This window comes from Nesoenas mayeri, assembly GCF_963082525.1.
Source record: "Nesoenas mayeri genome assembly, chromosome: 7".
Classification (NCBI taxonomy): Eukaryota; Metazoa; Chordata; class Aves; order Columbiformes; family Columbidae; genus Nesoenas; species Nesoenas mayeri.
Genome location: NC_137551.1, coordinates 5,637,763 through 5,698,710, shown reverse-complemented (window position 1 = coordinate 5,698,710; position 60,948 = coordinate 5,637,763). Strand labels below are relative to the sequence as shown.

At 39.7% G+C, this 60,948-nt stretch overlaps 1 protein-coding gene across 1 annotated transcript; it reads left to right on the top strand.

Moving 5' to 3' along the window:
* Window positions 1–4,209: 4,209 nt before the first annotated feature.
* Window positions 4,210–57,619, top strand: TET1 (tet methylcytosine dioxygenase 1; the record flags this gene model as incomplete). Its single annotated transcript, XM_080347798.1, has 12 exons — window positions 4,210–6,135; window positions 12,701–12,751; window positions 24,841–27,367; window positions 28,615–28,705; window positions 29,307–29,400; window positions 40,937–41,145; window positions 42,040–42,190; window positions 44,406–44,495; window positions 44,957–45,094; window positions 50,874–50,894; window positions 52,462–52,801; window positions 56,402–57,619. 12 exons carry the CDS (start codon window positions 4,210–4,212, stop codon window positions 57,544–57,546), a joined length of 6,783 nt encoding a protein of 2,260 aa, XP_080203924.1. The 3' UTR covers window positions 57,547–57,619.
* Between the last annotated feature and the right edge of the window lie 3,329 nt (window positions 57,620–60,948).

The following is a 60,948-nucleotide window of genomic DNA, read 5'->3' as shown; positions in this document are numbered from 1 at the left end:
TTTGCTATCATAAATGTTACTCTTTTACTCCCTTCTCTCTCAGTGTACTTCCTTAACATCTCCAGATACTCTGTTACTCCCATCTTTCTCATGGGTAGGCCTTAATATCTTCAAGGCTAATTTCTGTTCCCGTGCCCTCCGTCGAGGAATCCACAGACCCACTGTAGTCCCACAGATACCTGAACACTGAAGCAAAATTTATTTTATTAATACATCTGACTGTAGTGAAACCAGGTTTAACTAGTCCTAGCTGTGTCACTTTTTTCCCCAAAATACAGCTGTGTTTGTTCAGTGGTCACTTGTTCTCTTTCATGGTACCATAAAAAAGCTGCCACCATTTTATGAGAACATGTCTTTTAATCTTTTCCCTCCCTCCATCTTCCAACAAGAATCAAGTTATGGAACAGAATTTTGATGGACACTACCTCTAAAGGGGAAAACTTGCTTTATTTATCATCCTCTTGTGCAAAGGGAAGATAAATTAAACAGGCAGGGGTTTTGGGGGGTTGTATTTTGTTGTTGTTGTGTGTTTATGGTATATGTGTTTTTTGTTGGGTTGTTGTTTTTTTTTTCCCCCTGGAGGCATTCCAGCAGTATGGGGTTAAATTCTCCTATTACTTTGCAGGCAAAATTCTCATTATAATTGTTTGGAATTTTGACTCAGATGAGACTAAAAGATTTAGTCCTTGATTAGCTTTTTAGCAGTATTTGTTGAGGATTATAGCAGTAAATGGGATTGCTCCAGATTTATTACTTTGAATAAGCAAAACTCAAGCAGCTGGCCTTAAAACCAGCTTTCAGCGTTGCACATGAATTAGAAGAGATAAGTCAGCTCAAGTAACAGACAGCTTTGGGATGCGCTGTTATTATCCAGGGCAGATCGCTGGGAACCGTCCTGTGCATATTAACTCTTACTTCATAGAGATGCCTGTTCCCTCTTCTCAAGGAGGGGGTGGTGGGTCCCACCTGATTTGGCTTTCAGAAGAAAGTTTCTCTCCTGGATGATAGAAAACGGATGAGTTTTTATGTTGCCCCATGAGAATTGTGTTTGGTCCTGCTATTTTGGATATGTAATTATTTTTTTGCTTTGAAATGTGACCAACGTGATACAGCCATTGCTTGTCCTTAAGAAGTGAGGAGCGGCGATTTGCAACTGCTGCAGGTATCAGGAATCAGTGCTTTAAATGGAAAAGGGAAGGTCAAGTATTTACTGGTGTTACAGAAAACAAAACTTCAGTACTAAGCTTGTAGCTACCTAATATTTTGGTCCTAAAGGTAGAAGAGTAAACAAAGCAAACCTAATGTAATGTAGGTTTTTTAGGCACTTTATTTAAATAATGTTAGCTGTTTTTTTTCTAGTAGTTAAGATGATTCTGGTGGACTAGTATTCATCAAGACTATGGGCTTTCTGTAGAGGAGGCAAAGATCTCTTCCTGACAGGCATTTCTCCCAGGAGCTTATAGTCACCTCAGCGGTCAGGTGCTCAGGGTCCCAGAAAAATCAAATTAAAGTCCACTATTACTTAAAAAAATATTTAGGAGTCTGTTACCCATATCTGTTATGAAAACCCAGGTTCCCTCCAGTGATGAAAGCAAAACAAAGTGGATAAAGCTGTTGCTGTTCTCCTTGTGTCTCTGTATTGTCATACCTGAGTAAGTCAAATACCAGCAGGCTTTGCCATTTTCTTTAGTGCAACATTTAAATGGCAGTCGATTTCCTGTGAATGTCAGCATTCTTTGTTTACTAAGAGAAAGGGGAGTCTTCAACTGCTGGGTGTTCATAGCCTCTAATTTTGGCCCTAGAAAGAGCCAACACTTTTGGCTTTGATACTTTTTTGCATTCTTGTGAGACAGGTATATTTCTCTGTACTAAAAAGAAAAAAAAAAGAAAAAAAAAGAAAAAAAACCCCCCACCAACAAAAAAAAAAACCAACCCAAACAGAATGGTCTTTCTTCTTCAGTCCTGAAGCAACCATGTTGCAATTTCCAAATGCAGGTAAAAGACATTATAATGTAATTATATTGATAATTTTAAAAAATTACAAGATGGTTTTGAGTGAAGCTTTTCATTGATACTCTTGATTATGCTTCCCAAGCTTCTACAACAGCAGTGGCAGCTGCTTATGTAGAGAAGCAATATGAACAGAGTGTTATACACAGTATCTTCAGAAATCCAGTCTCTGTTTCCATTCCAGATCTCCTGTTTTCTCTTGCCATTCTGCTTCTGTTTCAGGGCTGATAAAGAGTAAAGAAACCTTTTATCTCCTCAGTTCCCCTCCTGATTCACACATTCCCATGTTGCCCGGCCCTTCTTGTTGTTTGCTGGCTATAGGCTCTGACATTTCAGTGTATAAGCCGACTTCTGTAGAGTGCTTCTGTGGGAGCTGTTTGGGGCTCTGCTGTGGCCTTTGGAGCATTGCCTGCAATTATAAATAGCTATGCTTGTCTGTTTAGTGGCTCCAGGTTGGATGTTTTGCTGTGATGAAGTAGGAATGCTGGTAGTTTGTTTATTATGTGTTTGGTGGGCATTATTTTATGATCTGACCTTAGAAGTGTGTTTAGGCTTGTCTCGTACCGTAGTGCTGGCTTTAAAATGGTATTTGAGTGTGTGGAAAAACTGCTCTCAATAATAATGTTCATCTGATGTGTAACATGAAGATATGATAGAGTAGTCACTTATTTAGGTAAGACAGTTGGTTTGTATGTTGCAGTACACTGTATCAGTCAGCTTACTACTGCTGAATAAGCAAGAGCTAGGCTTCAAAATAATTTAAATAAGCTATTAGAAAAGAGTCTGGGGGGTTACTGTTGGCTGTGGTGGAGGTCCTGTGCTCAAGGCTGAGACAGAAACAAGGTTACTGCCAGTGTGCGGGTTTGGGGAGCACAGGAGCTGCTGGTCCTGGCTGTTGGCCATGCCAGGCCATCCCCTCTGCAGGCTGAAATTGTCTTGGTGCAGTCTGGTGCTGTCTGGTAGGGGTGGTTGCAAGCTTTTTACATCTCTCTTGCTGTAGGTATGTTTTTGTGGGTCTGGGATGCTCCTGGAGAACCTCCCTTTAGGGCTCAGGATTTTAGACATCATCGCCATGCTGCTTGTTCTTACTTTTCTTTCCCTCTTCCCATCACTGAGGTGCAGGTGGCCTGTAGGTAACTTGATTTGAGCTTAAGGAATTCAAAGGAACAATTGATGAAGGTAAGTCACCTTCCTGCCAGAGACTGCAGAGCCTCTTGTAGGATGCACTTGCCTACCCATCTGATCTACTCAAGCAGCTAAATAAAGCTTATAAAGCCTTCCATGGATACTTAAAAGCAGCATGTAGTTAAAAACTATGTACTTTGTAATGTCATATTTGGGGACAAAAGTTTAGGACAATTGTGTGGCATTTTGTTGAGGGTCGTAATGGCAAAGCCAAGGCAACTGCATGTGCAATATATCTGATTTAGCTGGACAGGACAGAACCAAGGCTTGTGCTGTAATACAGCATGTGGGAGCATTATCCTGGGAGATAACCATGGGGAAGGCAATTCTTCCCTGGTTCGGTTCGCCTGTGAACGGCACTATGACTCAGACATCTTCATGGAGCTTGTTGCTTCTCCTGTTTTACCTGGGATTGCACTGTGGTGGAGAGATGCCTCAGTGATGGTGTATGAGTGCACACACACAACAGAGAAACTCAGCTCTGTTGTATCTCTCCTGAATGTCGTTATAGTCACAGCTTTATGTTCAGCGGTGAATCTATGGATGTAAACATTAGCCACTCTTACTCAAGAGAAAGGGTAGTTAATGATCTCTTAATAAGATAGAGAAAATTCAAACTTCTTAGAATTGACATAAAAGAGTAAATATGTGATGTTGCCTGGTCATTTGAGGTCAGTTTCATTCTTCATTTATGTTATAGGCATTTAGTCAAGCTTTCAAATTTGGAATATACTAATATTTTTCAAAACTTTTGTGTTAATTGAACATAACATCCAATATTTATAATTCTAATAGTATGGTTTTTAAATATTAAAAATGGTTAGGTTAATATATATGTACCCTTCATTAATGAGAATTATATTAACGCTATTTTATTTTTTTCTGTTTCAGAGCTAATGATGTATCACCACAGAGGGCAGCAATGGGAGTGTGCAGTTTTCTATTGAAAAGTTCTCTCAAGAGCTCATGATTTTTTTCCATCTCTCCTCTTAACATTTCTACTGCTCCACAGACATGGCTCACCACGCGAGACCTTCCAGATCAGTCAAAAAGGAAGAGTTAGGCAAAAGGAAAACTAACCAGGGCAAAAAGAAAACTAGCCAAGTGAGAAAGAAAGCCACAAAGACTTCCACAAAAGCTATTAGTTCTGGAAAAGGCAAAAAGCCGGTGCAAGAAAAAGATGTTAAGAAAAAGCAGCAAGAAAAGAAACCAATCATGAGCTCTTCAGGGAGACTTCTCAGGAGCAGTGTAACCAGAACCTTGTCTGGAGCATCGTGGGTGACTTTGGAGAAAGCTGACAGTATCCTCTTTCATAGCCAGGATTGTTTCAACATCAATGGCTTCACAATGTCTCTCCGTAACAGATCGTTCTCCCGTAGATTGTCCCAAACTCCAACAGTTGCAAAGCCCAGGAAAGCTGCAGCACAAAAAAAGCTAGAAACGAAGGAAAAACATGAACAAGAAGCCCTGGCAGTAGTAGAAGAAAAAAATGTTGAAGCAGGTGAAAGAGGTTTGAAACAAGATTCAGCACAAAGTGAGTTGGCTCCTCTGCCTGTAGAAGATGGTCCATGTAGTGTAGGAGAAGAGTCTGCTGCCACATATGCCAGTCAAGACGCAGAGGTAGAAATACCTGAAACAAATTACTCCGTTCCAAGCAGTCAGGTAACTGATGACGATACGAAAGTGTCAGAGGTGAAATGTGAGCATGAAGACCTGCCCTGCGAGCAAACACCCAGTGAACTCGATATGGGTAGTTCGGCTAAACCATTTGTTGAAGATGCTGTCCTCGTGCTTCCATCTTCTGGTGCTTTAATCACCTCTGAATTGAACTCTAAGGTGTGTGCAGAGACCCCCTTTGGTCTGGTGCCTAACAATAAAGAAACCGACTCAATTTCTGTCAATACCTCAGACCTCAGCTCAGCAGTACTGTCAGAAAAGTCGGTCCCCCTTGCCAAATCCCACATCGAAGGAGAGTCGGACCTGGTGCTACCTAGTGAAGAACAAGACTCGAATTCTGCACCTATAGTTACCTCTGAGTTTAACTCACAAGAACATTTATTAGAAGATGCAAGCTTATTTGCAGAGTCCTGCTTGAAGGCAGGCTGGGATTCAGAGTCTGTGAATAAAGACATTGCTTCAAATTCTAGCTCTGTAGCTGTCACTGAATCAAATTCACTTTTGCATTCTGAAGGTGCAAGCTCACTTACAGAATCCCACATGAAACCGGTTGTGGATTTTGTACCCATTTGCAAAGAACTTGACTCAAGTTTGGATTTGAGTTGTACAAGAGAGAATTCAGAATCTGACTCGAAAACCATATTTACAGTATATGAACCAGCTTCCAATACCTCTTTAAACAATATTGAAGTGGAGGACATTGAACAGCTTGTTAAATGTATCAATGCAGAGACATTAATTTTGAGTTCAGGTTATAATCCCACTTTATCTCCAGATTTGGAAAAAAACACAGTTGATAAAGTCTCTGGTGAAAGCTCTGGACAGTTTTCTGAAGCTTTTGTTTCGGAGTTGCCTTTGAGCACGGAAATCTCTGCTTTTGCCTCAGAAAAAGCCATAGATGCAGATTTGCCAGCTGACTCAAGACTGCAGCACAATGATTATTCATCACAGCTGGGAAGTGTTGGAGTGAGCTTGAATTTGGTTCAGGACAACGTGAGCGGCAGCACTGAAACAGTTGAGGCCTCAGGGCCATCCTCTCTTAAAACTCCAGCTGGTGATTACCCTGTTCCATATTCATCTCTGCTCCCGATGCTAGAGAAAAAGAAGCGAAGGCGCTGTGGAGTCTGTGAGCCCTGTCTGCGGAAAACAAATTGTGAAGAATGCAGCTGTTGCAGGAAACGCAAAACGAGTCACCGGATATGTAAAAAGAGAAAATGTGAAGAACTGAAAAAGCCACCACCGCCAATCATGCTGCCTTTTGAGGTAAACCAAAGAAGTTGCAAATTAAGTCACTCTTTTGAGGCTTGAGGTACATGTTGAAATTCTGCCAAGGGAAATGCTGGTCACGGTACAGCTTTAGGGAGTGCAGGGTTAGTGCTGGAGCTAACAGGTTGTGTAGTAACTTTCCCTTGTCATCTGTAGAGGTGTAGAGTAAAGTGAGCTGGAGTTATTCTTGTTCCTGCTGTGTAAATGCATAAAATCAGAGGTAAGTAATGGCTTTAACTCTGTGTTCTAGATATTGGTATATTGGCCAAAACAATGAGTTAATTGAGGGCATGAAGAGATGAGAAAGACTGAAGTACAAAATGTGGGGAGGGAGGAGAAGGAGGGCAGTCTTAGGAGACTGAATTATTAGGGTGAGTGTATTTCAAAATACTTTAAAAGCAAAGGCAGGCAGGCAGGCTATTTGCTCCTCAATTTAGTTAAAATAATTTGCTTGTGATGACAGATTTGGCGGAAATAAATTTAAGAGCTTTCAGACCAGACTGTAGCTGCATTTTCCCCTTTCTCATCTCTCTGCCTTTCTAATTGTCTGTTCTTCTGTTTCTCTCATTTCACTTCTGCCTGTCCCCTTTTGTCTTTTACCACATGCCCCATACATACTTTACTTTCTTTTTCTGTGTTTCTTACTCATTTTTCTGATCCATCAGGCTTTTATAACCCAGGTCATTACTTTTGGAACAAAGAGGAGGGGAAAAGACAGTCTGTATGCCCCTGTGATAACAGCACTGACCTTCTGAGAGATTTCAGTTTCAAGATCAGGCTTTAAATCAGGTAAGTAGGGAGTTGAACGTAGATTTCCCACATCCCAACTGAATTGTCTGCCCTCTGAGCTGCAGAGTTAGCCTCTGCGCTGCTGTGTCCTGCTGGAAATCTGCTTTGTGTGATCCTACAGCACCTGAGCCATGGAGAGGGAGAGATGCTGTCTCGGTAGTTAAGTTGGTGGGACATTTGCCTTGGGATGTGGGAAACTGAGGTTCAGGTCTCTGCACTTGTGTGTACTCTGAGTGGAGCAGCTCATGCTGGGGAGAATGCACCTGCAAAATGCTTCTCCAGAGCAGTTTCATTAAAATGGTGTGTTCTTACAGCAGGTAGAAATTCCTGTCTGCTGTGGAGATCTCAGGAGACCTCCTGTTGTCACTGCTCTGCCCTGTGCTTACCAGGGTTTGCAGAGAAGTCTATGCTCTTTTTAAGGCAGGCAAGCAGAAAGAAAAGTCGTGTAGCAGTGAGGGGATATGATATATTCCCCTTTGTGGGGGAAGTATATTTGAAGTTGTAATGGTTAAGGAAGTAGGTTTAAACAGCCTGGCTCTGAGTTCATTCAGAAACCTCTTTGTGTCTCAGCTGCTCTGAAATGCTCTTAAAAAGAAAAAAAAGTGAGGGGAGGGACAGCTATAAGGTGAGTTAAGGTATGTATTAAAACAGTAGGGCTGATAGAGACCGATCCTGACTCCATAGAGCAAAAGAGTAATGACATTATGTCCTTTTGTATATTTAGTCAGTGGGATTGAAGAAGCTCATGGGAGAGAATCAGTGGAGTTGAGGTAGGAAGTGATCTAAAAGCCGTGTTCTAAAACAGGGTTTGGCAGGGTCGGTGAAAGGAACCACTCCAGCTTTTCTGTAAACCTTTGTTCTCCAGGCTAAACATACTTCTGTTCTTGTTGCTCAGGCTGACCTTCTCTTTGCAGATTAGCTTTGCCCCTTCACCTTTGTCCTCTTTGGGTGCTCCTTTTTCTTTCTTTATGAGACATTACTTGTTTTTATTATTTTCTTTGGTGGCTTTTTTTTCTTTGCTTTTATTTTATTAAACTGGTCCCATTTTGTACAATGCATGTATAACTGCACCAGAGGCCTCCATTTCTTGTTAAATTTCATATAAAGTTTAGAGTACTGCTTGGAGGAAATGAAGTATTCCTGACAGTTAAGAACATGTAAGGTATTTTCTTATAAAATTGTATTTGAATGAAACTTGATGCCTTTTCAGATATTTCTAAAAGGAAGCCTTGCCTCATTTGTAACCTCTCAAAACTCTGCCATGAGAAAATAAGAGATGAAAGTATTTCTACAAGGTAGATATGTGAGGAGAGATCTTAAAAGATGTTGAGATACAGGGGCAGATGTTGGGGGATGAGAAACACTTGCTCTGTTCAGCAGCTGTCCTTTAGGTAAGATTGTAGCACTCAGAAGGGTTTTTTCTCATTCTCCCATTGTGTTTTCTCAAACTGGTAGGACTGGGACTGCAACAACTGGGACTTCTCTGACAGTAACGTGTTTCAAATAGAGGGCAGCTGGGGAAAAACCAAAACTGTAGGTCTCTGTCCATGGTATAGAAAGTGAATGTAATAATTGAGGTTGTCCTAGGGCTTTTTTTTTTTTTTTTTTTTTTTTTTTTTTTTTTTTTTTTTTTTTTTTTTTGCAAGTCATGCATCTCTCTCATGTTGGTGGAATGTCTTTTTTGGAGGTGATTCACTGGGAGGAAGGTGTAAGGGGATAGACATGCTCTGCATGACCACAGCTTGAACATCGGTGGTTTGCTTTAATGGGAATTATCTCTTCTCATTCTAACTAAACAATGCAAAAGTGACGATGAAGTCAGTGAGGGTTATGTACGTTAAATAGTTGTAGGATAGCCGGTGCAGGCGTTTGTAGTCCATGTGTGCTATTTAAAAAAGACGTGTTGGTTTTCCTTAAGAATATATATGGATTTACAGTTACAGCAAGTACCGCCTGGCAGAAGCTGTAAGTACAGACTCAAGTGTATATTCCAACAAATATGCCCATGTATGCACAAGCATTCAACCCTCAGAGAGTATCAGTTGCATTTTTGGAGCTGGTAGTAGCTCTGTTACTGTTACTTTCATTAATTCACACACAATCCAGATAAAGATTTGAAAACTACTTTGGACTTGAAAAATACCACTTAAAAATAATGTCCACATAAACCTTCAGTGATACTTCACATTGCTGAAGGTAATGGGTTTTGCAGGAATGTGACATCTTGAAAGTCTGGATAAAGCGTTTTGGGCTTGAGTTCCCAGCCCCTGCGTGTAGCAGTATTGCTATATGCAATGCCGTCTTCCTGAGTGATTCACACCATGGCTGTTTGCTTTGGAGTTGGCAAAGAAAAATCCTAAAATATATGGGGGGAAAAATTTTTTTGCATACTGAAATTTTTGAAAGAGCAGCCTTGGAGGGTTTGAGTTTGCATAGATAAGAGTGTGATGCTTCCACATTCTTGTCTTGTCTGTTGTTTTCTGACATAGTATATCCGTTACTGAAGGCTATTTCACAGCCTTTTCTGTTTTCTACCAAAAAGCATATTTAATTTGAAGAAGCGGTCTGCTTTGCCGCCACCGTATGGGTCCCGTGCATTAAGTCCACCTGGATGCATTGCAGAGTGGGGTGGGGATTTCTGAGGCTTTAAAACCACCCTGTAGATAGGAAGTGCTTGCCACGGTACCTGTTGTAGGGTCCTGCCTGGGCCAGGAGCCCTCTTGAGGTGAAAGCATCTGCTGGCAAGAGCTTCAGCTCATGTTAGGTAAGGTACTGCTAATGGTTTAGTGGGAGCTGGAGTCAACAAATGGGAAAAAATCAGGTCACCAGGTGTAAGTGCACTGCATTAGACAAGGTGTCTCGAGACGTCTTATTTAATAGCTGTAATCTGAGTAACATGGAAATATTAAATAACAATCAAGGCCTGCTTGCTTGTGGGTTTTTAACATGCTGCCAAAACCCCAGACATATTTAAAAAGGATGCCGCAATTGAAGTTTGTTGGGAACCTTCCAGTAAGCAGTTCTTTGAATGGAAAATGCTGATTTAACAAAGCTTTTGCAGCTACTATCTGTCTTGATCCAATTATTTTTGGGGGGAAGTTTCTCAAGATTCCAAATGAAATTTCAGCTTAAAAACGTGAAAAGGGGGAGAGAGGGTTATCAGAACAGCTCGGTGGTTGGGACACTTTGATGCAGACCAGGGCCTTGAACTTTGGTCTCCCATATCCCATCTGTCTCTTCTTGAACTTTTGAGAGGCTTGGTCTGCTTTTGGAGCACAACCAAATGTTGAAATCTCAAAAAAAAAAAAAAGCAAAAAGCAAAATAGAATTCTTGTTTTCTAGCCAGACCTAGTTATAATCAAGAAATTTAAACTTTGTGGTATTTATTTTACAATAGACTCCAGAATTCTTTAAGCCAGTTCTATTTTAAAATAAGTGCACATAAAACACTCCTCTTGAATATGATTCTTGCGAGTTTTGTAAGGGGATAGCACGTGGGCTGGAGGGGTTTGTTACTGGGTGCCCAGGATGAGCAGAGCTGTGTGCAGGGAGTTGGGGTAGTGCAGTTTACTCTCATTTTACACACGTGTGCTCCATGGATGTGTAAAATAATTACAACTCGCACTCCTTTGTCGTTCTCTGTGATCCTGGGTGTGGACTATAATGCAGCCTAAATCACAGGTAAACTGGTTAGTTTAGGGTCTAGTTACTTTCAGAGTGTGTGTTTAAAAAGTTGCCTACTCACTGCTGGTTATTTTCTGTGCCAGTTGTTACAGCTTTTACAGAGAAATTTTTATTTGAAGAGGTTTTTTTTCCTTTCTTGCATATGAGGACCCATCCTAATGGGAGGGTAAACTGCCTGACTAACAAGGAAACCTGAAACTCCTGCTGAAGTGCTGTCCAGTGCACGCAACAACTTGGGGGCTCAATCGGAACACTGGGCCTTAGGTTTCCAAGCAAACAAAATAAATATGATTTTTAATAGTTTTCTGGACTGTAAAGCATCTTAAGTAGCCAAAACTGCAAAGAAGAATCAGATTACAGAGTGTGTGTACCTCTCTTGTTTTTATTAAGCTTAAAGACTCTTGTAGACTTGTGTTATTTAGGGAAGACATTACAGATCAGTAGTTTTGTTTTACCTGATCCTAAATCCTGTTTAATATAGTTCTCTGGTGCAGCAAGTTAGGAGCTTGAATTGGAAGGGAGCATCAGACAACAAAAATGAGCAGCAGCTTTGCCTTGCGTTTGCTGCAGAGTGAGTGGTGTCCACATTCGGGCATTGGCACCACTTGAGTGATTTGCACCAATAACGGGTCAGGAATTAACACTTATAATTTAGCAGTAGATAAAGAAAAGAATTTTTTATTTTAGTCTGTAGCTGCTGAAAAGATGTTCTTACAGTTTTTTCATGGCCAACTTTGTTTTACGTGTCAGCTGCAAATTGTTCCAGTAAATGGTTCAGTGATAGTGGGGTGTTACATTTGTGATTTGTGAGATTCGTGATTTGTTACCCAATGTCTGCCATATGTAAGGGCTCAGTGTGCGAACTGTGGTAGTGCTGTGACCCTTCCATCCTCCTTTTGTCCAAATGAACATTTTAAGCAGGTGGAGATGTGAGAAAATGATTGCATTTGATGTTTATACGGTGGCCGGTTCACATGGTGATGTTTGCAGCAAGATGCTTTGCTGGGAGCGGCAGGGATGGGTGCAGACGGAACTGTTATCTTGTGCGGGTTGCTGGCAGCAGGTGATGGTGGGCAGGTCTGTGTGAGCTGGCTGGTTGTAGAGCCCGGGGCATGCGGGGCTCCTGGTCCCAGGCAGCGTTTTTGGAGGGGGCCAGTGCCTGCTGCACAACGGTTCCCTTGGCTTGGGCCAGATGCTGCAGGCTGCCTGGGACAGCAAGGGAAGTGACCCTTCCTCGTTTCCACTCGTTCCAGGGTGAGCGGGGGGCATCCTGGGGAGCTTCACCAGCCGGTGTCTCCCCGCCTCTCTGCCCCGGGGGACCCCGTTTGTTGCACAGATCGCCCGGCCCCGTCCAACGCTTCGCTGCCTGTGCACACGTGCGGGTGCGCGCACGCACACGTGCGCCTCTGCACGTGCGCGGGGGCCGCGTCCTCGCCTGACCCCGCGGCCTCGGCGGAGCCCGCGCGCGCCGGGCCATGCACGCGCCTGTGCGCGGCGGCGGCTCCGCGTCCGCCCTGCGCAGCAAGTCCGTGCCGTTTCTTGTCGGCGGCCGCCGCGGCGCCCGCACAGGAGCCCCTTTGTTTGCGCGGGGCCGGCGGGAGCGCGGGAGGAGGCCGGGGGGTGGGGGAGAACGCGCCGCGCGCTGCGGGTCTCAGCCGCCCCCCATTGGCTGGGGGCCCGGCCCGCGGCTCCTTGCGCCGGCAGGCGTGCGCGCGTGCGGGGAAGGCGGGGGGCGGGGCGCGGCGCGCGCGGCCGCCTGCAAGCCGCACGAGGCTCGCGCCCGCGACGCCGCCTGGAGGAGGGAGGGCGCCGCTGCGGCAGGAAGCAAGATGGCGGCCCGGGGGGCGCCGCTGTGAGGAATGCGGGGCGGCAGCGGGGCCGGCTCCTGGGGGCGGCGGGGCCTCTCCCCTCGGCCCTCTCTGTGTGGCGGGGTGGCGTCAGAGGGGCCGCGTAGAGCCGCCGGCCGCCCGCTGAAGTGCCGCATGTAAAGCATTCTGGGTATTTGAGCCATATTGCAGTTTGATAATAAAAAATCGGAGGTGTCTGCCTTTGTGACCACAACTTATTCTGCAATTTGATGTTTTTTTAGGTTCTAACTGAAAACAAAAGGCCTCAGAGGAGGAAGCAAAGAGTTTTAAAGGTAACCAATGATTGCTTTAATGTTTATCTCCTCCTGTTTTAAGCAGCATTTTCTTGTCATGTAGCTGAGGAAGCCGAAGGGTTAAACCTCTGGGAAGAGGCGCTTTCCAGCTATTCAGGAGACTGGCTAATTTTAAAAGCACAGAACATGTTAACATGTTCTTTTTTTTCCTTCCTCTTTCTCTCCAGCATGTTGTATACATATTTGAATCTTTCTGCACAAGTCTACAGACCAAAAGTTTGGTTTCCATTGCAATGAAGATTCACTTTTAATTTCCTCTATTCCTAGTTTCTTGCTTTCAAAGGTAACAGTTGAATCTTGGTGAGGCTTTTAGTATACAGATTTTATGGTGTCTGAAATTTAATGTGAGAAGATAATGCAAATCAAATAAATAGAAGTGGAAATTTTATGCATATGTTAGTGTAGTTTTGATTTCTTTTTTCCTTTGAACTTTAGAACACTTCAAGTGAAACTGAAAATCTGTAAACTTACACCAGCCTTCAGTTTCACGTGGTAACAGGTTTCTTCCAGGTTTTTAAGATGGCTATCTTTCATGGTAACAAAAGATTGCTGTTTCAAATGGAAATGCTTTGGTTTTTAGAGCAAAATACAGACTTGCTACACTCATTAAAAAAAAAAAAAAAAGTAACTAGTAGCACATCGATATTGCATCTTTTGTTTAGTCTTTAGAATATTTTGAATAGAAGTTATTAATTGTGTTGCAAACTGGCGTGTTAGAGGATGGATGGTGTGTGTAACATGAAGCTAAGAAAAATGAGAAAAAAATGTGTTCTTAAACTATGTTGAACTATTATGTTTTTTCTAGCTAAATGTAATACAAGGTAGTTTAGTATTGTTTCAGTACATTAAAATTTCAGAAGTTCTTTGACAATAGTGGATTTCATAAACGTTGAACATAGTGTAATTTTATTTGAAAACTTTCCAGTTTCCTATCAGTTTTGTCATCACTGTTACTCATTACATAAACTTACTTAAAAGAGTTAGAGTTTTGTAAGACAATGCAAATTTAAAAGTTAAAGTTGGGCAAGGAGCAGATAACCTGTTTGACTTGCAAGTACGACCAACCTCAAGGGTGTCTGTCTCTTCATGTGTGCGTAGTAGTTCAAACCAGCTCCCTGTGTGCTAACAGTAATTGCCATTGTACAACGCTAGCAAGTATGGTTTTTTTTTCTTGCATCAAATAAATAAATTAATTAAAAATTAGCATTTGTCATTAAATCATGGATATACTTCTAACTATTCATTTTAATTACTTCTGCTTTTGTAACAGCGCACAGGTGTAGTTAAAACTTCAACGTGTGTTCTTTCTCTGTGTTGTGTGGATTGGTTGATAGTAGTGTGCAAAATGACTGTGAGTAGTTTATTTTTGTAACATGGAATTGGTATGACGCCTGTCAAAGTGTGAAAAATCTTTTTTTGGAGGTTGGTAGCTGGATATGTTGTACCAGTCATCTGTCCACAATGGGGGTTCATGGTAGGTCTTAAGAGTTTTCTCTTTGAGTTCATTTCGCCAGTGTTTCTGGTTTGATGGCAGAGCAGGTTGCAATGAAATATGATGCTGTTGTTCCTCTGCTTCCCAAAAAGCCTTCTGCAGAGGTTTTTTCCCTTGGCTCTTAAATGGCAAAGGGTTTTCTGGTTTTGTGTATGTGCGTACTATCCTACGTTAGTCACTGGACTTGTGTTGGTCTGTGGTATGACTTCTACTTTGTTGAATTGATTCTGCAACATTTCTTCTTTGGTTTTAGATATTATTTGTGTTTTCTAGTATTTATTTTTTGGTGCTGAAGTGTTTTCCGTAAGAGTTTGTTTGCACCCACCAAGTAAGGTGTGGTACATCTGAAGGTATCTCATGAAATGTCTGGGTTTGGGTTGGTGGGGATTTGGAGGGGAGGAGGGAGGTTGGTCGTCTTGAGTTATGTTGCAGTTCCCTGTTACCTGCAGTAAACTTAAAAAAAGCTGCATAATTTGTAGACTTTTTTACAAGGGCATTTTTAGAAATATGACATTCTGGTATGTTGACTTTCTTAACCTGGCTTCTCTTATTGATGGGACTGCTACGTAAAGTGGAATTGTTTTATCTCTTGACTTATAACTTTAACATTTGGTTTAATGATCAGGAATGATTGAGGGCATCTGACCAGTGAGACTTTTGAAGTTTTAACAGAATAATTTTTTCTTTGTATTTTGCTTCAAATAGCATTGTAATTTTTTTTTTTTTTTTTTTTTTTTTCCTTCCAGTAATACATAGAATTAGTGTTTTTCTCATTCTCTTAAGTTTTTGTAGATGCACGTTTATTTACTTGGAGGGCTAGCACTCTTTCTAACTGTTCTTCTTAGGACCAGCATATTTTCTAATTCTTCTGTATAGGATGAAAATAAGTAGTGCTTTCCTGTTGAAAACAGATCGGACAGATATAAACATTAAAAGTGATATATACTATTATACTCTACCTTTCATTTACTGTCTGTCATTTTCCACACTTGTGTTTTAGTGCTTCTTTCTGGTTATTGTAGGAGGAGTCACTTAGGAAATTCTTCTGCAGCATAAATACTGTATTAGGTTCCCCATGTTTATTTTGAAAGAACATCTGAAATATTAATCACTTCTAGCAAGCAAATGCTCATTGAATAGAGAGTCTTTGTGAGTTCATAGTAATGGATACTAAGGAAGGAATGTACTCATGGTTTTTCTTACTGCTTGTGTTTTCTCTAGTTAAGCAGACACTTCTTTAATTTTATTCTTGATAATGGAAAGTCCTTATAGAAGGGATTCATACTTAAAAATTAATTTGTCTGCATTTCAAAAGGCATATTATACCCCCTTCCGCACTTACTGTCATTTTCCTTTTGGCCATTCAGCAGTGTTTTCACTTGGTTTGGGCAGCGCACTGCACCTCTCCTCAACACTGGGGAGAAGTTTGCAGTCATGTGCAGGTTTATTAACACAGAACTCAGGAGAATGGGACAGCTGAACATGATACTGTCAGGGAAATGTACAGTTATCAGGTATAGACAGCAGTGGCACCAGTGAGGAAACCTCCCACAGATCAGGTACAGCTTGAGAAGGACAGTCTGTGATCTTTCTAGTGAGTGCTGTGAGGTCAAGGGTGCTGTTTGGGTGCCTGCAGATGTTTGCTGCATTGATGGAGATTTTTAAAAAAAAGAAAAAGGAACAGACTGTGAGAGAGATCCAGAATAATATATGCAGTGCTAAGTGAGTATTATAGCTGCACGCACATTCTTTGTTCTCTGACTGATTCTGTTTGCGTGTTTATGCATAAACACTATAATGGTGATGGTGTGTGGCCAGTGAAGTGCCAGTGGTGCCCGCTAACTCTGTAAAATTGTTCAGTTTAAGCCAAATGAAAGCCAGAGATGACTCAGTATCTAGAACTGTTGGTTTGTTTATGAACATCATATTAGAAACCCTGAAAGTTTCATTTCCATCAAAGCTACAAATATATACTTGAACACTTTCCTAATTTTACTCCTCTGCACATACAAAGCATAGTATTTTTTTCAAAAACAACTTGAAAATACAAAGTTAGTTTGGCAGACCTGCTGTTACCCTTTTATGATGCCATTTTAGTTCTGCTGCTTAAGGAAATTAAAAATACACCTTTTTATTCTTGATCATATATATGTTAACAAGAGTTAAACTAACTGCTACTGTTCATGACAATACTTTGAGTGAGCATGGATTTAACTGAATTTGAAATCTATTCTAAATTATGGTGGATATTTTTAGTGCAAAATATCTGCCAGAATATTTAGCTGGAATAAATAAAATTTTATTACTTTTTTCCCCCCACTTTTAAAATAAGATATGAGCCAGTTAATGGATGGAATTGCAGTGCAGTGGAATTTTACAGAGGAAGAAGACAGAACAGTGTTAATACATTAGAAAGGATGTTGTCCAGACAGTTACCTTATTCTTTGTGTTTTTAAGGGGACATTGTCACCTTGAGATGTATTTATTCAGTAAATACACCTTAAAATTGCTTTGAGTACTGGTTGAAAGTGTCTGCCTGTTTCTTAATATGCCTTTTTACTCCCTTTTATTGATAAGGAGAGTTTATTTTTGGTATGTGAGTAGCCTACATAAACTTTTAAAAATAAGTAACTTACCTGTTAACTTAGTTTTTTTAAAAAAAATCTGTGTTTCTTTTTTAAAGAAATGTTCTTCTAGTTTTGACTTTTCAAGCTAGGTGTGTGTCTGTCTAAATGGGATTCAATTTTTTTTTTTGTTCTTGATAGGTTCATGCACCCCACTTGATGTGAGCAGGCATGATCAGGGCTGTAATGTAGTTGCATGCTTCCACATGCAAACTTTCCAGCACTTCCACAAGAATGCGCTCACGTGAACATAAGAAGCACTCCTGTATTTTGTTTGTACAGTACTGCTGAGACTACTCATGTATGTAGACATTTTTTTAATGGACTTGTAACAAAGAAGGCTGTTGTAAATGGTCTGTAAATTATTAATCTTACTCTAGTAATTTTCTAGTCCTTAATTTTTCCAGCCGGTTTCTGGGGGAGTTGAAGCCTCTCCCTTGTCGACTTTCTCCTGCGATAGGACGCAGAAATGCTCCGTCGCTTCAGTGCTGCTCCCTCTCCTGTCCACCACCTCCTCCTCAGGACCCCGTGCTGCTTCCTCAACAAGATTTTTATATTTAGTGTTACTGAGTACAAGGAAGTTACTTTAGTAGATAGTACTGCAGCAGACTTCCACATTGACATTAGTAGAAGCCTCACCTATGTAGAGACCAAAAGATTTAATTCCTACTAAACCAAATTTGTAATTATAGGATTTTGCTTAGGAGGTAAGAAGAATCCATGCATTCTTACAAAGGTGTTTTCTTTTTAAATGTCAAATACATGGGATTTAACCAATATCAAGAAAAAAGAAAACAGGAATAATGTATAAGGAACTAACAACAATCACTTTTCATTAACTTATGTAGAATTAGTATATAGAATATATTTGGCTATCCTTGTCCTAATAGCTTTAATGTTAAGCCTTTTGGAATATTTGGATTTTTCAAGGCTGACTTAAAATTGAGTGGTTTGTGTCTTGACTGAATTCCTTTTTTAATCAGTATTTTGTTGGTATTGTCTGTATTATATCATAATTTGATACTCTGTAGTAGATTGATGCTATACGTTTAATTTACCTAAAATATAAATTTTGCTGAACTTGTGAATAAGAGGAAAAATTTCTGTATATTTAAAAATGTAAAGCATTTTCTTTTGTGACATTCGGTCACTGTCTGAATTGTGCAGTGCAAACACCAGTGTTGCAGTGCTGCTCCAGGACAACGTTGCTGTGATTCCAGTATGGGAATGAGAGTTGGTGTTCCTGTGGAGAGAAAGTGGAAGTTACATACAGTGTGAATTCCACTTTGAGCTTTATTTAAAACCATAGGTGTGCTGGCTCTAGTAGAGACAGAAGAGAAACATCGGTTGCCCTTCTATAGGCTTTTTTTTTTCCTCATGAGAATAAGCAAAACATAGAGATGCAAAATCCTCAATACTGCTGCAGCCTTGCAGCTTGGTGGCTTAAGTAATCAGCGTGATTGTTTTTCTTTCTTTTATCTGATTTACCTTTAGCTGTTCCTCTGACATACCTGTCCACAACTTTTCTATTGCTAAAGAGTAGTAGTTATTCCTTTTAGTCTTGTGGCTCCTCATCAGCTTTAAGACCAGGCTAGAATATACCCATAATATATAGATGTTTAGATTTGTTACAATGTGTATTTGGGACCTGTGCTGATATTTCAGAGTGAGGGACAAATGAGGCATATATGTGTGTGAGGGCTGGTTAGTGCTGTTAACTTACGGTTGTGTGTGTATCCGAGAGCAGCTACCAGTATGTAGCAACTTGTAAATAATATAGTTGGTTGTGCAACACATGGTTAGACACTTAAACTAAATTAAGGCCCTAAATTAAGGAGTTTAGTATCTTCCTGATTAGATTATAGGACTGGCAATGTTATGTGGTTACCTTAGCAGTTCAGATCTTTTCTGCACTGGAACTGTAGGAAAATTATTAACTTACCAGTTTGCTTCACATCCTGAGAGGTAAGGCTGTATCAGTGTATTGGGGTTAAGGATCGTGTTTTAGAAGTACTTCAAAGAACTTGAATTTAAAAATTCCCGTGGGTGAAAAGTGCACCAAAGCACCCAACAACATGCTTAAAAGATTCTTTACATTTCTCTGTCCCACTGCAAGAATGTGCACTGTAGTTCCAGTCCAGACTTCTCTGGCCTCATCTTAAAGTCATTGAGTCCTATTATACTTTTGTCTGCTAGAACAAGGAGCCTTCTGTTATCAGCTTTCTCTTCCACATAGCCACAGTTTGTGGCTTTTCAATTTACTTTGGTAAATTGCAGAGTGGAGAGTGAACTTGAGGCTTTCATTTCAAGATGTTTCAATCCTTTGTCATTCTCATGGTCTTCCAAGCCCTCTCCAGCATATCAATGTCTTACTTGAATTGGGTATGCCAGAACTGGATGCTTTATTCCACTAGCAGGTGCAAAAGTGCCAAGTACAGGATAGAAAACAGCCCATCTTTTCCTAATTATGTTGTTATTTATGCTCCCAAGAATCTCACTAACTGTTTTGGCCATGAAGTTACAATAGGAGTTTCTATACTTACTGCAGAGTTGATTATTGACCATGTTAATATCCTCCTGAAAGGCACTGCTTTCTAAGATGGAAACTTGCGTTTTGGAAATATAGTTCTCTTTGCTTTACAAAGTCATGTTTAGCTGTACTGAAATGTGTGTGGTGCAGCTGGCTTGCCAGTTAATTTAGGAAGCATCATGTCATGTTTTAGTTATTTGCTATTTTTCTATTGGTATTTCACTGTTCTTTAGCATCACTGCTCAAAATGCTATGTATAGCTGTGATCTATTTCCTGAAGACCCCATTACAAACACTGGTGATTCCTCCTTTACAGTTAAGGGCCAGACAGTGCATTCTTAATCCTGTGGTGATGGTGTCATAAATGAGTAGACCACAAGACACAAACTAGATGGTTAAATTTGGAGACTGAATTTCTTTCATCTCTGTATTAGAGTTAAACATTAGGGGAAGGTTGTGTTATGGAATACATGTTGCTGCTGATTGTATCATTTCTCTTTTGTGGCTTTTATTGAGTGTTGTATTTTCCAGAGCTGCCAGTGTCTCTTTGAGTGCTTGGTTTTAGTGTTGAAGACAAATTGTAAATTCAAAACACCAGTAAAAAAAAGCCAAACCAAACCCAAACAAAGCAAAAACCACCAAGCACTATGCTAGTTTATGTTTGCTTCTGTGCCAGAAAAAGTGCTGTAATGTTTGGGGTTATTTTCTTTGTGAACACATCCACTTGTTGGATGCCTGTGTAAGAGAACAGGATGTCCTTCTCTGTATTTTTTCGTGCTTCTGTTTGTAGCTTTCACAACCCAGAGCACAGAGATGTTGGAAACAGTTATTTGAGTTTGTGACTGAAAGCACCTGTGTCCAAGTAGTAATCCAATAAATACACTTCTCTGGGGGTGACCATTTGAAGCCTTTAGAGACAGAATTCATATCTTACAGCTTTTGGTTTTGTTAGTAAGTGCATCCTTTAGGGTCTGATACTGTAGATCCTCTTTGTAAGTGATCTCGCTGAAGTTGTTTCACGAGGTGAGCAGGAGGACTGTGGTAATGGTGTAGAAGAGAAGATGAAGAGAAGAAATTCCCTATGGAGAAACAAGATAAGGAACTTTTCTGGTAGGTGAGCTGCCTGGTGTTTGAAGAACACAGCAAAGAGGATATAGATAGAGATGAAACTGAGAGGGAGAGAGCTAAGCCGTAGTTTGGAGAATGTTCTTTGCTGGTGTCGCTACAGATATATATTAAAAAAAATACTATCAACAAGAGCATACTTTTTAGCTGTTCTAACATCCAGTGTGAAATTTTACCTGTTGTGATGCTCAAGTTGGTGGCTTTAGTGGATTTGATACTCAGGAGCAGGGGAGTTGAGAGGGAGGGGGATCCCAGCAGGAAGGCCTGGGTGTCATGAGTGATCTCTGCCGTGTGTCCCAGGTCACATCATTTTTCTCCGTGTTTGCAGAACCTTTTGTTCCTCTGAGTTTTGGTATAAACCAGCCTCTCTACTGAAACTTCTCTACATCATTTTGAAAAGAGTAGAAGTTTTGATTTCAGTAGCTTCTAAAATGCAGAATTATTACCTGTCCTGTCCCTCAGTCCCATCTGTGAACACTGTTCTCTTGAGAAACCAAGTATCTTATATACGCAGGCTGTGTTACATTAATAAAGGGCCCCAATCTGTTTGTCTGCACAAAGACCTATAGAAAGTGTGCCTTACCTGAGCCACTGTAGAAGTGCAGTATACTAAGAGTACTAAGAGACTGTTTTGTGTGTTATGGTAATTGCTTTCTCCCTCTGCTGAGGTTCCTGGGAACATGCCCCAGGTTGCAGCTTGGCCTGGCCCCTGCTCGGCTGCTTTGCTCTCTGCTGCAGCCTGCTTGGAAACCCTGCTTGGGCAGCAGCTTACAGCATGGTGCTGTTGTCTGTAGTACGGGAGTCAAACATGAAGCAGTGCAGTCTTAAATAGTTAATCCTCAAATTTATTATCTGCATTCGTTTGGGAATGCACAAAAACTTGGCTGTGCCTAGGAGGTGACGTGTGCTTCCCACAGCTTCCCACCTGTGCATTATCCAGTGCGTGGCTTTCTATGTAGCACTCAGCATATGCAACTGTTTCTCCACACCTGTGCTTCTTGTCTCCCTATCTCCTGTCCATACTTTATCTCCTTACCCCTGTATGTTGCCCCTGTACAGTGAAAGTCCTTGATTCCGCTGCATTTCTGCGTGTCCTGGGTCAGAGATGCTAGGGAATAAATTGCACAGGAGTAAAATTGCTGCTGGTTGTCTGCTTTCCTATCTCTTGGTGGAGCAGTGACATCTGACAGTTGGACCATGAATAAAACACCCTGTTTGAATGTTAAATGAAATATGTTTGGGTTTTTTTCCCAGTGTTTCTTGAAAGAAAACTTCTGTTGTAATATTTGAACTCTGAGGAGCTGCCAGCTCTGTGCCAATGTGGAAGGGCATGTGGGGCTGGCTACGTGGCTGCAGATGCTGCAGCAGGATCCAAACTTACCCATTGCACTGTGGTGGAAAAGAAATGCAAAGTGCAAGTGCTTCTCACCCACTCGTCCTTTTAGGTTGACGGATGTTGTGACCTTGGAAGAACTGCCTTTCGGGTCATCCTGGTGCAAGCATTTTTTGATCTGTTGAGAACTGCATTCTTGTGGGGACCTGGGCAGAATCCTGCAGAGAGAGCTATTTAGGGGGATGTGACATTGGTTATCATGTACCTTGTCATGACTTGCTCCCAGAGTCATTTTATCAGTATCAATCTAGGCATGATCTGTTATTTCTGGTTTATGGGAGTGATTGTTTCTGGTTGTGTCCCTTAGTACAATATGTGTTGTTGCCACCTATAGAGGTTTGAAACAAGAGACAAACCTGCTCTCTGTTGTACAGAAGATATGAAAGTGTCTTTAGGGTGGCTTTAGCATTATATTTTGATTGTGAATTGATGTACTCTTTGTATTATCTCAGAGGCAAATTGCATTAAAAGAAAAATTAATACTGCAGCCTGACCCTTTTCAGAATGAAATTATGTGCTTTTCATGTGTGCCAGAAGTATTAGCTAACAGAGTGAATTGGTGTGTGTGTGTATATTTAAGAGATGTCTGGTTGAAGTTTAATACAGCAATGGCTACAGCAGACTCTACTCAACGGTTCCTCTCCTAATAGCACTAACTACTGCAGAGTCTAAGCTCGAGCATGATGTGTTAATGTTTTATGTCTCTAGATAGAGTAGTGCTCTCCTTAATGAGCAAGAGAATAAATTACTTTTGTTGATCTGGTTTATCCTTCACCTTTTCATTACACTTGTGTAAAAGCTTTAAAACTCAATCAGATCAGACTTGAGTGCTCAGCTTCCAGGAATTTTAAGACTCTTGCTTGGAATTTTGAGTCCCGATTCAGGACTTGAAGGTAGGTTGCTCCTAGGTTATTCAGCTGTAAAAGGTTTTTGCTGAGCTATTATTTTTGGTCTACTGGACTTACATTGAGAAGAATCAAATTAGCTCTGCCCCTGCTAGTATGTCTGCATTTCTTCTTGTGTTGAGAAACAATAACTTCATCTATTAAACAGAAAAGGCCACTGGAAAGACTAGTAACAGGAAAGAAAAGGATATTTTTTAGAATTAATTGCAGCTCAGTAAAATAAGAGAAAAAACATCATGCTCAAATGCAAGAAAGTTTGATTTTAAAAAAATATATATCTGATTTAATGATATTTATTCTTTGTGTGGAAAAATAAAATACCCTGTTAACCACAGACCTGCTTAACCACTGTCGTAGATGCCTTAGACATTGCTCAGTGTTCCCCTGGGTCTGTGCATCATTGATTGAAAGTCACCAGGATCCAGGGGAGTTCAGGCTCACAGACCATTAGTCAGTATCTATGTGTAATGAAAAAGCGTTAAATAAGGTATCTTTTTTTCTTAATGTGATTTCCATAGGTTTGACTTAGCTGCAGAGGTGCTGGACGTGTTTTTACATAGCATTTCCATGACAGTTTGTGATGCCTCTCATAGCATCTAGGATGTGCTATGGATTCCCAGGTTGGTTTTTTTGGGAATCAGTTGCGAGGTGAACACTGGGCTCCAGATGGAGCTGGGTCCATATGCCTTGTTTTGCCTGGGGGTTTCTGGCAATTCCATCTCCATCATTATGATTTATCATAAATCTGTCTTGCATTTCTTCTTCAGAGTTATTTTCTCAGAGAAGGTTGTGCACTTCAGTTGATGTGACCACAAAACCATGGCTGATTGTTTTATATTAAATGGGGTGCTATTTTCTGGGAACTTCTAAGATGTACTGTGCCAGTGTATGGTTAATTAACCAGTTGTATTGCTTATATCTGATTTGAAAAACAGTACTGGTTTTCTTGCTAAGTAGAGCTTAAGGCTATGGGTCATTTAAATATCTCTTAGATGTTCCAATAGGATTAAGTACCAACACGGTCTATTGTGACTTATAATTATTTTTAAAAGAAATAAAAATAAAATCTGATTAACATAATAAAAATTGGCTTCCTGCCTTTATTGATGTTTCTGCCGGAGTTCCTCCCTTTTTTTCAACCTAAGTTGCATAACTTACTTTGTATCCATAATACTATCATAAGACCTATATACATATTATTTCCAGGACACAGTATTGTGATGCTGTCTACATTTTGATATTGTTTCAACCACATGAATTGTGTAATAGCAGTGAAGATGAAGAATATATTTAACCAAATATTAGAATTTAAAGTTTACTAAGATGCTGTTAAGGATTGCTTACATGAGACTGTTAGTTACCATCTAAATACAGAAGCTGAACACAGTGTTTAGTGGTTAGCTTTGAGGTGAGCTAAAGTTACTTGGCTTACTATCCATTTTGGCTTAGGTTTTGTCATTTTAAAAAAAAACCTTCAAACTAAGCCTGAAAACCAGCAATTCTTGCTAGAATGTCCAACTGAGTGTTGTATCAGTTTACTGGTTTAGCCAAATTGATGTATTTATACCAAGTTGCTACCAAACTGTCTGTGGTATGAGCTTTTCAATTTCAGTGCTTTGAACTTAAGGGACAGTTTCATTTGCTTACACAAATTCATTAAAAATTGAGTCTTTAGGTCGAATTCTAAATGCTAAGGTCTCTTATCTGTTCATTCATTTCTTTAGTCTTCCCATGACCACCATCAACATGTATGTGTGCTTTCTTCCTCTGCCCCCTCAACAGTGAGGAAAAATAGCTATAAATGTGGGTAGGTCTTTAGGCTTCATGGGTTTTCATGACTTCCTGTTTTTTTTTTTTTTTCGATGTCTGTGCCTGTGCTTAATTGGGATATTCCTCATTAACTGTCAGAGTAGGCTTTAATTGCTGTAAATCTTATGCTTATTTTTAATGCTTTTCAACAGCTGTTACAACAATTTTTTTTATTATTCTTATTTTGTAGGCAAATTTAGAAAACAAACCAGTAAATGGCCGCAGACCAGAACTCATGGAATGCAGTATATGTGGTCATGGTGAAAAATACAGGGTGAAAACAAACCAAACAATACCCGTTGAAAATGTGCAGTCTAAGGAGAAAGAAAGAATGACAGGCTTAGAAGCTGAGAAGTGGACACATAACGAGAAGCCATATTTTGGTGTCCATGTCAATGGAGATATCCATGGAACTGTGACAGGCAACGAACACTTGAAAAACACAGAAGACAGTGAAAGAGCAGTCTCTCCCAGTCAGTTAGCTGAGCCAAAAAAAGTATTTGCACAGACCATCAAAAATGGCATAAAAACCCTACATTATTCACCACCGGAAGCAGTCACTTCACTGAAAAAAATATCTGTAGAGGAAAGGACGGATTTGACAAGCAACTCCCATATGCAATGGATGAAGGGTCCCAATCTGAATAATATAGTAAACACTCTGACAACTGTTGGTTGTGTTCACCCAGAAAAACAAGGAAGTGTGTTAATGAAAGAGGAAAACTGCACTTGCAGCATCTTTGAGGACTCTAAGTCAGTTTTGCAGACAGGTTCCATGTTGGATCTGCAGGAAAGCTTGTGTTGTCCTCCAGTACCTGAAGAGGAAGCACATGGAGGGAAGGACAGCTTTGAAGTACCTGATGCAGAGACACAGCATGAGGACTCTTCCCTCCAGCAGACTTTCTTGTCCCTGATTAAAAACAGAAATTTAACTGTAGAGCAGGTTGTAGCTATCGAAGCTTTAACACAGTTGTCCGAAGCCCCGTTAGAAACAACTTCACCAACTAAAACGGAAAGTACTGATTGTACACAAGAAACAACTTCCAACTTGCTCCATAGTTCTAAAAGGGAGATCTCATCCTCCTTCACATCTGCGTTACAAGAAATCAAAGACACTTACTTACAGAATGAGCAACAGCTCTTGGCTCACTGCACTCACTCGCAGAAGCTGCTCCCTAATAAGGCAGTGTTGTACAATGGCCAAAGTTCAGTTTCTGAATCGCGTGATAAACCTGCCAGTCTGGCTGGTGAGATGTATACATTACAGCTGTCTTCGAGAGATACCAAAACTTTATCTGGCTTAACATCTAATGCAAAGTCATTTTCAGGATATACTGCCAAGAAAAATTATACTCATGATCCAGTTGCCCTTGCACGGTATTGCAATCCTTCATGTAATGCCCAGCAAACGAGTAACAAATTTGAGAGTCTTGGCCAGTTAGAGCAAAAGCCAGCCTGTAATGATTTGAACTTGGAAGGTAGTTCTTTGATTAAGGAAGGAGGAATTCACAGCCAGGATGAAGAGGATGTAGCTACACAACTAACTCAGCTTGCGGCACTGATTGAATCAAACCAGACAAATCCAGAGCAGAAGAATGACATAAAGGCATCACTGCTTAATCTAATATCGCAAGAGAGGCAGCCAAAATATAACCAAGATGTGTTGCAGAAAAAAGAATCTGTGTTTTTTAGGCATAATTATAGTTCCTTACTGTTAAAGCAAAAACAGCCAACAAATAAAAAAGGAAATGCTGTACCATGGAAACCAAGACACAAAAAGAAGCCTCAAGAAGCACGCTATCAACAAAATAATCAAAACCAGCTAGAGCTGTTGTCATGCCAGCATAATGAGTTACAGGACATTTGGATATCATCGAAACTGCATAGCCTCGGTCAAACCATGCCACAGGACTCCAGAATAGCTCCGTCTGAAAAAAAATCTCCAAGAACCAAAGTACAGAGAGCACTGAATCAAAGTACTTTAGCATCACAAGAAAAAACTAGACTATTTCTCCCACAAACACAGATAAAATTTCATAGATGTTTACCTGAGGTACCACAAGAGAAAAAAAGAGATAAGTTTTTTGGCTGTGAAGTAGTGAATGAGCAAATCAAAGCTGCAGGCTCTGGTGACCCACTAGGCATTGATCCACTGAAAAATGAAGCTGTTGCTCGTAACCAATACAGCGACCTGCCCTCCTGTAATCCTCTGGCTGTTTCGCAGTTGAAAACAGCATCCTTTTTGAACAGACCAAGTGAAAACCTACAGATGTTTACAGAAAAATGCAATTCTCAGGTACAGCAAACAGCGAATGTCAGTCAGATGCATCCTTTGCCTCAAACTTTTAACCAGCTGAACCCGAGAGCTAACGAAGTGCGTAGTGAAGACAAAGCCTGCATTCAGCTGGGTGCTGTCAAACAACAAGCAGATCCTAAGTCACAGGTGCTGCCTGTTCCCCGCAGTGGGGCCCAGGTACCAGGTGCTGTTGAAGCTCTCAGGAACATGGAGTGTGCGGGCGAAGTGACGGTCCTGACGTCAACCAGTTTGGGTACTGACCACCCACAGAGCACAGGTGACTCAGGGTGTTCTCCAGCAAAAAACACACTCAGCAGTTTTCTTGAATCGCCTATGAAGTTCCTTGATACCCCTACAAAAAATTTAATAGATACACCTACAAAAAAAGGACAATCTGAATTGCCAACTTGTGACTGTGTTGGTAAGTCTTTTTGCGAACTTTTGACTGTGCCTTTCAGAGGGAGGTGTGTTCGTGTTGCTGCTTTTAATGTGGGGAAGTGTACTTGACACTTTGTTGCAGAAGGATCAGTGTTTCACCCTTAGGAAATGGGAGGAAGTTATTTTTTCCCTTTCTGTGACTTACCTGGTGCTCTTTGGTCCTGCAATGCACAGCAGAAATGAGTATTTTTGGTATTGTAACTGGCAGGTTTAAATTCTCTATTTCAATTTAAACCCAGGAGGAAAAGGTGTTTTTCTGTTTGTTGTTTGGTCATTGCTGAGTTGAGCTCTTTGTGAATTTATCTGCAGTATATCAGATTGTGATTTTTCTGGCCTAGAAGTAGTTTATGCCTGAGATGGGCTGGGCAAAAAATTCCCAGTATGTTGTCATTGTTGCCTTAATGCTGTTAGATAAGCGGCAGGGTGTAGCTGTGGGTGGTCTCATTGCTGTCACTTTTGGTCCTGATGACTCATGTGAGTTGGCCATGAAGAGCCCATGTCAAAGGCTTCTAGATGCCTCTCATCACAGAGAGCAAAGAGAAGGTGGAGTTCAGGTGAGGCCATGTACCTAATAATTGGCCTTGCCGGATGAGATGTCAGACCAAACTCAGTATTGAGGGTTTTGCAGATACAGTTTGTTTGATGGTGTTAGACATACTGTGTTTTCAGACTATCAAAGTGCACAGATGGAAAAACAAGTTAGAGGCTTAAATTGTACACAGGCAGATTGTTTCATCTTTGCTTTAATGTTCTGAAGCAACAGAGTGCTAGTGAAGAGGCCTAGATTATGTTTTCTCTTCTGTAGTATTACTAACAGTTGTGGGTTTTGGTTTTGTGGTGTGGTTTATTTTTTTTTTCCTTCATTTCTTCTTTGTCTAAAATGAATTAATAATGTTTTCCTACCAACAAGGATATTGGGAATCTTAGTCAATACATGCTAACTTCCATAGTGAAAATTTGTAAAGAATGGAAAATATAACTACTGTTAGGATTAATTTATAACATAAAGAAAAAATTCTAGCAGATTAATAGGAGGAAACAAGTACAAAATAATTTCGATGCCTCTGAGGATAAAATGTGTTGTAGTCTTTATTCATTACATTTCAGGGTCAAATTTTATGTACTGTAATTTAATTTGGAAGATGTTTCTGTAAACCATTTCTAAGCTTACTTGTAGTGAGATAAATAAATTTTGTATGTGTCAACTTGATTTTCTCAACCTGCTTACAGAGCAAATTATAGAGAAAGATGAAGGCCCATATTACACACACCTTGGGACAGGACCAAGTGTTGCTGCTGTGAGAGAAATAATGGAGAACAGGTGAGGAAAATGCAGCATTTAATGCTCATAGTATTTTTGACTGTCTAAACAGGAAAGAAGATGAGCTGTGAAAAATAAGGTGCTGTGTTTAGCTTTGTTTTTCCAAACCTTTTGCAGTACTGATTTGTAAAGTGTTTTCCTGTTCAGATGTGCATGAGGAGACACTAGCATTTAAGCTCCAAACTCATATGTATTTCCTGAGCACTTGCAGCTTTAGGGTTGAATTTCAAGTGCAGTGTGCTCTTCGGTGCCACTGAACTCAACAGGAAGGATGGAGATCAGCAGCTGGCAGAATTAGGTTTTCTGGTGTCCTACATCCAAAGAAGCTGTGACAAACTGGATAGAATGGTCACACTAGTGACTAAATACACTAGGATTTACATGCAGATAGCATTTGCTTCCCCAAATAATGCTTCCTTAGTGGTAGAAGCTTGTTATCAGAAGAGAGATGTCCAAAATTACTCTTGGAAATGGGATTTTAAATTTAAAACTATTTTTTTGACATTATAAATATTTTGTTTTCTTGCTTTATTGAAAATGTTTCCTGTTTTCATGTGGTCTTACAGCAGTTTGTTTCACTCCTGAACTTTTTTTAATGCAGGTATGGAGCAAAAGGAAGCGCTGTAAGAATAGAGGTAGTGGTTTATACAGGAAAGGAAGGAAAAAGCTCTCAGGGGTGTCCGATTGCCAAGTGGGTAAGTTTTTATGTTACAGCAGTAAAAATTGTTTTGTGTGGTTTTTAAATATCACATGACGTGCAGTCCTTGATCTTAAATATAATTAATTTTTAATGAAGATCTGGTTCTTCATTTAATTGATTTACAAGTCTGTCTGAATGATGAAGCTAAGGCAATTTTTTAAAATTTAGGATGTGGTGCTATATGTTATGCTGTGGTTTGAATGAGTGTGAAAAATAGGTGCTTAATAGAGCTGATAGAAATTGCCAAATCAAGGGTAAGAAGACCCTGACAGTATTCAAAGTTGGAGTGTTAAGTGAAATATATTATTGGGAAGTGTTGAAGAAAGACAAGAAGGGGATGGTTCCTTGGGAGAGTTAAAAAACTACCCAGTACCATTTTTTAAAACGCTTCTCAGTTGTATGAATACCAGAAGAAAAGAGTGTGGTGGGTGAGGAATTTCAATCTCATGCCATGGATTTAATTACTTTTTATAAGGAATCAAACTCAATATTTCGAAATGTAAATGTTATGGTGACAGGTTTCACGAAAGTCTTGTCTCACGTTGCTTCATAGGAGCCAGGAAATGAGGCAACACACAAGCTCCAGGGGAGAGCTTGGAATGAATTGATTGTCCTTAATCTTTGCTGAAACCACTGCAGGAGGTGATAAGTAAACTGAGAATCTTGTAAACTGAGTTTTGGAAAACAATGGAAGAACTTAGTTGTTAATAAAAAATATTGCTGTACTTAGGAATTTCAGATTTGATTGAAAGAACAGACTAATGTTTGTAACTACATGACAAAAATAAGGTTATTACATATTGTACATAAATGGTATTGCCTGCTAAACATTTACTGCTTATGTTTGGAACACTCAAAATGTGCTTTTTAGACTCAATACATAAACTGCTTTTCAGAAAGGAATCCCATATGTGTATGTTGCTTCAGCTAATATTTAATAACAAATCAGCATCCAAGAAATAAAGATGGTAAAACTGATCACAGAATCACAGAATCGACTGGGTTGAAAAAGACCTCAGAGATCATCAAGTCCAACCCTTGGTCCAACTTCAGTCCATTTACTAGATCATGGCACTAAGTGCCATGTCCAAACCTCCAGGGACGGTGAGTCCACCACCTCCCTGGGCAGGCCATTCCAATGCCTGATCACTCTCTCCGTAAAGAATTTCTTTCTAATATCCAGCCTAAATTTCCCCTGGCAGAGTTTAAGCCCGTGCCCCCTTGTCCTACTGCTAACTGCCTGGGAGAAGAGACCAATCCCCACGTGGCTATAACTTCCCTTCGGGTAGTTCTAGAGAGTGATGAGTTCACCTCTAAGCCTCCTCTTCTCCAGATGAAACAACCCCAGCTCCCTCAGGCTCTCCCCATAGGTCTTGTGTTCAAGTCCCTTCAGTCTTGTTGCTCTTCTCTGGACCCGCTCCAGCACTTCAATGTCTTTCCTGAACTGAGGGGCCCAGAACTGAACACAGTACTCCAGGTGTGGCCTCACCAATGCAGAGTACAGGGGAAGGATCACTTCCCTTGTCCCGCTGACCATGCTATTTTTGATACAGGACAGGATACCATTGGCCTTCTTGGCCACCTGGGCACACTGTTGGCTCATGTTGAGCTTCCTGCCAGTTAGTAGCCCCAGGTCCCTTTCTGCCTGAATGAATGTCTATGAATGATGTCATAAACAACGAACCCAAAAAGAATGGAATGACTTTTATGTGTTTCAACTAAATAAACCATTCAGTTTTAAGAGGACAGGAGTTAAAGATCTTATCTTAGAAACAGTTGTGAGCAGTTGAAAGGAAGAAGGCATTTAAGACTAACTCTTAACCTTGTTTTTTCTTTTTGCCAGTATCCACACACTGTCTTTTATGTAAAACAGAAATGGTAGAGTTTATTGTATATCTGTGTGGCTGTAGGTGTCGAACATGTGTATGCAATGTAACAGAGAGCACTGGGATGCACAAAGAAAAGGCTGTTTTAAGGTATGGAGACCTAATCTCCAGTTAGTTAGATTCTTCACATCTCTATATGTAAAGTCTTTGCGAGAGGAAGCTTTAATGTTCATTTAACTTGAGTTCCAATCTTGTTTTATGCAGCAGTGACTTTTTTGTGTGCCAGTTTAGAACTAAAGAGGATTAGTGCTTTTCCAAGTCTGCCAGTTGTTACAGTGTGACTGTTCAATAGAAAAGAGGGAAGGAAATAACTGAAATCTCCTGTAGAACTGTTTCATCCTGTATAAAATCCACATTTGGGGTTGGTATTCTTAATGTGTTGCACTAACTTTTCATTGACGATGCTAATTTTAATCCTTATAACAGAACATGTTTGGCTATGACCAAAGAAACATAATTGTGAAATTTGTTTGAAAGCATATGGAAAAAGCTCGCTGTGTTCTCTGACAATTGCAGTCACAAGGCTCCGTCAGCTGCACGGAGACTTATCACTTACTCGTTTACAGTGTACTGTGGAACAGACTTGTTTCTGCTGTGCAGATGGACATGCTGTTGCGCTCAGGGCTCCTGAGAGACTTGCTGGTGAGAGCACCACAATGGAGCTCTGAAATTACGATTGAATGTGTTTGTTGATCATATTGAACCATTTTTCCCAATTAATTTTGCCTGATTTCACTAGATAATTTTGTCTTAGTGATTCTTTAGAAGCATTTCTAAGTTAAAGGAAGCTTTCTAAAGTACCTGTGTCTATACATACTTGTGTTGTGTCATAGTACTTGTGTACTTAGGAATTTCAGATTTGATTGAAAGAACTCCTGTTTTAAGAGGACAGGAGTTAAAGATCTTATCTTAGAAACAGTTGTGAGCAGTTGAAAGGAAGAAGGCATTTAAGACTAACTCTTAACCTTGTTTTTTCTTTTTGCCAGTATCCACACACTGTCTTTTATGTAAAACAGAAATGGTAGAGTTTATTGTATATCTGTGTGGCTGTAGGTGTCGAACATGTGTATGCAATGTAACAGAGAGCACTGGGATGCACAAAGAAAAGGCTGTTTTAAGGTATGGAGACCTGATCTCCAGTTAGTTAGATTCTTCACATCTCTATATGTAAAGTCTTTGCGAGAGGAAGCTTTAATGTTCATTTAACTTGTGTTGCACTAACTTTTCATTGACGATGCTAATTTTAATCCTTATAACAGAACATGTTTGGCTACGACCAAAGAAACATAATTGTGAAATTTGTTTGAAAGCATATGGAAAAAGCTCGCTGTGCTCTCTGACAATTGCAGTCACAAGGCTCCGTCAGCTGCACAGAGACTATCACGGCATTTCATAACACTGATTCCCTCCTAAATTGCTTTTGCTTAAGCGGCCTCGAGCATGGGCCTAGTGTGTTAAACATTTACTGAGACAGACTCTTTTCCTCAAAAGGAGCTGATGTTTTTGTCCTTAGATGTCAGGTTACCATAAATTTGCATAATTTCTCTTTCAGTCTTCTTTTGAGAAGAAATAAACATCTGTCTCATGTGTGTATTTTGATGTGTTATATTTTAGGGTGATACTTTGTCCCTCTGGATGTGGACAAGAATTAGTTGAACCTAAATACTATAAGTAAATACTATCTGGGGTTTGAAACCTTATGATAATTGTATGTGTAAGGATTAGACTGACACCCACATGAGCTAAACTGTGTGCAGTGAAGATGAGCAGCTTGCTATTTTTCTTGCTACATGCGGCAGTGAGGAGATTGCTTGACCTCTGGATTTTTTTGCATCAGAATTTGTATCTTGTAATTTTTTATGTCAAAATAGAATTAATAGAGTTTTGCCAGAGATTTCAAATGTATGGATATCAGTGTAAGAGAAAACATAACTTACTGTTCTGTGACATATGCCGGGGTAAGTGTACTCTTCTTTGGTTTTTTGTTTGCGGTTGGTTTTTTTTGTTGTTTTTTTTTTTTGGTTTGTTTTTGTTAGTTTGGCTGGTTTTTTTGGTCCAAGTTCATCATACTTCTTCATAGTAAGTTAAAGAAAAAAACCTTTTGAATTACTGAAATTACCAATCTGTCCTTCTTAGTAGCTCAAAAGTTTCATATTACTGTGCGTACCCTATAACCAGCCAGTGGTAAGTGGCTTGACTCCTCTTGGTCCCATTGTTTTATCAGTGCTTTAGCTGATAATGGATTTGCCCTGTTTTGGGTTTTTTGTTGTTGTTTGTTTTGATTTTGTTTTTACCCTGCCTACAGTATGTCTGGTAAATTACAATTACCTCAATTTATGTGAAATGGTCTATGAATGTTTTAGTCGTTCACAAGTAACTCACTGTAGGCATCATCCTGCTGCACTGAAGTCAAAGGTATGACGTGTCACTGACCTCAGAGGATGCCAGTTTTGGGTCTTAACATTTTCTGGATTAAACCCATTTCCTTTGTGTTCCTTCTCCTGGTTTCAGTGGATGTTGGCTTGGATCAACTAAGTTGCCTTTGCTATCTGTTGTCTTCAGTTGCAATGTAATTTTTAAGGCTCCAGCTCCAAATACAGACGAGATAAGAAGCGATAAAGCCAACCAGGTCTGGGCGGAGGTCCTTCTGGCCGAGGTCCTGTCTCCAGTGCTGAGCAATAGCAGAAGGTGTAAGAGCCAGGGCTGTTGCCTCCCTTAGTTTCCAGTAATTCACAGCTCTGTGGCTTCCTGAGCTTGGAGGTGGCATATTTGTGTTCAGTTAGTTGCCTTTCATGAATCTGGCCATCTCTATTTCTTCTTTTCCTTCTTGTTCGCTTATGCTAGGAGTTGAAATGCTGGCATAACGTTTTCAGCCTTGTGCTTTATTCCCAGTAATTCCTAGCAGTTATTTTTTGCTTTTTCCCCATTGTAGAGCAGTGATTTGGCATTTTCATAGCACTTTCTATCACTGTGCCAGATTCTCGTTCCTGCATGGTAATGGCCAGCTCCGAGGCCATCTCTAAAAATAGAGTTGTTTTCAGCATGTGCATTAAAGATGCACATCTACAGTGAATTTTATCTGCCATTTGACTGCCTGCTCAGCAGTGTGAACTCCTCCTTTTGTTTGCAGATTGTACTTGTCTTCACTACTCTGAATTGCTTAGTATCATCAACAAATGTTTTATTTACCCTTAGTGTCATCAACAAATGTTTTATTTACCCTTAACAAACATGCTGAAGAGCACAAGCTTCAACACAGTTGTACAGAGCTCCCATCAAAGAGACACCAGCTTTTGTTTCGTGTCTTTTCATGTGTTGTCTTTTCATTTGTCCCAAGAGAGCCTTCACTAAGGGACCTTAGTGGATGGCTTTTGGAGATCTAGAAAGACTTGCAGTGTGACTGAGCTGTGACTTCACTGCGGAAGAGTTTATGTGATTTCTCCCTGTGCATCCCATTTTCCTGTGTGATCACTCAGATACCAGGCTAATGTGATCACTGAATCAACATATTTTTTCTAAGGTCTCTTTACAAAGTGTTATCCTCTTGGTAACCTTCAAGCCCTCTGGTATTAACGTATTGTAAATCAAGACAATCATGCCCTTCAGATTCTGTTAGCCTGCTGGTGGCCTTAATTTGTTTGAAAAGACAGTATTATGGGGCTTTTATGCCCTTTGCAAGTAGTTTATTTTGCTTCTGTACTATCTATCCTTTTGGGGTTTTATATTTAAAACTTGACATATCTTTATTATGTTTCCTGTAGTGTTGGTTGTGTGCTAGTAGCATATATAAATAATTAAAAATATGGATGGATTAAAAATGCATAAAAAACCCAGTTGCAAACACTTAAAAAATATAGTTAAATTTGAAATTACAGTCCTGTAGAGACCTGGATCTAATATTAGCCACTGAAACTAATCAGTTCTTTAAAAGTAATGCTTAGATAACACACTCTCATAACCAAGATTCCGTAGGTCACTGAACTGATACAAATGTGTAGCTAAATGCCAGAGACTACAATTTGTTGAGTGTTGAATGAGCCTTAATAACAACAGATTCTTCAGCAGATGCAGAGATGATTTTTTTCGGTTTGCTAGTTCAGCTTGAGTTGAGAAAGTGATTGAAAATGAGAATTGAAAAAGCAAGGAAACTGAGCTGTTACTGCAGCTTCTGGACACTCTACGTATAAGTTATTGTTGATGTTAGAAGAGATGTGTAATTTATTAAAATAAACTGACAAATGGGCAAGGTGCTTTGTGGATGATGGTTATGAATCATCTGGGATGTCAGGACCCCTTGAGCAGGAGTCGGGCACCCGCGAGCGGACTCTTCGGTGCTGATTTGCTGTAACCGCTGGACAGGAACTCTGGTGCGGCACCGAGAGCTCTCATGCTGTTTGGAACATGATAGAATGGGCAATTTTTGAACTGTATTTGGAAAGGACTTTGAAGTAAATTCTCCCAGACTGACTTGTCCCACAGCTACATGTTTAAGTAGAATGTGCAGCTCCATTCTGCTTTAAATAGCTTACTGTACTTCAGGCTTTGATTTAATTTATTAAACAGTCTTTATGATTAAATTATGTTCTCTGTAGGAGAAGTCTGGGAGGAAATGAATTTTGGCATGTGGAGAGGTGGTTGTTGGGGTTTTTGTCTACCTTTTTGGACAACATTATATTAGAGTATCACTGTCTTGCCATGATGTTGTAATATGTTAAATTAGTGTGTTTGACAGGTACTATAGCTGTGCAGGCACTATTTTCACTGTTAGCTAGGAGTCATACCTGCTAAGTACAGCGTTAAAGAAGTGTATTTTGGACAAAAAATTTGTTTGTAACATTATCTAAAGTAAAGCCATTCTTTTTAAAGTGCTGCATTGCTTTGAGATTCAAAATTATTAGAAACTTTCACATGGTTTCTGAAGTGAATAAAAGTGGTTTAATATTGTTTAATATGAAGAACTACACAAATAATTTTCATAGAGTAAACATGAAACAAAAAGCTATGTCAAGATAAACAAAGTTGAGTATTATAAAAGAGCAAACATATAAGTTGCTATTATCACTACTTTAATTAACAAAAATGGGATTTCTGGACAAACAGTAGATTCTTATTGTCACCCATGTCATACAAAGTGCAGTTTACCATTGCCTGTGATACAAAAGAAGGGGGAGTTTGAGAGAGTAAGAAGGGTAAGAGGGTGCTGGGACTTGAGACCTTAATTTTGTCCTCACTTCAGCAGAATTGGTTGTATGATTATAGAAGAATCACTTAACCTGTATATACTGCAGTCATCTCATTTGTAAACAGTATAATACTGCTTCTGGTAGCAACTTGAAAAAGGTGTTTGCAGATGATTGCAGATGTCACACTTCAGTGATATTCCTGTAAAATATCTGAGTAACTTCATAGTATTGTGATAACTGTTCCGTGCTAACTCTTTTGCTGTCGTCTGGTAATACTTGAGAAGAGAGAATTCAGGGAAGTGGAACTTATTTCCATTTTAATACCTCTTAGACATGCTGAGAATAGAAGGGTATAACATTGTCCAGTAAGAAGAGTTTAATGTGGTTTAATGTGTGTAGGGGTGAATTAGGAAAAAGCAGGGCAGACTCATTTGTGTAGCAAACAAGAACATTCTCCTGCTTCCTGTTAGACAGCATCACCTGCTACAACAGCAGCAGGTGTTAACAGCACCGAGCTCTCACTTTGTACTGCTATAGATTTTTATTTAATTGTAGCTTAGCAGAGAATCTTGTCCTGTGTAGAGAGAATTCCATACGTGGATTTCACATGGTGGCCAAATCTGCAGGTTAGAAGATTTGGAGCTAAACTTTTCTAAATGAATTGGCTATTTCAGGAAACTATAGTGAACAATGAAATCATGTTCTTACTTGAAAATCAGCTACTAATATCCTGCAACGAAGATATAGCTGTGTTACTGAAGAAATTCAGAATGAGCTGGAGGGAGTATTGCAGTGGAACTACATGGGGATGAAATAAACCTAAAAAGGACCTTTTTGTTGGTGTTTTTTTTTTTTTATTTTTATTTTTTTAATCCAGTAATTTATAGCAGTGTATTTAACTCACAATTACAATTTTGTACTATTTGCTAGTGGTGTCTGGTTTATATCACGTTAGAGTTAACACAACTGTTCTAGTGATCCTAAATGGGAAAGTAATTTCTTATCCATGTGGTAATTCAACATCTGGTATGTGGAGCTTCTGCTGTCTGGCTCTTAGCTGCTTACATAAGTCATGTATGTGCTAATTTAGATAGACTGGCTTATGTTTAAGGACATTGTAATTTTTATTCACAGTGTACTTATTCCTTGTTCTAGAGCTCCTTCCAAGGGTTGAAACAGTTGCTTCAACAATCTAAAAGAAATAATTCAAGTAAGTAGAACTCAAGCATTTGGACAGCTGAAGCAGGTTTTATTGACAGCATAACTTTACTGATGATCAGTAAATTCAGAAATTATTTGAAACAAGTGGGAGACACTGAGGTGACAAACGGCTGATGATGCAGAGTTGTTCAGGATAATGAAGAGGAGGGATAGATACTGTGAAGAGCAGGAAGGCCTTGTGATCAAGAACAAATGGCTGCCAAAATGATAGATAAAAGTCACTTGATAAATATGAAGTTACACAAAAAGTGGAGTGTTGTTCTTCCATATTCATGGTGGTGATGCTAGGTTGAGTGATACTTCTTGGGATAATAGTCCATGGGACATCAGCTTCAGTGTTCAGTAGTGATGAAAACAGCAAAGGACACTGGTGAGCAATAAAAACTTACTGAGGAGCAATAAGAAACCCCATCAAATGTAATTATGCAGCTGTGAGAGAACATGAGCTCAGCGCAAAGAAAAGGTAATGTTTTTTCTTTCACCTAGTCTGTAATTAAGCTTTGCCCAGGAATGTAGAGGGTGGTACAATGCTGCATAGATTGAGGAGTGGACAAACACACAGAAGGCAAATCCTCCCAGAGCTGGGGCAGAGCATGTCTTCTGGCTACTACCAGGCGCTGGAGGGTGCGTGGTGGCTGTTGAGAAGCGTCTCTGCATCTGAGTGCCTTTGTGCAATCCATAGGCGCCTGCTGTCAGTCACCATCAGGATGAGCACAAGGCTGGACAGCCCACTCCTCTGACCTCATCCTGTTCTTGTGTTAATGCTTTAATTCTGAGCAGAAACAGGTTCTCTGTGGTCTGTTGCCATAGTAGCTCTTGTTGATTGCATTTCTGTGCTGGCTGTGGCTCACCTTGACTACTTGCTTATGTTCTCAGATTCTGCCATTTGAGAATATCTGGGCTAGCTTATAAAATAAATTACTTGAATTGCTGTCTTCCTTTAGATGTGCTCATAAGGAGGACCCGTGGATAGCCATAGTAATGCAGAACAGATGTGAGACAGAAAGTGGTAGTGGTGGGTGCCCAACTACAGCACAGGAGGGATATACAAAACTTTGTTTTGAAAACGATCAGATTAAATGAACATCCTGCCCAAATCAGCAACCTACGAGGATCGTATTTGGGGTTTTGTGTGTCCAAATATGTATGTGCATCAGAAAGCTATTTGAAAGGAGGTGTGTCCCATTTCAGTTTTTCCTTTTGTGCCAGATGGGGTTCTCTTAGCGAAGAGGTGAGGGGTGGACAGCATATCACTTCATGCCCAGTTACTGTGAGTGCAGAGCAAGGCTGGAGGGTAGTGGTCAAACATCATCATGAGGGAGTTTGTCAGGCTGTCGCTTCCCAGAAGTGCTGTGTTGCAGTTGGAACAGATTATTTGTTGTTAATGTGGGAATCTTTTGATGGATTCTCAGTACTGATGGCAGCCAGTGCTTGCTAAAATGAGTTCAGGGATAATCTGGCCCTACACACCTACAAAAAGATGACCATATGACATTTAAGAGTTACATAATACTGTAGAAACTTATTCCAAGTCTGTTTTGTTGATTGTGTTATTTTTCTATGTGAGTCACTGAGAAGTCATGGTTATTTTGCATGGAAAAGTAATTGCAGGGGAAAAGTTTTTATATTCCCAATTTAAAAGCCTGGCTTTAAATTTCCACCACTTAACAAATGTTTAATTTGTCCTTCTTTTTAAATGCATTAGGGACCAAAATAACTTTTGACATAATATTTGCCAGCTGTTTTGTGGATTGTTCACATTCTGAGGAAGCATTCAGGCACTTGCTCTATTTGTTACATATTTAACTTAATATTTGTCATCTAAGTGTTTCATAGTTAATTTGCAGTGTACTTATTGTTTATGTTTGCAGACTTCCAGTAGCAAACAAATACACATTTTAAATTATTGCACTAAGAATTGATTAATAATTTGCATTATTACCATATTCTCGGTGGCTGTGGCAGTATAGTACTTCCATTTGCCTTACTGAGGAGGACACTGTGTCAAATGCACACTGAAAAGAAAATAATAAAGTGAACTCAACTGTAGGCTGTGATTTTATATATGCTACTCTTACTGTTGACATGGTTAAGACGGTGTTGCTTTTGTATGAATTTAGTGTGATGTTTCCATAAAGGAAATAGGGGGACAATTGATTAAAATACTTTATGGTTTGGGAATATTTTACGGGTGAAGAGATCTTGGAACCATCCCCAGTAATTTCAAGCTTCAGAAACTCAAATAGAAATAAGTAAACTAGAGACAGCTAAAGAATAATTCAATAAAAGATTGGTCAACTAAAGCCTTACTAGATCTGTTACATAGAAAACCAGTAAGAAATCTGTAAGCACATCAGGGAAAATCTTCATAAGTGGTACACAGCTTGTAGTCATATTTCTGGATGGTACTAATTACTTAGATAACCACAAGTTTAGTACCTAGCTTTAATGTATTTTTTTGGTTGTCTTACAATGCAACTCCATTTCAGATTGTGAAAAAAAAAAATATGGGAGTAGAACTGTCTAGTTTATTTTCTTTTTTTTTTCTTTAATTCAGTGGTATATTGCACTGTTCCACACTGTGTTTGTGTTTTATGGATAAGGTTGACAAAGATTGCTTTGTATATCATACAGTTTAATAAAAAACTTCAGCGCTCTGTGAAGGACTTTAATGTAGGTTGTCTAGGGATGTGTTCTGAAGAATATCATTGCTTCCTTCACTAAGGAACATGGTTTATTTTCATCACTTTCTTCTAATTGTACTTAGTGAGGTGGGGACCATTGTATGACACGAAACTCTTGGTAACCATCGTAACCCAGGTATATATGTGCTTTTGCAATGTGCTTTTATGTACCTACGTTCTGGTTTTTGGCAGTATGTTTTCAGTATGACTTTTAAGGTAACTGTTAGGTTTGCAGTCAATCTGTTATCTCACAATTATTTCCTCCTAGTGGTTATTTTCCTGTTCATCCATATCTTCTTTATTGTTTGTGTAGAACACCTAGAATATTACTCCTCCTGTAAAAATGTACTGCTGTTTCTTCTACAGGTAACAAGGCAACACAAAATTGTGTTCAACGCCACAGATGAGCGTGTGATGCTGTTCCTGTCTTGCTTGCTGATGTACACTCTCTGGGCAGCAGCATTGTGTATTTCTCCAGGCCTTTTGTATCCCGGAGAAAAGTAACACGTTACGTGTTTCCTGCGCTTTTTTAAGAATAAACAGCATTATTCTTCCAGGTGATACGAAGAAGTAGCGATGAGGAGAAGTTGCTGTGCTTGGTACGTCAGCGTGCAGGACACCACTGTCAAACTGCTGTCATTGTGATTCTCATCCTGGCCTGGGAAGGGATCCCTCATCTTCTGGCTGACACGCTGTACAAAGAACTGACGCAGACTCTCCGAAAATATGGCTGTCCCACCAGCCGTAGGTGTGCATTAAATGAAGAGTAAGTTACTTCAATAGTACGTGATCGTTGTGTTGCTTTTTGAATGTTCTGCAAGAAATAACTTGAGAATTCAATAGTTTGGATAACATAGTAAATGGAAGAAAGCTCATTTAAAACTACAAACCACTAGGTGTCATTTCAGTATAAAATGTAGCTCCTGGCTCTTCCTAGAGAGCAGTGCTGTGGTAGCAATTAACTTCTCTCCTGGCTTTGCGCACACTCCTCAAAGACAGTCAGTGTGCCCTTTGCACATGTGGCTGTGCAGAATTGCTTCTGGGGAGATGATAATGTGACTTTTCTAAATGAATGAGAGATTGCATGCTCAAAATTAGGATCATCCTCTCTATGCCTCTGAGAGGAATTGGATCAGCTAGATGATAGATTGCAACTGAGGCTCTGCAGCAGTGCTGCCTTTGTGCTGATTTTTGCATAGCCCACATTTAACAGGCCACAATTGCTGTACAGTGACCTGAATCTATTGCTTGTGCTCTTTACTGAGTAAGTTGTTCCACTTGGAAAGTCAGATCAATTTGCAGCTAATGGTACTGCCGCATGTAACAAAATAATTATTAGATTTAGGGATAACCGTCAATAGCAGTGGTATTTTCTTGAACAGAAATTTTATCCAAGTCAGAAGCAAAGTTGCCGAGGTATATTTATGTAGCTCTGAGAATCATGTATTTCCCAGAGGTGGGACTTTGGAGAGTTCAGACTGCCTTTATGAGGGAAAAAAATCCTCTACACATGAATATGGTCAAACTGTATATTTTATAAATTCCTCTGTTATGCTATGTATTATAAAAGAAATAGCAAATAGCATTGACCTAAAAAAAAAAAAAAAAAAAAAAAGCTGCATTGTTGGCTGGCTTGACGTGTCTTTATTTCCGTTCATAGTCGTACCTGTGCATGTCAAGGACTTGATCCAGAAACTTGTGGAGCATCATTCTCATTTGGCTGTTCGTGGAGTATGTATTTCAATGGCTGTAAATTTGCCAGAAGCAAAAACCCCAGGAAATTTAGGCTTCTCACGGATGACCCTAAGCAAGTAAGATATTTTTTTTCCTCTAAATTCTTTTTCCGATGATTTTTTCAGAACTAGAAATGGAATCTATGGATATTCACCTCTTCTCTCTCATCATTGTATGCATCGCTTATCACACAGGCACCCAACTAAATGTTTTGTAAGTGTAGTGGTTACAATTTTTCCACTGTATGAAAACTCAGTGTTGTTTACCATGTATTTACATACCCTAAAATTATCCTTAAATGCTTTTCTGTATGCATATTTAGCTTCACTGTGTAACTCTGTGTGAAATGCTGATTTTTTGTAATTATGTAAAATACAGCTAAAGGTTTTTCTAAGCACCAAGCGTGTACCTCAGAGATTCAGTCCTTTTGCCTTGTCATAGGAATTCTGTATTAGGTTGTTGCAAAAGTAATTGCAGTTTTGGACTGTGAATTTTAAATCATTATAACTCAAACACAACTTTATTAACCAAAATAGGAAGCGCTACAATCAACACGGTTTTGCCATTGAGAGTGCTTGAAGGAATTAGTACATTAAAATTGGATGCAGTGAAACGATACTGTAATTGCTGCTTGTAGAGTGTTAGTGGTGATGTGAAGCTGAGATAGCACAGGAAATACAGTGAATGGATTATGTGAAGTAATAAACCTCTAAAAACAAAACACACAAAACCCAATTTTTTTTTAATGCTGGAAATGTTTTCATGAAGAAGGAATGAAGGTGTTGTAAACTGGTAACTGCTGCCTGATGAACATATAATCCTCAGGGTAACTCAAAAGTGCCTATGAGAAACACTTGTTTCTTGGAAGAGGGATGTGTCACTTGATTCACTGGAGCTAAATATTCCTCCCAAGTCCCAATTTTTTTCCTGAAATAGTTGATGAAGCATCTTTTATGCTTATATGCATGAATGCAAACCCCTTGATGTCCTCACATTGTGTATGTTCATAAACTTCGTTAGGGCTTGAAGTGGGGACTGCTGCCTCAGCAGAGCGGGGCACACAGCCCGTCTCGCTGAGTGTACAGCTACGGCAGAACAGCTGAAAACAGCTCTGCTTGCCTCAAATGTCTCAAGAAGGAATTTGGTTAATAAATTTTCAGTTTATATAAAATGTATTTATTGGGCATTCCTTCATTTTAGGAATCCTCTTCTCCTTTGTCCTTTTCCATTCTCCATGATCCTGTGTTTTTATGTTCTCCCTGTGCGTAATGCTGTACACAGAGCATTCTGTACATGTTTTCTCTGTAGGTTTCTAATGTTTTTAATAGCATTGGCTCAGGAACCAACAAAGGTGACACTTTTCCTGCGTACTGTCTAATGAAATATCAGGCTGTGCCAGAGCTCTTGCAAGACAGCTCAGATAGATCTGGTTTTGATCAGAATGTGGTCAGTTATTTTAAAAGCTCTTTGGGTTCAGCAGCTGAGAGAGGCTGAGGGTTGGAGCAGGTGGGTGCTCCATAACTGGCTGTGCCTGCGGGGGAAGCACCAGCACCCTCAGGATACTGCTGTGCAAAAACCTCAGACTCCAGGTGACAGGCAGGTTGTCAGGGTGTCTCAAAGAACTGAAATTACTGGTAAATAATTTTTCTCTTTGGTTTTGTCATTTATTTTTCTAGCAGATCCTTCTTTTAGCTAAATATTCGATATTGATGATTTTGCAGATGACATAAAGCTAGGAGGTAGAGCAAATTAAGATGATAGTTGGAAGTCTAGAAAGATTTGGATCATTTGAGGCACAGGATGGAGTAAGATGAGTTAAGGGTGTAATATCCCTGGGTAAGAATAGTACGTAGGATAGATGATTAAGGATGTGTTATCTTCAGTGCAGTTCAGAAAAAATTGTGGTAGTTATTGGCAGTTAATAAACTGGCTGTAGTATGAATTAAAAATAACAGTACCTTTTTGTAATGTAACACCACATTGAAAAATGTGAACATATTCTTATATGTTCATATACATTAGTGTTTACAATATATGGTGATAAGTGTTGGGGGTGTTTTTTAAACAAAATAAGCTGTTATTTGTTGCTACTACACTGCATGCAAATCTGAAGCTGCAGTTGTCTCTCAAAGCCTTGCCCTTGGAGGAAAACAAAGTAGGGAATATGTCACCACTATAAAATATAGAGGTGGACTTTCTTAGCTTCGCTGACATGTTGGGCATCTCTAAGCTGGATTAGCTGCTTCTAAAGCGAACTACAGTACTCTGAATGTTGGTTGTCTTTCTCTGCAGGAGGAACTTCTTGAAAACAATTTGCAAACTTTAGCTACTGATGTGGCTCCAGTTTATAAGAAGCTTGCTCCTGAAGCCTTCCAGAACCAGGTAGGTCTGTGGCATTCCATGGGTGTAGCTGTTGTTCCCAACAGGCAGCGATTTGAACACAAGATAAAACCCCAAAGTGTGTTCTGCAGGTCTGCAGCTTCTGCCCATGGTGTGGTGAATCCCCTTGCTTACTTAGAGCAGTTACTGGCTGGTTTTAAAGTATTGCGCCTTTTGTATTTCAGCCGATGCTTAAGTTGTGCCCTGGGCTGCTCATGTGTTAAAGGCTTAGAGCTAATACTCTAAACAAAATGGCTTTATTATTTACAGACATTTGGCCTCTGGCTGAGCTGATTATCTAGCTGACATCCAGTCGTGAGTGTTGCATGTTTCGTAGAGCAAATACGTGCTTTCCAGTCATTCTTACTGGCTGCGTTTATTCCATCACAAGCGCAGTGGTAGCCCACGGGGTTCCCAGTTGCTCGCTTTCAGTCCCAAGTACCTGTAGTTTATTTTACTTTTAGGTAGAGAACGAGCACATGGGCCCAGACTGCCGGCTGGGCTGCAAGGACGGCCGGCCCTTCTCCGGGGTGACCGCTTGCATCGACTTCTGTGCCCACGCCCATAAGGACACGCACAACATGCACAATGGCAGCACGGTGGTATGTACACAGAATTTTCCCATTTACACTGTTTGTTGTTGTGCTGTGTGTTTTAAAATGCTCCTCAATTTAGTGGGTACATTTGTATGAGGTTTTTTAAGGTATTATGAAATTAACCACGTGTTGCCCTTTATAAATTCCCACATTATTTGCATATTTTTATGGCTGGTCTAGAGAGGATGTAAGTTCATCACATTACAGAACAGATCAAGAAAAGGTCTGGAGTGGTCTTTCTACAAAATTGCTTTCTTCCTTTGAGGCATCCCAGCCCTTTGGAAAGGACTGGCCATAGGACAGATAAGCTGTTCACAGTAGAGGTTTGATGTTCAGAGCCAAATAATTATCTACCCAAGGAGCTGTAGACACTTCTGTAGAGGAAGAGCTAAACCAAATGGATTCATTATTAATTTATGTCCCCCAGGCTCCGTTCTCATCAAATTCACTTTCTCTTGCTCTGTGCACTTAACCAGGCTTCATGTTAATATAGTTACTAGTCAGAGAGTATGATATCATGGTGCAGTCAGGTGACTATTATTTGTATATCTCCGTATGAAAAGAAAACCCACAGATGTGGGGGGTTGTGTGTGGTGGTTGTACCAAAAATCTTGCTGGATTGCTGGTGGGAACATCATTTGGGAGTTAGTTAAGTGATCTTTTAGAAATTGGCACCATAGTCTTGAAGACAGACAATCTCAAATGAGAAAAGATAAAATAAAACTGACAATCTGGTTTTTTAGTATTTAGAGCACAACAGTGCTCTGAATAGGGAGGATGACTTCTTGTACCTCAGTGGAGGTTATGTACAATAATTATCAAAGGATACATATCTGGGGAAGAAAAACTTAAAATATCTGCACACTCTAGAAACTGTCTTTTAAAAAAAAATGGAAATGAAAATTGAATTATGTTGCTGTGATTCAATAAAATGTTGCATTTGCACATACACTTAACATTTATATGTGACATCAATGAAATTACCGGAACAATTGTTTATAATCTTAGTTCTGTGCTTTTGTGTTGGGCAAATGTCTGCTAGTTTAAAGTATGGAAGCAGGTCTGGGAGTTCACCAGGAATGCCACTCCCGAATGGATGGATATGTTTGGCTAGCATTATGACAAACCACATGGTATACTTTTAAATGAAATTTAATTTAGGTGTTTTGAAAATACTAACATTTTGTTAAGTGCTACAATGCCTTTTAACTTAAAGACAAAATGGAAACTGAGCCTGCTACTCATTCTGCCATATTGATCCCAGAAAAGTCGTATGTTACGGCTGGAGAGACAACTAGACCTCTTGTTGAGAAACAGTTCTACGAATGTATTTATCTGTAATCTGAAGCTGCAGTTACATCAGGTGATTATCTTGCTGGTGTTGATTCTTTATTTTTGTGAATTGTATATGGTGTGTTTGCAAGGAATTCCAAATCCAAGTAGCATGGGAAACTGTGTCCTGTGCATAGGTCTGTGCATAGGTCTGAACTTATCCTTGTCTCTCTATCAAGTTCTGCCCAATTTCCCAAGTCTTGCAGAACATTATCAAATCATTCTAACTGCTGAAAACTATGGTTTGGAATCTGACCTTCATCAGATAGCACACTCATACTGATAACTATTGAATACCTGATATTCTCTGTGTTTAGATTTGGTATCTCATTATTTTAATATATAATACTTGTTAATCTGTCTAGAGAGAGAGTTACAGTGGTACTCATTGGAAGCCTAAAGCAAAAAATGCTGTTTTGCAAACAGGTGATAGAACATTCTGGGCTTTCTTCAGTCTCAGTCAGTTTGATCAAAATTAGGGCTGTTAATTTTGGTTTATAACCGAATCTGGTAATAACGTAAGAAAACTGGTGGTAAGAACACAAAATAAATTACTATGTGTGATTCTGGCATCTGTCTGGTCACCTCCTGCCTTCTCATCTAGTTCCAGAAGCTGCTTTGGCTACCTGCTTAGTTTAAAATACATGATGATCACAGGTATTAACAGCAGAGGAGTAATTTACATAATTATGACATATTTTGCCTGTAAAATGTACTATATGCAAGTAATACATCTAACTGAGGTGACAGATGATTGTTTTCTGAAAATGTGGCAATAAACAGAAAAGAATGATTTGCACTGCCTTACAAACCTCAAACTGCCATAACTTTTTTACTATTTTTCTGTTGTATTTTGTTTTGTTTTGTTTTGTTTTGTTTTTTTAATGGTAGTCAGGCCTTACAGACTGTATACAGTGTACTTGTCATCTTGTACCTCATTAGTGTTAGTAAGATTTCTTCCCTTCCCCCTTATTCTGACATGAAATGTATAAAATTTGAAGTTCCTCTAGACTAAAAATGTAAAAATAAATACTTTCTAAGATGGTCTATCTAATGAGCTGCCAATAACAATTTCCTTGCTCTGTCTCTGCCAGAATTTCTGAAGAGCATTCTTGTTTGTTTCTGGGTATACATGTTATGAGAATCAGCTGCATTATTTGTACATGCCTCTGAAAATAAATGAGGCTGTTATTTTTGTTAGCAGTGGGGGGAAGAAGTTTTGAAAATGTCTTTAGTAGGTACAGGATAGAATAGTACACCTGAATTTACACAAATGGAGGATTGCCATGGGAGATTTGATTTGCTGAACATCTTTCCTGGCTCGCAGAATCATGCCCTGAATTAGCAGAGCTGGTTTTTGGTAGAAAAGGTAAAAATAAAAATGAATATTCCATGTTTGCTCTGCAGTAGAATGAAAATACCGGGCAGTTCTACAGAGGTGTAAACTAATGTGTTTACCTGAAAGGAGCAGAAGTAAATTCTACTCACAAATTGAGACTTTAAGAACCTTTAAGTCAGTAGATATACCATCCATTTTTACTCACAGTCTATTGTCATCTTTCAACATTCTCCAAAGGGCCATTGTGCATGTTCCAGCTGTGGAGTTAGGGTGCCGTGTTCCTTTTGGACACGAAGCTAGACCCTAAATGAGCAATGCACAGATAAAAGCTTTGTAGTTATTAATGGAGCATGTGACATGTAAGTATTTTTGTTTATTGCATTAGCTGCAAACAATCACATTCTTCTTACCTGTGTGAATCTGTTTAAATCACTGACATGTATGTGGAGTTTTACAGTGACTGGAGCAAAATGGTTCATTAAGACTTTGTTAGTTCTGCTGTGTGTATGTGGGTGTTTCATCCTGGGGGGATGTTGCCCTTTTTGCTGGGGTTGAGGTAGGAGAGAGAGTGGCTGCAATTATGTGTAATCACTGGTGCCACAGAGTCTGTAGCAGGCACTGTGGAAGAAGGGGAGAAAGATAAATCTGTGCTTCAAGGGCAGCTACAATATAAAATTTATTATTGGCAGCAGGACTAAGTAGTGTCAATCAGCAATCCATCAGCAAACTGTTTCTGATTTATTTAAAAAAATGTAGTCCTCTGCTTTTTAAATAACTTAATGTATTTCTGTAGTTGTAGCTCATCAAGTCATTATGTGTATGTCCAGTCTTTGCAATAAATGACAGAATGTCTCTGAAAGGTCAGACCAAGTTCTGGCCTGTGCCTGCAGCTTGCTCTGGGAGCCACAGAACTACTGCATGCTTAAATTGCTGGTTCTGGTTATAGGAGAAAAGACAAACCCCACAGGGCTGTAAATGAAGGATTTTTCTCACTGTTCATTATATTGTGAAAATGGAGAAGCATCAGAAGTTGGCTGCAGTAACGTGCGAGCTCCTAGCCCGCAGTGTGTGCACCATGGCCACGTTAGAGCAAGCGGCACAGAGACACTGCCGCTGACACTGCCACATGTGGGAAATACCTTTGGGGTTCCCTGCTCTCACTCACAGGCTTAAGCACACTGATTCAGGCTGTAACAGGCCCATAAAACAACATGCTTTGTCTCAGGGGTAAGGGAGAAGCAAGGTGGTTTGTGTGGGTGAGCAGGGGTGCAGCAGCACCTCGGGGTCCCTGCTGGCACCTGCTGCTTTCTTTCTGCAAGGCGAAGTGCAGGAAATGTGATTCCATCTTTCACATTTACAAAGGCTGGTTGACGGCTGCTGCGCTGCAACCGCGATTTAAAACATCTGCTCTTAGGACACACTGGAAAAAGCTCCATCATTTCTACGTGTGAAGTTCAAAAGGACAAAGAGTCCAGCAGTGATGCGCTGGGAACTGCATGGCTGCAGATGGAGGGAATTGCATTGAGTTCATTGGTGCATTTTAAGTTGGGGGAAACAAAAGCTTTACAAATATGCAAGATTTACCATGACATCACTAAACCCAGAATAGGTAATGGCTTTGATCACCAGGCACACTGGAAACCTAAACAAACCACTTGGACAACATTTTCTTTGCCTTTTGAGCATCCTGGATGATTTAGCTGCACTCTCTAGAAAAAGTCTGTAGTGCAGCTTCATGGTGTAAATGGGATTTAGCAGAGTCCATGATTTTCTCCTGTTGAGGTTTAATTTTGGTCAGTTTGCAGCACAGTATCAGTACCAGAGGAAAACGTTGCCTTTAAGGTCTCAGGGATAGCTTCTCTTTACGTTTCTTAATGGAATATTTTGCACAGGTTTGAATATTAGAGTGGCTTTTGAAACAAATGCTTTTCCTTTGGAAGATTCAGCTGTAAATTACTGGTTCATCTCTAGGGCCTTAACTGGTAGCTGGTTTCCCCGTAACATTAACTTCTCAGTTATCCACTTGCAATTGTGTCCTTCCTTTTACATTAAAATATGTTATGGGGGAGACCAACCTTGAAATTTTACATACAGTCAGTTTGTTGTCATGGTATTTAGGCTATAGGTTTTGAGGCTTTTAACATAATTTTTAATATACATGAATTTTTAATTTTTATGTATTTTAAGTCAGTATCTAATATATTGTATGTGTTGGATTTGACTATACTATCAACATAGTTCTGCCAGTGTACTGCAGCCCTCATCTTCTTTAGTTCTTCAAGACTGTTCTTCGACTTTTATGTTGTAAAGAGGGTGTTGGCTTTGTGAGAGTGACAAATACTCATTTTTGCTTTAAAAAGTTTTCTTTCAGCCAGGATGAGCTTTGATTTTTGTCTGCTTGTATGCTCTCCCTGGGCTAAGCATTGTGAAATGTCTACCTTTGCCTAATTGTAAGTCAAACAAAAGATGACTAATACATTTTTAAGAGTAAACACCTTTATGGAAAAGAATAAATGCACAGGATCAGTTTTCTGTGAAAGTTTCTGGTGAAATGCATGAAACTTTAGAACTGAAAATCAGATGGGGGTCTAGAACGTGGATTGAATCTTCAAGATTTGGAGAGTTTTCAGACTAGTGCATGGGTCCAGACACAGACAAGTGGGACAAGTGAGAATCACAGAGTTTCAGATGAGAACAAGTGGGAGCAAGGCCCCTCCATGCTTATTGAGAAGGGGAGAATGTGTTGGGCTTTCTAAGAAAGTGAGTCATATGGAATTGTGTTCTTTTTCCCCCCTCTTTCACCTTCCTGAACAGCTGTGAATCTGCTGGCAAGTTTCAACCAGATTTCACTGAACTTTGCAGAAACTGAATTGTCTTTGGAGATTTTAACCTCTTGTTCCAAATGGTCACATTTCACTGCTGAGCAGGGGAGAAAGGTCCAGGTTGGCTGCTCCGTGGAGGAGGTGGTAGGGTCTGGTAGCATGGAAGGGACCGAGGACAAGAGTGCTGGGGTTGGGTGCGGGAGCATGGGGACGGAGGAGTCTGTAGGAGGGAACCAGGCATCATTTGCTGCTCATGGAACAACTTGTTGTTTTTTCTAAATCTTCCTCATAGTCCAAAGGCTGCCCCGTGGAGGTAAGTCCGCATGGAGCAAGCACAGCAGTAAACGCTACTCATCAGCTTCTAATGGCCACTTCACTTTGCCTTCTTCAGAGCTGTTCTCTCGATCCTTTCAAAGCGCCACCTGAAAAGCTCTTCTCCTTTGTCTGTGCCCCTCAAATTTCTTCCTCTTGCTGCTCTGCAACTCTCAAGCTTTGCATATAGCTATTTATACAGCCCTAACCACCACCTTATTGATTTAGGATTTTTAGTTTGTGATTCTGTAATTTTATTATTCTGGAAATAACTGTGTGATGCCTTTATGTGAAAGCTGTGCTATTTAAAAAAAAAAAAAAAAAAAATTTGGTTGATTTTTTCCCCCCTAAATTATAATATTCTTCTCCCCTGGCATGTTAGGCGTGGTGACAAAATTTTGGGAAATTGGATTCGTTGTTTGTGACAGGCATCATATCAGCCTACACAATGATGGAATGATAATGTGTCCATTTAGGGAGTATCATCTCATCCTTGGATGGCACTCAAATCCCTGTATGTGTGTAGTTAGTAGCTCCATGTGGAACAGCAGCTTAAGCCATGATGGCACATGTGTGTTGTTGTGGAAAGCAGTAGTCTCTTAGGAAGCTATACTCAATAAAGCTATAAATGGTGTGACTGTGCACTTGCTCATACATGTAAAACTGTCACCATCCCTTGGAAAGCACCAACTGAAAACAGCAAGCACACTGCTGGCTTTGGCGCTTCTTGTAAAGCGAAGGGCTAACATTAATTAGTAATAATTAGTAGTCCTGCAGAGGTTCAGCAGTGATTCAGAAAAATTATATTAATAAAACTGTTGCAATAAGTTGGGATATTTATCCACGTTTCTGATGTGCCATTTTCAAACTGGATCTAACCAGCGTTCTCCTCTTTGCTCCTCTACCTCACAACACAATTCAGTTAAGAGAAAGGAGGTCAGTGGCCTGAGATAAACCAAACATGTGCTGGGTCTCCTGGCTTCATTGCAGTGGGCACTCAGAGCTGGCAGGGGTGACAGTTTCAGCAAGTGGGTATCAAGAGAGAGGGAGGGAGCTAGAGCTGGGATTTGCTGAAAATACAGAGCAGAATGAGTAACCGTTTCGCTTTTTTTTCATTTGCCAGACAAAACAAAAAAGGAAACCAGTTCCATGTCATAGAAACTTCTTGTTCAATAAAAATTCTCATTTTTCATATTTTTTTAGTCCTTAAGAATTAATTTGAACATCAAATATATAAGACCTCCCCTTCTGAATGCTTAGGAAGCTACAGTATGTTTACAGCTCAGATTATTTACCAAGGTTGGCAGACATTTGTGCATAGCGTGAGTTGAGCCAAAGTTCGTTTTCCTGGCCAGGACATGCACCTTGGTCTTCAAGTACCAATGATTTTTCTGCATCATCATAAATCAACCTAAACATTTCTCTGATATTTCCACATGAAAGACCCCTAGTATTGTGGCCATCAAATATGAGAAAGCAATGAAGTCTGGGATTACTGCTTAAATATTTAAATAATATTTGCATTTTCTCTTTGTGGTTGTATTTGTAAATGTTTGTGTCCTTGCCAGGTCTGTACACTGACGAAGGAAGACAACCGGAGAGTGGGCGTGATCCCAAGTGATGAACAGCTCCATGTGTTACCTCTGTACAAAATTTCACAAACAGATGAATTTGGCACAGAAGAGGGACTGGAAGCCAAGATAAAAGCCGGAGCCATACAGGTGCTCACAGCTTTTCCCAGAGAAGTGCGAATGTTAGCAGAGCCTCTCAGAGCTACAAAGAAAAAGAAACCAGACACGAGGAGGACCCCAACTGAAAAGCAGCCATTGACAGATAAAAAATACCCAACGCCAGTAAAGCTGAAAACTGAAGCCCCAGAAAATCTCAGCAACACTTTGCATTGTTTAGGTGAGTGGTGCTTATTAAATTCTGCCCGTCTCCTCTGATACTGTGCTGCCTCTTACCCCTTGAAGCGGAAGGAAAAGCTCCTTACTGCTCAATTTTATAACATGGTTGTATATTCTGCATTTTAGGGCCTAATGAGCAAGTTATTGTAGTCAATATTCTCTCTTGGCACAGGAAAAAAAAACAGGTGATCACCCAAAAATAAGTTTGCGGTGATGTGTTAGCACCAGTGGAATATTTCCAAGTTTCTTTATTCTAATAAATTGTGCCAGTAGGATCATCTTGAAATACTGTTGTAGGAATGTTTATCTAAATAACAGACATGAATGTTATAATTTTGTATTTATTTAATGAGCCACATTCCAGATACATGTAGTAGATTTGAGTGGAGGAATAGTAGTTAAGTGTATTTAGAAGAACTGGGAAGTTGTTCTGGAATACTGAAATAGAGTTACAAACTGCCTACCTGTGTGTGACATTGGAGTTATAAACAGGCATGGCTTCGGTATCTGAAAACCAGGCCTTTAACAAGAATTGGGCCATGTGCTTTGGAACACAGAAGGTTACTTCTTAAACATACAAAAATAATAAAATAACTGTGTAAACAAGCCAACTTATGTCATTCGAAGCATTTTGGTAAAGTAATTTAAAAGGTCTGCTGATAAAAATAAGTCCCAGAGTGAGGAAGAAATACTTTTATGAGTGAGGAAGTTGTTCACAGATGGAAAAGTAAGAATGTCAATAGAAATATTTAGTTTCTCTCATAAAAGTGCAGTTTTTGTCATTAGAGTTTTGCCAGTAGAATCCCCCAGAATAGATGTCACTACTAATCCCCACATGTGCTGGTGGCACAGATCACTGTGCTTGGCCACGGGAACAATGTGGAAGAGGCTTCACCCACCGGGCAGCAGTGGCCAAGAATGTTCAGGTTTGTGAAGGTCAAGGTGTTGTGCTGCATGGGAGAGAAACAACTCAAAGCATTTCTGAGTCAGTGGCGGGTGTCATTTTAGTCCTGAGGAATGGAAAATTTTAGACTAGCTGAGATTCTTAAGTTCCATATGCAAACAAAATCAAAAGGCTTGTGACACAGAGGAGTTGAAACTAGACTATCCAGTAGTCGCTCCTGATGGTGAACTGGAGGAAAAAAATTATTATTTAATTTAAATCAGGATCCCTCCATGGTTAATAGTGGCATTCAATTGTGATGACACCATTTGAACATAAACCAAACCACAAGGTTTGAAAAATAGATTTAAAAAAGATAGAAAAACTTACTAGGGGAAGAAAAAAAAAACCTGACTACAGTTTTAGGTAAGCAGTGAATAAAGTCCTGCTAATGGTATGTTAAGCAAGTCAGATACTGCTATTACATTTTCTCCTAACGGAAGAACAAAATAATAGCTAGCTGTATTTCAACTGTAAAGGAAAAGCTATTGATCCATCGTGTATGTAATGTATAGCATTCTATTTACTGATGAAGACAAGAGTTTAGAATATTGTTTTTGCTTTTTAAATATTAAAAAGAGTATGGAGAATGTGCAGTGAGACAACTGGTATGTACCACCAGTCATGTTTTTGGCCGTGTGAGGCTGTGGCTCCTCAGAGCAGCCTGAGAGGATGAGGAAGGAGTCACGAGACCGCTGTGCCATATTGTCCATTATGTAGATGTCGTATGTTCTGAAAGAGACCTGACCCGCACTTTAGAGCCATTGCACGATCCCCCAGCTGGAAAGCTTGAAACTCCCGTAACCTGCGCATCTTCCACTGCATGGAGTCCTGGAAATGAAGAAGGGATGACAGGAAACTGTCTTTACCTGGCAGTAGAGCTGGCAGTGAGTGGGATTTTCCGAGTGCTGAAAACAGACAGGTCATAGATCATGGCACAGATTTTGGCTTAGTAGAGCGTGGAGATGCAAATACTTGGTTTGAATCTCATCTGTGCCAAGTCCCTTGCAGAAATGCGGTGTATTAAATAGGGTGCACATGTCACACACCTCTTTGCCAACACGAAGCAGCGCAACTGATATTTTTTACATTTGTGCTAATATTGAGAGCCTTCAAAATCATCAATTATTGTTAAATATGTATTAAAAGTAGAGGCTTCACACTCTTCCTTGTATAGTCCTGTCATTTAACCACATTATTCTGGACAAATAAACTTTACAGACAGAGAGGTTATTTTTCTCTCCATAAATACTGGCAACTATTCTTGACCTGTATTGGATAGACCAGGAGATGAACCACCAACATAGACAGTTGTGCGCTGGCCGCAGCGAAGCCGTCCATCAGCTAGCAGCTCCTGCTGCAGCTGCCGATCTGCAGAGCATATGGGACTCTGTTCAGAGACGCTGGAAGCGCAGCATGTCTCAGAGCCTTTGGAGGAAGGTGTTTTTATTGGCTGAAAGGCTTTTGAGTTTGATTTCATAGAAAAGGTTTTTAAGGAGTTGATGTTGTTTCCTTATGTCCCTCCACAACTAACAGCTGTGTCCATAATTTACCCCTCTTTGCCTTTTTGCATTCCTATTGAAAGAATGGTTTTTAATCCATCTCTGTTTAAGACAGAATAAAGAATAGTTCTATATTTGGTAAAGCAATTAAGCATTCTGTGTGTTTATGAAATGAAGAAACACTGACAGAGATGGTCTTTTATGACACCATGCAAGGGCCTCTCTGTGGAGTGCCGGTTGCCAGCAAAGCACATGTAAAGTAAAGCAAGTTCAGGACGTGACGCAAACCCTCAAAGTTGCTGGAATTCTTTCCAATTACTCCAGTGGACTCTGGATTGAACTTGTCCATGAGGAGAACAAGTCATTTGAGGAGACTGTTCCACAAACAAGATGGCAGCAGGGTGCCAGGACTAGGAACTGAGGAGGGAGCTGACAGAAACCAAACAACCCTGGCTCCACAAAGATCTGAAATAATTAAAGTGTGGCAATGAGATGGAAAATGGCCAGATTGCATGATGCAGCTTTGTGTAAGATTGGATTTGCCAGGGGTGTGTGTTGCCAGATACTAGATACTATTTTTAAAGAAAATTTCTGAGTGGTTACTTGCTAATACACAAATCACTGTAATTCAGTAACTTCATTACTGGACAAGATCTAAAAATGCACTTTTTGCTTCAGTCATCATGTGTGATTAAGGCAGCCAAGAATTTTTATTGTTTCACAGGCTTAATTTCAGACAGACTAAATTCCATCATTTCTGTCAAAACCTGTAGGCAGTGCTCCCTGCCAGGCTGGGCAGTGCTGCGGCAGCACGCAGCTGCTGGGGAGCGCTTGGGGACAGCTGGGCTGGGGCAATTTGGACTGAGGGGTTATTTCATTGTAGTTGTTTATTTTATTCATCGCTCTGTGAAATACCTTTCTATTTTATGTAGCAGCAGTCAGACTGGAAAAGGTTAAGTTGCTACTTCAGCAGGGTTATTATGTATGTACTTATGGTCACAGAGATATTCCTAAAAAGATAAAAACAGCGATTTTTTTTTTAAACCTATAGTCATCATGTATATCTTCATATTAGAAAGCAAGTGTGAAAATATTACAAAAGTTATATTTTATTAACTGATGAAAAGTACTTACACTTTGTGTATATTTTTCCTAGGGAACAAAACAGATGCTTTAAAACCTGGAATAAAAACGGAGACTTCTGATCACCTCTATGCCATGAAACATACTTCAAACACTACTAAAAATTGCTCCTTGTTAAAACAGTACACGGCTTCCTCCCCTTTTAAGGTGGATAGTTTACATCCTTATTCATCTTTAGCACATAAGCCTGGGATAACAGCAGTGACTAACATTCAACAAGATTTTTCAGTTCCCTACGGGTATTTTGAATGCAGTAGTAAGCAACCTCACGTGACACCTTATGTTAATTGTAAGAACTTTGATGTGTCGGTCAAAGATTATACTGGAATTTTGCTGGACGAGAAGATGAATGGTGCGCCCCACCTTCTTCCCGAGGTCACTGCTCCAGGCCCCCCAGCCCACAAAGACCCCCTGCCCACGATACTTGAACATCAGCCAGAGAAACAGAACTGTCAGCTGCAGTTGGACAACTCTCCTTCTTCACAGATGATCAGCTCTGGTGATCTGTTGGGACCACTGAGCTCTCCGGCCAAGGATGCGGTCGGAAGCAAGGCCGACTGTTCCCAGGGGTGCCCAATGGAAAAGGGCAGTGGCTCCCATCGAGAACAGGTATGCAATTTTGACTGTGGCGACGAAAAGCAAAACAGCGCACTGGGACAACCGACAGACGCCGAAGAAAAAGCTGAGGAACTGTGGTCAGACAGCGAGCACAATTTTTTGGATGATGACATTGGCGGGGTTGCTGTCGCACCTTCTCATGGTTCTATATTAATTGAATGTGCAAGACGTGAACTCCACGCTACCACACCAATTAAAAAACCCAACCGCAATCATCCCACAAGAATTTCTTTAGTTTTCTACCAACACAAAAATTTAAATGAGCCAAAACATGGTTTAGCCATGTGGGAAGCGAAGATGGCTGAGAGGGCAAAAGAAAAGGAAAAAGAAGCAGAAAGATTAGGAACGGAGAATACTGAACTAAACTCCAGCAGCAGGAAAACAAAGCAAACAAGTGACAACAGAGATATTTTTTATGCAGACAATGAGTTCAACCAAATTCCATCACGCAGAGCATTAACAGTAACGAAGGATAACGTAATAACGGTGTCTTCATATGCCCTTACACGCGTCGCGGGGCCGTACAACCACTGGGCATAGGCTGGAGTACCAACCGCCTCCTCTTGGTGCAGTGTTACACAGTGTTTCTTTAAGGTGCTGTTAAAGAACAAGTCTCCTGTCGTTTACTATTTGCTCATCTCAACTATTTTGAGGCTGAGGTAAAAAAAGGGGGGGGGGATTTCTTCTTAAACTGTGACTTTTAACATTTGGTGGTGCTCAAGCACATTTTAAGCAAAAAAAAAAAAAAAAAAAAAAAAAGCTGTATAGTTTTAATACACTCTAAAAAAAAGATTTTGTTTAGGTTATTAACCTTGATTGAATCATTCAGTTTATTACCTTTAGGAATTTATATTTTGGTGCTTTAAATCAAGTCTGTTTACTACAAAAATCATTTATAGGAATTTTAACAGGTTCACATTTTATGGTGTTAAATCAAGTTACACAATAATAGCTCTACACAGCTCTTGGTGCTTAACCACATCCAACAGTTAAAAATAAATAAGCTGAATTATTACTTCATGGTGCCATTGCTTTAACAACTTCCAACCATTGCTATAAAGCCCAAATTGCAGATAAATCTTTTAGAAAACCAATTAATTTTTTTTCCTCTAGATTTGTCATTATGTATGAAATGAAGTTATTGGTAATGATGGCTGGAAGTTGTTTTTAAGCTGTAAATATATATTTTAAAAGCACTTTCTATTTTTAAAATTAACTTGAAATAGTATAGTATAAGGATCATATTGTCGAAGGTTTGTGCATACTCTACAGAAGAAATCATTTTATTCTTGCTGTGTAGAGTTCCATATTGTTACAGCTGCAGTACGTAGGCTAATAGCATATGTGATTGTTTTTAGACTTGCCCTTTTTCATCCAAGATTTTATGTCGCATATAAATGACAATTATGAAATACAGAAACATTTTTTTATTTTCAAGAGAGTGTACAAACATGAAATTAGGAGATGTCTTGTCAATAAGTGTGTTGCAATTGGGACTTATTAATATTATTTGTTTTTTTAAAGGCAGCATTTGTTATGATTTCTTTGAGCAATAAGTGCATAAGTCTCATTCGTTTCAAGCATTATAAGTTAACACAACAACCAAATGTTCCTAATGCCTCAGGGGTAGGATTGTTTTGGGATAAAAAAATACCCCCTAGAGTTGCCTTATTCTATTCTGGAAAAAAAAAAAAAAAATTGGGAAAATACAAAGGAAGTGTTAAAAAACTATGACATTTCTAAAATTTGCCTGCAAATTTTTCATTAGGAATAACCCATCTGTGATATTCACCAGCTTTCTAAGTTCAGTTTTTTTACAAAAATGTTTTGTAAATTTTTTAAGCAATTTATACATTTCATGTAGAAAGGGTTGTATTCTTCCTTCCAAACATAGGAAATTTATGTTCTCCATTCTGTTGAAAAAGTGACATATCATGAAATGAATATTTGCTAAACCAGAGGAAAAACAGACACTCCACTGCTTTTAAATACTGTAGCATCCCACTCTTCTTTCTGATTCTCCTCTCCTATGTATTTCTTTTTTTAAACTTATTTATTTAAACCAAGTACCAAATGGCAATGTTAGGTAAGGACCGACCTCATCCTGCAAGTTCTTCCACAAGACCCACTGGCACCAGGACTCCTCTCGTCACTGAGAGCTGCAGGATCAGGCCCGGAGACGAAGCTGTTCCCTAATTCTGCCTCCGAGTCCCCGCCTGGGGAACCTTGTAGGTACAGCAAGGTCGGAGTTTTCCAGTGTGAAAATACACTAATAATATACTTGATAATATTATCATGTAGTGGTGCTGTAACAGAGGAATATGAACTATCTAGATCTGCTTTATTTAAAGCCTAGACAAGGTGCTTTTTCCTTGAAAAGTTGAACTGTAAACACTAGATTTACAGTTTTGGTACGAAAAGTACAAAAATGGTATGTTTAACACATAGTGCCAGTTAGGACCTTGGTGCTACAAATACTTAAACGCGGCTGTAGATCAATGTGACACTTCTCCTGTGTAGACGTACAGACACATAGAAGTAGCAATCACTATGTAACAACCCTGGGTTCAATTCTACAGGTTCTTGTTGACACTAGCAAAACCGTCGATGGCAAAGAATGGCCGAACTGAACCCGTTCTTTGTATCTTACCTATTTTAAGTAAAATTTGTAAAAACCGGGTATGCTGCAAATTTTAGTTCAAAGCATAATATTAGTTCAAATAGAGGATATGAAGGGATTGTAAATAATAAAACAATATTATGCCATCATTTTGTACCAGCAGTTTTATGCTTCTTGACTATGTAATATACAGTATACATCAGATCATTATGGTATTTTGTGTGCCTTAGATTTCCATTTTAAAACTTGTATATTTTTGGTGAGCCGAAGATTAGTAAGAAGTCCAGCTGTCCAAACAGTAAGTACGTTCTCTAGCTGTTCCATTCATGTATTTGCTATCTGAAAACCCTTGTCTGAGACCACGATCAGTAATCTACAGAAGAGGTTAGTTTATTGGTTTCACTGATAGTGCTGATAGCTTTAGTTTGTATCAATGCAAACTGAAAAAAAATCGGTGCTGTCATGTCAAGAACAGTTTCTACGCAAGATCAGTAAATTGCAGAGCCATCTCTTTACCTTTTAAAATGTTCAGATCATTAAAGTGGATCATTTTTACTTGAATCTTCCCCTATAAATACCCATCTTTAACTTATGTATGATTGGAAACTTCAAGATTAAAGCGTTCCCATGAAAAACCAGCAGCTTCCCTCAAAGAAGTGAGCAACTGAAAGAATTCCCCACACACAGCCCCTGGCAAGTCACTGCACAAGTCAGTCCAGGTCTACCTTTTTGAAATAGTGATTTTTAACAGAGAAAAGGAAATCATAACGTCATAGTTAATGCTGTTAACTGACAGGTGCTAAAACTCACTGTTGCTGCTTTATTAAGACAAATTGCATGAGCAAAATCTCTCGTCTGTACAGTAAAGTCTCATTTGTGGTGCTCTTTCCTCGACTGTCTATCCCATGGGTGCTTTCTCAGCATGTCCCCAGCAGGCAGGTGAGCCGCCTGCTTTTATTTCTGCTGGGGCAGAAATAAGGCAGTTACGGCCTTTTATTTCTGCAGGGGGTGATTTGAGAAGCTAAGATTTTCTGTTGCTGTACTACGCTATAGAAAATGCAAGTATTCACTGTTCTTACAACTATGTGCTAGCTATTGTAACATTTCAGAATATTTATCAGTCTTGTACACCCATTAATGTTGGTCTGAGTAAGGTTATCATTTTATAACAGTATTTGTCTCTTGTAATTTGCTCTTACCCCTTAACAAAGTCCTTCCAGGATGGCCATATCAGGACCTGGATCTAAAGTAAAGGCAGCCAGCTAGGTCAGACCTGCATATTTCACTTGGTTTCCAACAGCTGGCACTGAGCTTTTGGTGAA